The 68,845-nt window shown below is 34.8% G+C and overlaps 1 long non-coding RNA gene and 1 pseudogene across 1 annotated transcript; both read right to left on the reverse strand.

Moving 5' to 3' along the window:
• Positions 1-2,069: 2,069 nt before the first annotated feature.
• On the reverse strand, positions 2,070-28,372 carry LOC123664673. The gene is made up of 3 exons (XR_006744865.1): positions 28,275-28,372; positions 11,821-11,830; positions 2,070-2,080 (listed from the first exon to the last, which is right to left on the reverse strand). It is a non-coding gene; the product is annotated as an uncharacterized LOC123664673 (long non-coding RNA).
• Positions 28,373-59,249: 30,877 nt separating this feature from the next.
• The window catches only part of LOC123664711, a 17,573-nt pseudogene continuing 7,977 nt past the window's right edge, over positions 59,250-68,845 (reverse strand).

Genomic DNA, 68,845 nt, shown 5'->3' on the forward strand with positions numbered 1-68,845 from the left:
TGCGAATTGGTGGCCATATTCCCTACTATGAGTAACAATCGCTATTAGTAATCTATGATAACAACCGTGAATCACAACTTAACGTGCTCTCCGAGACAAGGTGGGGAGACCCGCAAGACATCTAGACCGGAAATATATAATCATACAAATATACACTCCGAGCAGGAATGGAAAACGCAACCGCCGGTATGTAGGTGCCTACACGGTACGCGCACCACTACACCAAAGTGGCCATAATAATTTAGAAATAATAAATATCTACCTTATATATATTTAGCTTTAGACAAAATGTAAATAATGATTTTTCCATTAAACTAGAAATTGCAATCCGAATTAAAAGTACGCTGTACATCAAAGTGACATCGATAAAAGCAACAAAGCTGACGTCAGAACCGTGCGCCATGTTGACAAGGAAGTGACGTCAGACCATCTGTCATGACCGATTGATATGAAATGAAATAGTGGTTAAACGTTCCAGGAACTACCCTATTTCTGTGTACCAGTGTTTGAGTTTTATAATATTTATTTCGAGATATTTTACTATTCATTTGAGTTTTATTTTAGTGAGTTAAATTTAGATCGACGAGTAATAAAATGGTAACATTATCAACATAGTGGAACCCAAATACCCATTATTAAGAAATAGCTTTTTTAAAAAGTATTTTTTGTTACTTGCAATACCTCCAAGAATATGTGTACAAAGTTTCATGATGATCGGTTAAGTAGTTTTCGAGTGAAAGCATAACAAACAAACTTACATCTACATTTATAATATTATTAGGGATTAGGGATAGCTTAAAAACTTCTCGTCTAATCTTGCTCAAATAATACGTGACCATATAACAAGCACCAGCTTTCGAATATTAAAAGAAAATCATATTCGGAGCATCCATTAAATAGTTACTAGGTTATTAGGTAACACACATAAAAAATTTAAGTAAAATGAAGATAGAATGAATTACAGTCAAATCGAGAACCTCCTTCTTTTTTGAAGTTGGCTTATGACAAATAGTATATATAAACAGTTATTCTGATCTAGACGTTTATGTTGTGTGTTTACGAACCCCCAACGTAGGATCATCCGTCTAAGATATACTGCTGAAGTCGTTCAATTTGTCAGAAATTCATATGTGTATTTAATTACGGGTTTAAGTTATTTTTTACGAGTATTATAGTTTCAACGTAAGAACAAATCAACTTTTTATTTATTTATTTATTTATTTATTTATTTATTTATTTATTTTTAGGACAACTTACAAAACATACACTAATACAGATTTTAAAAATAAATGTTTACAATAATTTGCTGAGTGTTGTTTTATTTACAAGTTGCCACGGTGTGGTTTTAAACGTACATACGTTGTTTTCAACGTATTTTTTTGTTGAAGAATACTGAAATATCCAAGAGTGACACATATACCATGAAATAATTATTTTAAAATTACAAATAATTTTAATTAAAAAAAAAAGCTTTCAAATGTGAATGGTTATCATTTTTAACATTATTATCTCTTTCGACATTGGATAACGTAAAAGTCAATGTGTTGTCTGAATATACGTTTTAATCTTAAATATAAACCAACCCAAAGTAAACATAACAAAGTTGGTTATCGTTTAAAATTAATTTTTGCTTTGAGAAGCAAAAATCAACAAGCGCACTAAAATACACTGTAAGGTGCTTAAGATTAAAAAAAGAGCCATTTTTTCAAGATTTTATCGTAAAAGCTATAACTACAACATATTATTATAATCTTTTTAGCCAATCGCAGTCCACTGCTGGGAATAGACCCCCAAGTTAGCACCGAAACCAGCCCTGCGATCTTCAACCTGCTTGTCTAGCCAGTCTAGTGACTCATCACTTCAGCCTATCGCAGTCCACTGCCGGACGTAGGCCGCCAGAAATGGCGCGAACTCATGTATACTGCCCATAGTCACCACGCGGGGTAGGCAGGTTGGTAACCGCAGGCTTTGTCACACCAAAGTCACTGCTGCCCGTCTTCAGCCTGTGTATTTCAAAGCCAGCATTTAGACGGTTATCCCGCCATTGGTCGGCTTTTTAAGTTTCAAGGTGGTAGTGAAACTGTGTTATCCCTTAGTCGCCTCTTACTACACCCACGGGAAGAGAGGGGGTGGCTATATTCTTTACTGCCGTAACCACACAGCAAAGTAGCATGAAGACATAATCCCGTGATTTCGATGGAGACGCTTCGGCCCTCAGTTTCCAGAAGTCCCACTATTCCCGTCTACGGCAGCGATCGCGGTAACGGTAGAGTGGAGTGTGTTTAATATTTCCTAGTTATACAACATGTAACTTAATATATTATACTTCGTTGTTTCATCCTTTAGATACTTACTTTACTTACTAGGTAGTCCTTCTGTCCAACAAGGTAAAGTCGCTTATTATAGAGTTAATTTTTTCATACTAAAAGGCATTTTTTTAAATTTCTACCTTCATTCACTCTCCATTCGGTAGTACGCTCTGTTCAGGCTTCACTTCTATGTAGGAAAAATCTAGCCAAGCCCCAGAATTTTCCGGGAGGGCAGATACTTACTTTATCTTAGAATGGAAAAACTCATATAATAAAAATCGAACTTCACTTGAGAAGTTCGTTTGATCGCATCTTACATTGTAAGTCAGTACTTAATACGCGAAATCAGATTTCTCAATGAAACAAATGAGAAGATTAAATTCAAACTAATAAATCCATATCGAATCGAACTCAAATCCGAATAGGCATTGGAAAGGCACATCATACATCACGTTGACAACGATAAAAGCTAAGGCCTAAAGCAGCGAACACACTAACGATTAAAGAGAACCTAACGCGTTAGAATGCGACGTTTATTTGAAAAACGTGTGTTCCAAATAAAATTTGCTCATAGTTTTTCACATGCGTACGTTTATAACCGAAATGAAGACAAACTATTTTAAATATTCAAGAAAACTATTTTAATATATTTGGTAACAAGAATAAACATAAATTGAGCCGGATTTGTTTATAAATGAGTATATTTGTTTGTGACCACTATATTCGAAACACTTAGACAGTCATTTGCGGAAATATGTCACTTATAGGTCAAGAGCCCAGGAAGGCCAGACTTTATCTATTTCATAAAAGCTGAATGGAAGATTCCAACATCGACAGAAGCTATGGCCAACTGTGTTTTTTTTATTAGCTTACAGATTCCCTACATCTTTTTGTCGTCGGCACCTTAGTGGTGACGCCATGGGATCCCTTTTGCACCCTACCACGACTCCCCCGAGCTTACAAATTCCCCATTGTAACTGCCCTTTACCACATACAACTAATTTGAACGAAATTTAGTATTAAAATTTTAATGGTATCCGTCCAATTCTGAACAAGGTGATATTTCGGTTAAGATCCATGTTATAATACCATGAAAATGTATAATTCTAGTATTCTTATTTTGATATACAATTTAGAATTTGGCTTTTTATAAAACTTACTTATAAAATATTTGATATTATAAGGGTTCTGTGAATCAGAAGATCGAGAAAGTGTATTCCAACCTTAATAAAGCTCATATGTCGGTTCCACGCGACACATTTACAAGGAAACGCTAATAGAAAATTTGAAGTCTCCTTTTAAAGGAAAAGTATTATAAGTAGATTAACGCATATACTTTCTAATAATGATTGTAATAGTTTTATGACCCTTATTTCGCAATAATATATTTAGTAATTTGATATAGAAAGAAATAAATTAATGTATCAAAGTAGTGATATTTATTACTCGCAATTAAAATTTCTAAAATTCTTAAAAAACTAAAATTTTTGTCAACTATTTTATATTGGCCCTAAAGATAAAAAGTGTGTCTTATGATAACCATAAAAAAGGAAGAAGTTCAGTATATTAAAGTATAATTCAGTTTAGTGTGTAGTAAACTTTATTTTTCTGAATTTGCTGTAATTTTTATCATTTGAAAGGCGATATTTAAAAATTGTTAAAACAATAAAAGATATACACAGTTCTGTTACACATAATAAAAAAAAAACAGATGCAAATGGTAAAAAAATCAAATAAATTAATGATGTGCTTTTAATACTAATATAAATTTAGAAGTTCAAAAAAAAATCATTGAGTGTATATTTTTGTATAAATATTGATATCATTATATCATTGCAATATTTATACAAAAGGTATAGACAAATATTTTTATTAAACGTGACTATTCTGGATACAAATTAATTGGTTACAGTTCAACCATTTTCTCAACACAATAAATTAAAATGAAACACAAGTATTCTCGTTTATTCCAATTTAAAGTCGTTAAAATTATCAAAAAGATAAAAAACTTTAATGGTTTTCACAAATAAATAATTCTTAAATGCACATTTAAAAATTCAGTTACATTCCTTAATTGGGTATTTTACGTTAAATTAACCGAAGAAATAATAATAAGAACTTCAATTAACGTTTATTTTAAAACGAAAATAAACACTGTAACTTCTTTAGCACCAATTAGTATAGTCAAAAGCGGGAGCTGATGTTTTCAATATTTCATTAAAGCTTTGAAAATACACGATTCTGCTAAACAAAAACGTACTCTCTTACGATTAAATAAAGTCTCTTTTAATATTACTTGTGTAATGAAAAAGTTGGGAAACAATACGCACGGCAACTAGCTAGAACCGGTTTTAATATTTTGCCACGAAATTCAGTGACATTTCCTTTAGAATTTTTAAAAGTGAGCTCTTTAAAAGTGAACAGGATTGAATTTTATGCCGCTACGAGAAAATGTACTGATCATTTTAGTATGATAAAGTACACAAATGCTTTGATCCAATAAGGAGTTGACACACGCTCTCGACGGCAATCGATGAAGTTTGCTTGTGAGGATATTGCATAGCTAAGGAACTTGATAATTTACTCGCTATATAAGTAGCTTATGAAACAAGAAGACTAAGAAAAAGATACAATATTTTATTTCTAGGTTATAACATAAAAATAATAAACAATAATCCTAGAGTGACATTGAGGTTTTATTATATTTTACAAAACTTTGTTAAGTAATCCTAACTAACTTAATCTTACTGGCTTAATATTCTATCATATTTCATTTCTTTTTATGTAGAAAAGCAAACACCGAGGAAAAATGTATAAATTAAATAATAATAATAATAATAATGTTTAGGCCAAATCGCGCCTTAGAGCGATTGCCTTAGGGTTTAGTTTAACCGTGGCTCTGTCATTTATTACTTACGATTTTGTAATACCATTTCGCTGCGTTAGCGACGCTTTTTTCTGTATGGGCTTCATCGGTGATATCGCCAGGTGGCACGGCCCCCCGCTGTCGCCGTCGCCCGCGCCGCTTAGCGGCGAACAGTCTCGATTCCGCTCTCACGGTAGCGGACGTATCGCTGCTCGATACGGCGAATAAAGTCTCGCGTCCGCTCTGCAAGGTGTGGCCGTATCGCTGCTCGACGGCCGGCCAGTTCCCATTGTTGGACTTATTGTTTTGCGCGTGCCTCGTGGTTTATTAACTGCTTACTTACTTACTTTACTGCTACCGTTTTAATTGCTGTACTTATAACTTAACTGTAAAGTCTCGAGTTCGCTCTGCACGAACGCAATTTTCTGTGTCGCTTTATGAGAACCCCAATGTTGGGTTTGGACTCTTTGCTGGCGTGACCGCACGCGGTCCTGTGAATATATCTAACGGTTTATTTGGTAACTGTAAATATTTGTTGCTGTGCTTGTGACTGTAACTGCTTGTGTATTGACTGAGTTATTTATTTCGTTATAATCAATTCTGTGACGTGTCTGCTGGCGAGTGACTGGGAGTGTCTACTCACTGTCGAAGTCTGGGGGCCTGGGGCCTCCTTCTCGGGGACTGTCAGGACACCTATTTTACACTTAACGTCACACCACACCACACGACCTATACACGTTCCCTGGCGATCTTCGATCCCAATAGACCCTAGCTGCCCTTCGAAGGTAAGTGCAATTTCCTTCTTATTTTTCAACCCCTTTTTTGTATTTGCTTGCTCACGCCGCATATCCTGATCGCCATAGGTATTCCGTACCCGACCCTAGGCAGTCCGCCGGGAGGTCGCTGATGGGCCCCGACCTCTGAGGCTGTGCTGGGCTGGCTAGGGCCGTAACATTTTGGTAGCAGAGCGGGGTTGCCGTAACATTTTGGTAGCAGAGCGTGGTTGGAAAAAAAAAAAAATTTTGGTAGCAGAGCATGGTTATATCCATTGGTACTAGGTACCCTTCCCCCGATCAGCCCGCCGTTTGGGGGTCGCTGTTGGGCCCCGATCCCCGAGGCTTGCGAGGGCTGGCGGTTGCCGTAACATTTTGGTAGCAGAGCGTGGTTCCCACGCCTTGAGCTGCGTGAGCTTGTCACTGATAGGGTTAGGTATTTGTATTTTGAGTAGCTTCGGGTAGGTTTAGCCTGTGTGGCACATCCCTATATATATTTTTTTACTGTTTATATTTTTTTACTGTTTATATTTTCTTACTGTTATTACTGTAATTATTGCTGTGATTTGTATCTGTATTTTTTATTGTTGTATTGGTTGTTGGAATTTATATCACTGCATTTGTTTATCGTTATATATGATGCCGTCACACAAGCAACCCAAGGCACCTGCGCTGATAATTCAGGAGCAGCTGCGCTGGGCGGCGCATGCCCACACACTGATCGGGCGCGCCGACCGAGTGTATAATTTAGCGCAGCGAGCGGATCAGGTTCGGGATCGACTGGCCTTGGTCGAGAGCGCATACACTGAGCTTTTGTCTGCGGATGTGGAGAGCGGAGTCAAGGACTCCGCTCGTCGGGATTATGAGCAATTCGTCGACTTCACGGACGACTTGGTTGAGGCAAGGGGCAAGCTGGCGCATGAGGCGCGTGAGAGCCAGATGGAGGGTCTGGCGAAACTGGAGTCTCCGCGGCGGAATCCAGCTCAAGCTGAGCTATTAGGTAAGTTGCCCACATTGGACTTGCCCAAGTTCTCGGGTGCTATTGGTGAGTGGCTGGCCTTCATAGGCCTCTTTGATAGCTTGGTCCACGCCCGGGGGGACTTGTCCCTCGGTCAAAAAATGGCGTACCTGCTATCTTCTCTTGAAGGGGAGGCCCTTGCGGTCGTTGGTCACTTGAAGTTGGCCGACAACTCCTATTTGATCGCAAGAGACCTACTCGAGAGGAGGTACGCAAATACCCGGCTGCTGGCTGACGAATATGCCCGACAGCTTCTGAATCTCCCGCTACTGACTGACAGGACGAGGCTACGTCAGGATATTATTAATCCTGTCGTAGTCGCGTGCAATTCACTGAGGCGCCTGGAGCTTCCGGTCGACGAAGGGGCCGGAGGTTCTTTTTTGCTGCTCCACCTCGTACTGTCCCGCCTACCCCTCGATCTGCGGATCCATTTTGAGGAGAGTTATGGTGGGGACGGAGCGGATCATATCCCGTCTTTTAGAGACCTGCTGCTCTTTTTAGAGCAACAGTGTAGGCAGGTCGCAAACGCGGCGGGCGCCGCCGACACCTCCAGGGCACCTGAAAGGCGGAACCCGCCCGGGAGGTCACCGCCGACTCCGCAGAAGCCTACTGGAGCTTCTTCAGGAGGGCGCCGCCCTCTTCCTACGTATACCGGCCTAGTGGCCAGGGAGGCTCCTCCGTGCAACTACTGCCGCGGGTCTGAGCACCGATCCGCGGCTTGCCCGAAGCTGTGGGCTAAGCCTGCAAAGGCGAGGCGGACCATAGCTCGGGAACGCCGCTGGTGCTTCTCCTGTTTGGAGCGGCACCTTCAGAGGGACTGTCCGCACCAGCGGCCCTGTCCGCACTGCTCGGATCCTCATCATGAGGTCTTGTGCCTGGGCCCGTTCAGCGCTCCTCCTCGCGCCCCTTCCGACCGCGCCTCTGCCACGGGCGGGGGCGCTAGTCAGCCGCCTCTGGCGCGTGACGCTTCTCGCTCGCCCACCAACCACTGCTCCCCCGGCTTGAACAGGGGAAATTCCCCTGAGCAGTTGGGGGGTCACCCTGCCAGGGGCGGGGGGGTCTGCACCCCCCCTCCTCAGCGGGTCGAGAGAGAGTTCGCCGCCACTCAGCTGTCGTCAAGACCACTGTCTCCTCCCTTAGCTAAGTGGCCGCGATTGGAGCGCCACCCTCCCCCCCTTGGTCGGAGTCGGCGACCTTACCAGGTCCCTAGGACCTCTTATCTGTCCCGGCCCGCTAGGCCGGGGCCCTCTGAGTTCCGGGCCTCTCCGCTTAGCGCTACCTTGCCGCCGGTGGTCGAGTTGTCACCTGACTGCCGCTACGAGGACCCCCGGCGCGAGGACTGGTCCGATGGAGGCAGCTCCAACTAGGTAGCTGCCGCCCTATCTCCCACCACGGCCACCTCCACTGAGCCTTTAAGCTGTCAAACTGTCCTTTTGCAGACAGCCTCAGTGCAGGTGTACAACCCGAAGGGCGACTGTCTAACATCTCGCGCCTTGTTGGACTCGGGTTCACAACATTGTGTGGCCTCTATTTGGTTGGTGGGAAGACTAGGGCTCCCCTGGAGCTCTGAATCACGTCGAATGTTTGGCATCGGAGGCCTGGAGCCTCCCGCTCCTAGGGGAAGAGCTGAATTAATTTGCTGGCCCTGTCTTAGGGCCGACGCACCATCCGGAGCGTCATCTTTAAATGTATCCCGTGCTACAAACTGAAGGCCGCCATTTCTCACCCTATGATGGGCGACTTGCCAGCCGATCTCGTCACTGCCATCCGACCATTCGCTGGAGTCGGAACTGATTTTGCTGGCCCTGTCTTAGTCAAGTCGTCCTGCTTTCGTAACGCGTGCTCATATGGAGCCTACCTGTGCGTGTTCGTGTGTCTCTCCACTAAGGCCGTTCATCTGAAACTTGTAAGTGCCCTCAGCACTGAAGCCTTTGTGGCCGCACTTAGCTGTTTTGTTTTTGCCGTGGGGTCCCTGACCTGATCCGATCCGACCCTGTTTCGTTTACCGATTTGCTCGCGGACATAATGCCCTTCTGTCCGGGACGGGGGATTGTTTAGGCCAAATCGCGCCTTAGAGCGATTGCCTTAGGGTTTAGTTTAACCGTGGCTCTGTCATTTATTACTTACGATTTTGTAATACCATTTCGCTGCGTTAGCGACGCTTTTTTCTGTATGGGCTTCATCGGTGATATCGCCAGGTGGCACGGCCCCCCGCTGTCGCCGTCGCCCGCGCCGCTTAGCGGCGAACAGTCTCGATTCCGCTCTCACGGTAGCGGACGTATCGCTGCTCGATACGGCGAATAAAGTCTCGCGTCCGCTCTGCAAGGTGTGGCCGTATCGCTGCTCGACGGCCGGCCAGTTCCCATTGTTGGACTTATTGTTTTGCGCGTGCCTCGTGGTTTATTAACTGCTTACTTACTTACTTTACTGCTACCGTTTTAATTGCTGTACTTATAACTTAACTGTAAAGTCTCGAGTTCGCTCTGCACGAACGCAATTTTCTGTGTCGCTTTATGAGAACCCCAATGTTGGGTTTGGACTCTTTGCTGGCGTGACCGCACGCGGTCCTGTGAATATATCTAACGGTTTATTTGGTAACTGTAAATATTTGTTGCTGTGCTTGTGACTGTAACTGCTTGTGTATTGACTGAGTTATTTATTTCGTTATAATCAATTCTGTGACGTGTCTGCTGGCGAGTGACTGGGAGTGTCTACTCACTGTCGAAGTCTGGGGGCCTGGGGCCTCCTTCTCGGGGACTGTCAGGACACCTATTTTACACTTAACGTCACACCACACCACACGACCTATACACGTTCCCTGGCGATCTTCGATCCCAATAGACCCTAGCTGCCCTTCGAAGGTAAGTGCAATTTCCTTCTTATTTTTCAACCCCTTTTTTGTATTTGCTTGCTCACGCCGCATATCCTGATCGCCATAGGTATTCCGTACCCGACCCTAGGCAGTCCGCCGGGAGGTCGCTGATGGGCCCCGACCTCTGAGGCTCTGCTGGACTGGCTAGGGCCGTAACAAATAATAATAATAAGACAAACTACTATTAGTTTAGAAGTACAATTATTAATTATCGCTAAAATATCCAATGTAACTTTTTGAACAAATATTTAAATAATTTTGGTATATGCAGGTCAAAAATACTTTAGACGAATTAAAAAATGTTACCTAATTTTATGTCTATAGTCAATAGCGTTGCATTGAATTTCTGAAAATAAATGTAAGTATTAGATTAATTTCGTTTCCTTACTAAACAATAAAAAACTAAAAAAACGTTAACTTTCTCACTTTCGAAGCAGTTGCTTTGTCACAACATTGTTCGTTCAATATCAGATCAAGCTATATAAGTCTAAAAAACTGGTCCGGACTATCGACATATAGATTCGATAAGACGAAGTTTTAAGAGAGTCTTATATCTTCGGATAAAATACCCAATTGAAAGGGTTTTGACCTATATTTTTCTTACTGGATATCCTGGGTGCACATTCCTTAATTTACTTAAAGTACTCTTAATGTACATGTTTCATTTACAGATATATCTCCTTTTATTACACAATAAAATACCTCTGCATAAAAGAAAGATAAAAATAATTATTTTATTAAAAGCTTTTATTTAACTTGCAATGTGTGTATGTTACTATGTATGTTTGTATATATCTTCAACTACCAAGCCTCGGACGGAAGTTCGTCGCCTGTGGACGGAGGTCTCGTCGGCGGCCCCCTCTCTCACCCGCTCGCATTCTCCTTCTGGGACATTACTGTCTCGCAGAAGGAGACTATCGCCTAGGATTCGTCACCGGCGAGCATCGCGGTGATGACTCTCGGCAGTGATAAGTCCCTCCGAGAACTGTCGTCAGATCGCGACGCAGCGCCGCCCATCTCAGACACAACTCGGGGGTGTGCTAGGCTAAGTCCACCGCCGCGCCACAATCGTGACATCCAGTCGTCGGCTTCCTTTGGGACACAAGTCGTCACCAAAGCAGATTTACTTATTTTATTTATTTTACTTATTTTATTTTTGATATACCAAAGCAGACAAAGCGGACTCGTTCTTACACTTTATAGTAATATAGGTACACTCTACACACTTTATTAAAAAAAAATGTTTCCTACTAATAACACCCAAGTCTAAAAACTTACCCCATAGCTGAAAGCAATGCTTTTAATGCTTGAAAAGCAGAAACGTTCCAATAATACCTTAACTAATCCAATGAACTTACTGCACGATCTTCTTCAGAATTAATAGATCAAATTTCATCTCCTGTACTTAAACTAATAGTATCTGCAACTGTAAGTCGCAGTTCATCTTTATATCTTTCAAAGTTCACTTGTTTGTCACAGGATTTTATAGCTTTTGAAGTCTCCTCCAATATAGCCGAGTATTTTATGACTATTTGAGTGAATATAGATTTTATAAAAGCTTAAAAGCGTTTATTATTCTTTCGTCCGCTATGGATATCGTAAAATTGTTAAAATTTTGTGTCCTCGCTTGTGTTGTCGCTTGCTATGCTTCTGGTTTTGCAGGCGTCTACGAGTATAAGCTACGGTAATCGTTTACCATCAGGTGAGCCATACGCTTGTTTACCGACCTAGTCATATATAAAAAATGCTATTCAAAAAGAAGCTCAGCTGAATTATCATGCGATATTTATTACTATGCAGTTCATTTTGGGAAGATTAAGTGTTATTTCAAAAAAATCAATTAAATGATACATAAATATGTAGCTCAGAAATGGAGAAAACGAATGGTAATATAGCTTTTTTAAAATATCAAAAATGATTTCAAGACTAATAGTAAATGGTTATTTTCAGAAAATGCTGTACTCAGTATAAATTACTACAACAAAACATCTACTTAACTTAATTTAGCTGAACGTTATTATTTAGTAATTTTAATAAAGTATATATATCTCATATTATTTAGTCTATATAACATATATATATAAATAATATACATAAATAAATAATGAAAAATCTTTAACAATTTATATTTCTTACAAAGAAGATTTCCTCGTAAGAATGAAATAACAGATTCCTCACTCTAAGTGCTTGTTTTGTGATGATTTATCGTGACTTGACTCGAACTTCCGTTGTCTAGACACTGGGTCGTGTGTTACGACACAGTGTCACTTTGAAATGAGTGAGTATGTAGCGTTGTGTACTTTGTGCTTAGGTGGAATACGTTTAAGGAATAAATCTTGATACATTGTTGTAGTGGTAATTTGGAATTACATGGCTATTGAATGAATAAAATAATTTAAAACATTGAAATCGATGCGACTAAACTTAGATTACAATTAAATTTTTGAACTCTTTAATTATCCTCTAAGATTTAAGATAAAGTTGAGTAGGGTTCAGCAAAAAATTTTCAGCTCAAAGCTAGATCACAGCTAAGTAATAGTACCCTCAAGTAGTGTTGTATTCCTGTGATGAGTAAGGTGACCAGACCTCACGAAGAGGGTCAGGGGTAGGATCAGCAACGCGTTTGCGATGCTTCTGGCGTTGCAAGCGTCTATAGGCTTATCATCAGGTAAGCCGTGTGCTTGTACATAATAGAAAATGTCAGTAAGATAAAAGATAACTGTCTTTACTAGCAAAAGAAAGAAAAAACGATATCATTTACATCGAACAGTAATACAACGCAGGTAGACGAAAAAATAATCAAATAAATACGCATTTTTAGACATAACTCAAAAAATAGTAGTCAGATCTCAATCAAATTTAAAAGAGACTACGTGACAAGCACAATCATTGGCAGCAGATGGTCAACATCAAAAATAGTCAAGCAAATGCGCATTATTTGCAAGATTAGCAAATTTAAATGGGATCACAAGACAAGCACAACCTTTTGATAAAAAAAAGTCATCGATCAGATCCGTCTACCGAATAAAAAGCTCTGATTTACATACAAAAAAAATATATATATTATTGAGAAGAACGAAGAATTGAGAAAAACTAAAATCTTCGCTTCAGCCTGTAATATCCCACTACTGGGCATAGGCCTCTTTCCCCGTGTAGGAGAAGGATCAGAGCTTAATCCACCACGCTGCTCCAATGCGGGTTGGCGGATATATTCCCTACTACAAGTAACGATCACTATCAGGTGTACATGATAATAACCGGGACTGACGGCTTAAAGTGCTTTCCGAGGCACGGTGGGGAGACCCACAAGGCCTGCACAAACACCCAGACCACGGCAAACATCTGTATGGCCAATACAAATGTTTGTCATGAGCGGGGATCGAACCCGTAACCGCCAACGCAACAGGTACATCATCCATGGCTGTAACCGTTGCGCCAACGCGGCGTCTAAAAACTAAAATCTATTTGTCTATGTAAAATCTATTTATGTATGTATAGTTCATAGTTTTTGTTCTAAGTTCTTCTTTACATCATTAACGTAAACGAAACAAACTCGACTACATAATTGCAACAATTTCAAAGATATATTTCTCTCATATCGTTCACAATAGTCTCGTTGCGATATCAAAGTCCAAACGAACCGCCTCGTATAAATCGAATTGCCTCTGAAACGTAGGAGTGCGATTTTTTAGATTATTATATACTGATGTCGTTTTTATTTTATTTTATTTTATTATATTATATAGCAAGTACAACGCTACAATTTCTTTTATATACATATAAAATTAACATTTCAATAATTTTTCATCATATATTGCAATTATAGACCAACTCAACAAGTATTTTAATGTCACTAAAACTTACAAAAATTTTTTTTCGTTTTTTTCAGTAAGTTTTTTCTTTTTTTACGTTTGACTACCCCGTAAGAGTAATTGCAATGAACCTACAATCTGCTCAGGGAATTGTGGGTTCAATTCCCGCCTCGAGTCTGGGTGTGATATGTGTATTTTTTTTATATATAAGTATATTTTTATATTTAAATATTTTCGAGGTAGGGCACAGCAGGAATTTCCTGCTCAAAATATGGAGCAGCCTGACTGAGGTAGTACCTCGACCTTACAGAAGATCACAGCAAAATAATACTGTTTTCAAGCAATATTGTGTTCCTGTTGGTGAGTAAGGTGACCAGAGCTCCTGGGGGGATTGGGGATTGGGTCGGTGACGCGCTTGCGATGCTTCTGGTGTTGCAAGCGTCTATAAGCTACGGTAATCGCTTACCATCAGGTAAACCGTACGCTTATTTGCCGACCTAGTGACATAAAAAAAAAATATGTATAATATTAGTGAAAAAAAAATATGTAGCTATAACAGCCGGCTGTTACCCGTGCTCGTTTCGTAACTGGTTATGGATTCGGTCCTCGCTAATAACTGAAGAAAGTCATTCTGTTCATATATCAATTTCGGACTTCCAAGGATACTCATAAATATTCATTAATACGTTCCGATTATTCGTAACTGTATCCATATTTATGCTATGCGTGAAATCATAGATAACTGATCATACGCAATAGAGCAAGCATGTAGAGGTAGATACACACGACTGGTTTCAATAAAAATTGTTATTATTTATGGCTTTATATTTTCATTAAGGTGAAAATAAAAAAAAATATTATGTGCAAAAAAATCAAAGCGAGACTTATGATAACTATTCACATATCATTACTCAGAGTACGTGTCCCCTTTTTCAAATTATTAATACTCCTAGGTCCACCTGCGCATGTAGCTTGTGATAAGGGTAGGACAATAGATCACGACCAAACCTCTGACTTTCACATTGCTTAACGGCTATTATTTACCCTCGACACAAAAAGAGCAAAGTAAAAAGTTACGTTTGTAACTCGAAGAGAATAAACTTTTGTTTACGGCTTTTACAAACCACAAATGTACCTTCAATCATTAATAATGAGTTTAGGAGTCATAATACTATGGCAATAGTGAGTAAATCTACGTATTCTTAGTAATAAACAGTTTAAAACCGCTTATATCTTGAGTCTTTGTGACAAATTAAAAAAAAACTTCTTCCAGTAAACAGGCAGCTTGGATGATCAATTTATTTCTGTAAAACCTTGTTTCGACTTCTAGTATATTACCTGCAACCAAAAATGCGAAGAAACTAGTAAATATCTTAGATTAAACATCAGTAAACATTGATAAATCCATGATAGATATAGAATTTTCAAAAGATGAGCTGGATAAAATTTGAACGTCGAAGGCTATCCCTCACAAATACGAAAAGAATTCACGACTATTTTCATTTAGCCATTCACATCAGCCTATCCCACAGTCCGGTAAAAAGTGAAACCAAAAGAAACGGCCCATTAAGCAAGTTTATAACCCAACATATTTCATGCTTCGCCAGAACATTCGTTCATAAATCGCGTGACGATTGATACACAGACGGAAGAAGTGTTTATGCTGAGGCGAGGCTGCCCGTGAAATTGAATGTGTCTACTGGATTTGTACCAGCGTATAATACAACATGTGCCCGGGTTTAGGTAACGATTTAGGAAAAATAGATGGAACATCATTAAAAATTGCTTATTTTTCTGAATTTTACTGAACTGACTATTAGCCCTAAACGTCCCAGTAAGAATATCAGCATCTTCTCCATGAAAAAGATGCTGCTCCCCATCTTATTGGTGTATAACTTCTATGGCGTGAGTAACGATCGCACATGATAACAACCGGCATCGCAGGCTTTTCGTACTCTCTAAGACACTATTTATTTCCTATACTTTAATGTTTTTTATAAAGTGTAGGGTTGTTAATAGGCTTTGTGATGATAAGAAAGTTAGTATGGGAGGTCAGTGATTAAATGCATGTTTTAACAAACAGAATTCAACTTTATCATATTAACTAGTATTGACTAACTGTGTGTATCGCTCGTACTATTCCCTAGTACGAGTATGGTGAGTAACGTTAGCTATCAAGTATCCATGATGTTTACTTTAGTCTGTAGCTGTATGATTAAAGGTGCTCATTAATCACGAAAGTGATATTATCGCCATCTATTATAATAGCGCCGTACTTCATAGTGTACGACAAGACTCTTTATGCAAGACCGCAGGACAAGAGTCCACTATCTGGTGAGTTAATTTTGTCAACACAGCAGAGTCTCAATGTTGGTGCCAGTGACGACGAAGAAGACGATGCAGCGGAGACTGGGTAGTAACCCAACGGAAAGAGGAAATAAGTACCATTCGCTTTTTTTGACTCGAGACTAATCTAGTTCATAAGGTAACGCTCAGTTAAATGGCGTACCCTCGGCCTATCGGGCTGGAAAGAAGGCATAGGCCTGGAAGCCCGTACCTGTTTTTTTTTAATATCACTAGATCGACAAACAAGCGTACGGCTCACCTGATGGTAAGAGATTACCGCAGCTTGTAGACGCCTGCAACACCAGAAGCATCGCAAGCGCGTTGCCGACCCAATCCTCAATCCCCCTAGAAGTACCTAGGCAAGCCCAACGAAGCTTGTCAGGAAAACCCAACACACAAGATAAAATCCGTCATTTCAACCTTTTTCGCTATTTTTTGAGTATGAATATTTATTGTTATTTGTCCCTTCCAGTCGGCGTTCCGTAAGTGTATGTTTTTTAGGATAAAGCGATTTTGGGTTAAAGCATGTGCCGTTTCACATTCATCATCCGCAGTGTTTATTATTATGAAAGGACACAACAGAATAATTTAGGTAAACAAATTTCAGTCCAATGCAATTGTGATAAGACTTATTTTTCAGCCAAAAAATGTTAAATTACGCTCGCATTAGACAAAACCTAAATTAATTTTCACCTACATAGTGTAAGTAGCGAATATTAGTATTTGCAGGATAATGCTAGTGGAAATTGTCCATTACTTTTCGGGAAACAATTTTAGTGAGATTTTACAGTACATTACAATATGTTATAAATTACTAAAAGTAATATTTTGACAGAATAGAGGGGGGGGTGGGAGAGAGTAATAGTTTTTTTATAAGTTTTATTTTAAACTAAAAGATTGGTAATTTTTTAACCGAAAATCGATTGCTCTCACCAATCGTCTATAGTAGGATGAAACTCTGAGTTATGAGTCCAAAAGTAAACAAAACACGACCTCCTTTCTCCTCAATTAATAAACTACAAAGTTAAGATATAATATTTGCGGATAGAAATATCTTATAAATATAATAGAAGTCGACGGTAACAAATAATACTGAATCAAAAACCATTAACTGCCGGATCAAATAGTTTTACCCACAACTGGTGGAATAGGCCTAAGTAGGGATTACACTCTTGAAAACTAGCGTAGCAGCCAAGTGTTGAATTATATCAATTCTCGTTTTCGAATAATCCGGATGGTGATGCTTTTGAAGAACGATGTTTGAAAAAAAGTCACTTCTGAATATTTGTAGGTTTTTTTATATTGCTAGATTATCAAAATCTATTCAATACTTTAAAATTACACCTATTAATTTATTTATTTATTTATTTTATTTTTATTAAAAATTAATATTAATTAATTATACTTTATAGCTTCTCAAAATGTATCTTGTATTAAAATACCATCGAGGTATATAAATACCATTGTTCAAATAATGATTTATTGTAATACCGTTAACCATTTCCTTTAAATTTACCCCAAGAATCCGGTCTTTGTGGTTGGGTACATACCCTTTACAAGGTTGAAATATTCATTTATATTGTACATATAGTACAGAAATCTAGTCTAACCGATGATACTGGGTTTTATTCTACTAAGAGTGAAAAAAGATTTTACTTTTTGCTAGCGATTAAATTTTTTTAAGATTCTTTATTAAATGGTTTTGGATATGTGTCTTTTCAACTAAATACCTATTTTGGAAATAAAATTTGTAGTAGGTATAATTTGATTAGTTTACTAAAATGCTTAGTTGTTTTAGACATAAAAGCATTCCCTTCTTTATTTTCGAAAATAATATTAAATTATATTCTCAAGCAACAGAAATCATAATATTTTGTTTGATTCGTACAGCCTAACACAATAACCTGGAAATTTTGTTCGAAATTCCCACATAGTAACCAATAGTTCATTAGTCAGGCAATGTATTAAATATCTAAAAAAAGACTGATTTTATATCAAAATAATAAAAGGTTGCCTGGAAGAGATCGCTATAAGCGATAAGGCCCACCTTTGCATACATTATTTGTTTTTGTATCTAATCGTTCTAAAATGTATCTTCTTTTTTATGTGTGCAATAAATTTTAATTAATAAATAAAAATAAATACTTCAACCTTTACCTTTATAAACAGAGGGATACATCCATAAATTAATTATTCAAGGAATTATACTTGTCAGAATTCAGAATATTTACATTGTGTCTATTCTGCATACTCGCCTTTGATATCTAAATTAGCGTAAAGACTGCTAAAAGGGATGATGATATCCCAAAAGGTTCGAGATGAGCCGGTCAAAGAGTATTTTGACAGATCACGAGACCTAGAGCCGTTTGTATTTGTAATATGTCTTCTGTGATATAAGTTACTCATATTGTAATTAAATTCGAATTATTTTTTTACAGATAACGTTGTTTGTCCTCTGTACTTTTGTAAATAATCAGATTTGAGAGGAACTGTCACTTAATTACTGTTATTAAATTTGATAATTATAATTTTTTGCCTACTCTTTTCTTGTACTATAAAGGTGACAAAACGCGTACGGTCCGCCGGATGGTAAGTTGATATCGTAGCTTATAGACGCCTGTGACGTTACCACAGGAAGATATTTTCTGCTATGTTTACATCTATAACACTACTAGTCTATAGATTAGAGGAGGCAATTTTCATAATCACCGGAATTTACATTACAGCCCATCTGTATTTTTCCTTACTATGAAAATCCACTGGAGCTTACTTGACTTGTACATATTAAATAAGATTAACGTATAAATTGTTCTAAGCCATCTTTATTACACGTATAACAAACTAATTATACTACTAACAGTAGATTGAGTTTAGAAACCAAATTACGGGTTTTGACAAATATATTTAGCAAATGCTGATGTTGTTCGTCGTCGAGTCGTCAAGTAGGAAAATGAAATTGCCCTTGAAATCTATAGTACTATGACTGACGACGACAACTAAACCATTAATAAATCTAATATTATATAGCATGCTATAAAGCACTATGAATAAAAATTCTGGTCTTTCCAAATGATTTTTTAATGTACATAAATTCAATTGCTTGTAAATGCACTAATTTCTTCATGAATTTCTTATGAATTATTTGAATATACTTATATTATAAAGTAGTCTGTTTATAGATTTGAACGCTCTAATCTCTAAACTTATGGTTCGAAACAAAAAATTGTTTTGTGTTGCATAGTCCGTTTGCTGAGGAAGGCTTTAGGCTATATTATATTTTAAATGATTTTTCCTAAATTTAACGCGAGTGAAACCGCATGGCACAACTATTTATTTATTTTATTTATTTACAGAAGAAAAAAGATACAATTTATGTGATAAACAGTGCAGCAAAAACAATGAACAGTTTAACAGTGCACTGTTTCTAAAGTAATAATACTAAAGTACATACGATATTATATACTAACATAAAAATATGATATAAAGCTATACAAATATAGATTATACATGTGAATATAATTGGAAAGAAAAAAAAATAACATCAAGCGGTTAAAAAATAGTAATAATCATAATAAAAATAATAAATACGGTCATGTCAATCTCTCTCTTTAAGTTGGTCTAAAAAGAATTTTTTAAATATGTTTTTATAGTTATTTTTTTGTTTTTTTTTTTTAATTTGAACTAATTTCTTGTAACCGTACATCTTGTGATAAAGCTGATTTAACGTAAAAACATTCAGGATACTTCTTAGTTTCATTTATAAGAGTATTTTTGACATGTCTAATTTGTCACTCGCTCGCCTGAAACACTCTTGAAGTGAGTTGTGAATACGAGTATGTCATAGAAACGGCGATAGAATAAAAACGTGACGAACTCGGTAAACCGTCGTGATTAATAGTCATGCGATTACGATACGATTCAGCCTGTAACATCCCAGTGATAGTCATAGGCCTCTTTCTACATGGATCAGATCGGGACAGGATCGGAGCGTAATCCACCACGTTACTCCAATACGGGTTGGGGGATATATTCTCTACTAACGTAGTAACGATCGCTGTCAGGTATATATGATAACAATCAAAAACGACAGCTTAACGTGCTCTCCGAGACCGCCGATGTTTAGGCGCCGCCGAGACGGCACACAGACTATTACACTAGAGCGGTCGTAATACAGTCATAAGGATTTTAAAATAATTCGAGTACAAATGTTTTATAAAATTATATCTTTATAAATATTGTGAGACATTACGACACGTTTTGTGCATAGATATATGTATGTAGTATAAAATGATAATATTATATTCAAAAAACAACAAACACAAAACCGAGCAACAATATTAGGTTGATAAAAAATATATTAAATATGAAAAGGAACTTTTATCTGTAGGTAATAAATCATCGGGCGATTTAAAGCATTTTATTTGTATCTGTATTTAGTTATAAATAAAATTCGGACGCTATAAATATACAGCAGCTAAAAATCTTACACACCTTTTTCGTCAAAAAGCGAGCCAATTCAAACGTGTCTCAAACATAGCTGTATGAATTTAAAGTCACTGCTTCGTTAGCGTTTATCAACAAACACCTCTCTTGATAGATTTAGAAAAAAAGAAGGAGGATTAAAAGAGCACTTCCATAGACATACTCTGTAATTGTTTGAATATCAATCGCATTTGTATAAAGCGGATGCATGTTGATTGAGAATCGCAAAATATACTAAAATTTTTTGTTGTTTTTTTTTTTGTGAAGTCGGCAATCAGCTCTATATGAAGTTCTAAGTGCGCTGTAATTACGTTAGATATTAGCAACGCTTGACAAAAAAACAAAGTCTATATATAATTACATGATATATAAGACTGCCTACAACACTTCGTCAAACATGGCCAACTGACTGACATGGACCAACTTATAAGTCTCAGACTAGACATGTTCAACTGTCAAACTAATTTGTAACTAAAAGGAATAAACAATAATATCAGAATCTTCCATATTTTCTAAATAAACAAATTGAAACACTTTTCCGTTCATGTTTATATTTCGTAATCCAATTCACAAAGCCCACAAGTACCCGGTATCATATGTTTGAGGACAATTATGCGAAATTTATTATTTCCAGCGAAAAAATATCAATTCAGACGTATACTTAGGTAAATTGCTATCTTCTTAAGAATAAGACGGCTTTATATTCAATAAAAAATATACGATTTCTGAGAATATTTTTTCGTATAGTTAAAACATACATAATATTAATTTTAGTCTAACGATCTGGGAACGTGATTTTACGAACAATTTACGTTCTATTTCACTTTGAAATTGGATATTTCTATAAGAAATAAGATTACGAAATATTGTATTTACTTTATTAGTACTAAATCAGTTTTAATGGTAATTTCTCGGTCTGCTTTTTCTAGAATTTTTCAGTTGAATATACGTTATCTACTTTACTTCTTTTTATTAAGAAGAATATTTAATAATTAATTTTCACGGCAACAATGAATAAATGAAAATATATAAAACCATACATTTTATTGTTTTTCAATAAATTATGATAAATTGTCTGGTCTGATCCGTTTTCCTGTTTTCAAGTAAGCTCTGTTTATTTTTTCACTTCATGTGGTTGTTATAGCTGTAACTAGCCGGGCCTAAAGGTATAGTTAAAAATTACAGTATTTTTTTTTTAGTTATATACCAATTCCAAAAGTTTTTAATTTTTAATTTAATGATCATTATTAATTTTTCAATATATTTTTTTAATATAAATTTAAATAAATAAATATCTACATAATACATACACGGTCGTCTGTTCCTAAAGTAAGCAACTTAATGCTTGTGTTATAGGTAACAGCCGACTGGTATACCTACATTTTTTTTCGATAAACATACTTATAAATAATACATATATAAATATATGAATAAATATATATAGTACACCCAAACTCGGGGTGGGAATCGAACCCAAAACCCTCGGAGCAGACAGCAAGGTCACTACAAACTGCGCCAACGGGCTAGTCGTAACAAAATAGTCGTACACGACAGAGACAAAAACATAACCACGCCTATGTAACTATACCACAGCTTTAACTTGAAGCAAACGCAGTAATATTAAAGGTCAACCTTAAAAGATAAACACAGTCGCAAAAACTGTAACAAATGTAATTCTCCACACTCTCCATACTGAAGAAACTCTAAGCAAATGACCACAATGTTTTACTATGCATACGTATGTAAAGTCCCTTCTGTCTTGCTAAGTACCTAATTTTTTACTTACAAAGTTACTTATTAAAGTTATTATATATGAAAACGGCCGCTATAGTGTAATATTGCGTGTGCCGTGTCGGCGGTGCCTAAATCTGGGCGGTCACGGATTCGATTCCCGCTCGGAGTGGATATTTGTGTTTATACAAATATTTATTTCTGGTCTGGTTGTTAGTACTTGTAGGTCTCCCCACCGTGCCTCGGAGAGCACTTTAAGCTATCGGTCCAGATTGTTGTCATGTACACTTAATAGCAATCGTTACTCCGGAATACAATATATCCGCCAACCCGTAGTAGAACAGTGTGGTGAATCAAGCTCTGATCCTTCTCCTACATGGAGAAAGAGACCTATGTTTACCAGTTGGATATTACAGGCTGAAGCGTAGCGTATTAAAGCTATCTCTAATAATACATATCAACTTGACTATTTTTTCGTCTACTTAGCGGTCGTTGTAATTGAAATCGGTTTTATTTCGTTTGTGAGCAAACACAATTATTAGGGTAGATGATGAGAGCTTAAATTGTTAAGATACTCAACTGCATGCAGGTATATAAACTCCTTACATAGTAATTATAATCGTGTTTGTTACCAAACAAAAAAAAACGACTAATTTACACCGACAAGTAATAAACTCAGGTCATCATCAACGTTTTCAAAGTCACTAATATTGAACACGACTGAAAACACTCAATCCAACACTTATTTCTCGCTTCAAATCTGTGTCTATTCATCCACAATACACACTTAATTACATTGAATAAGTTATCTCACTAATAACTTATATGCCACTTATCGAGTAGCAACGTTAGCCGCACAATAATTAAACAATAACTGCCTCTTCACTAACAAATTATCATATTTATAAGATAACAATCCCGCCAATAAAATACAAAGATGGCGACTGACCAATCAGAAAATTACTATTAATTATTCGGAAGATGGTGTCGCCATCTTTGTAATATTCCGATATTAAACAAATAAACAATAAGAGTAATATCGACACAAAATCTAATATTTTAATAATTGTCAGAATTACAAATTTAAATGCTAAAACGAAATAGCATTATCAGGGACTAGCTGCCCGGATAAACTTCGTTCTGTCAAAATTAATAGTAATATTTTTTTAGGTTAAAATCTTCAGTATGCCTTAAGGAACATAAAAAAAATTTGCTGAATTGGTCTAGCCATTCTCTAGTTATGCGCTTAGCAACATTTATTTTTATTTATTTAGATAACTCAAAAACTACTTGTCAGATCTCTCTCAAATATAAATGGAACCATGTGATATGTACCAGCTTCCGATTAAAAAAGAATCACCAGAGACGGTGCACCCAGTAAAATGTTATGAAGCGCACTAAAAAGTTAATGGAACCATATGATATGTACCAGCTTCCGATTAAAAAAGAATCACCAGAGACGGTGCACCCAGTAAAATGTTATGAAGCGCACTAAAAAGTTTTCAGCGTATATTTAACAATCATTTCAACTACTTATATATATTGACGATAATGTATATAATAATTATAGGTACCTAATAAAGCGCTTCATCTCCTTCTATTTTTCGTACCCTAGGGGGTCCATAATTATTTTTTGTATTTTTATAAGCACAATGTATGTTATGGTTATGAAATAAAATAAATAAATAATTCAACTCGAATTGAGAACCTTCTTTTTTGAAGTCGTTTAAGAACAAACTTGTCAGTCGCGTAATTTCAGACGCATAAATTCTGCCTAGCAGAAATTCTGACTCATTTTGCGTCGCCGTGTGACACGAACTGGACTTTTGTATGAAATCGAATGCATCAGAAATTACGCGACTCAAATTACGCGACTGACAATTCACAAAATTACGCTCGTTTAGCCTCACCCTAATAGGTCAACAATCCTCGGCAAGATTTTAATCTATCAATAACTTAATCATCGATTAACATAAACAATTATCTATCTAAAGGATAACCCTTTTATATGTAAAATAATAAATATTAGCGGTACTCGGTACTACACCTTTAATATGCAAATGATTCAAAGGTATCACGATTGCAGGGCATCACATGTCTGCGAAAATGTACAAACATTTGCTTTTAAAAATCACGTGGTTTTTTTTTCTATCCTACTTTACACAGGAGTAATTACGTATGTAACCGCTAATGCTATCCGATGGCCGGAGTTTTATATATATTTTATTAATGTTTTAATAACATCTGACAGATGTGGTCGTAACGCATTATTTAATTATAACAACGATGGAAACGTTTTTAACCGACCTCCAAAAAAGGAGGAGGTTCTCAATTCGACTGTATTTTTTTTATGTATGTTACATCAGAACTTTTGACCGTGTGGACCGATTTCGACAGTTTTTTTTAATCGAAAGGTGTGCGTCAATTGGTGCCATTTAAATTTATTTGAGATTTAACAACTATTTACTTTTCGAGTTATATCTAATAATGCGTTTTTACTTGACGCTTTTTTCGTCGACCTACGTTGTATTATACCGCATAACTTTCTACTGGATGTACCGATTTTGATAATTATTTTTTTGTTGGAAAGGGGATATCCCTAGTTTGGTACCATGATAAGGAAACCAGGATCTGATGATGGGATCCTAGAGAAATCGAGGGAAACTCTCGAAAATCCGCAATAACTTTTTACTGGGTGTACCGATTTTGATAATTTTTAATTTAATCGCAAGCTGATGTTTATTATGTAGTCACATATAAATTTTATCGAGGTCTGATAACTACTTTTTGAGTAATCTTTTATAACGCGTAGTTGCTTGACTATTTTTTCGTCGATCTACGTTGTATTACTTGTCGATGTAATTGAAGTCGGTTTTTTTTTCGTTTGCGAGCAAACACAATTATTAGGTAAATTTAACGACAGAGAACGTATAGAATTCAAGAAAACTTAATTATGTATCTTGTTATTTATACAGTACACTCGAATGGGAGATTATAATTCTATATTAATATTAAAAAGCTGAAATGTTTGTTTGTTTGTTTAAACGCGCTATTTTCAGGAATTACTGGTTTGAAACGAAAAATTATTTTTGTGTTGGATAGCCCATTTACCGAGGAAGACTACAGGGAACCGCGGTGCACAGATAGTTGTTTACAGGGATGGACGGATATACAAGCGAGGGCCATATGGCTCGTATAATTATAAAATTATAACCGCTGGGCCTGATGTAGTTGAAATGCCAATTTAACTATAATTAGTTAGTTAAAATAAAGTTAGTAAAAATAATTAATTAGTTATATTGTTAGTTAAAATAATTATTATTAACTAAAAATTTAACTAATTAATTATTTTTAATAATTTTTGAAAAGTATTTAATAAGGATTTTGACTTATCCTAACGATAACTACTTTATTTTATATTTCCTCCCTTTTTTTCTTCTTTATTTAAATTTTTTCTAACACCCGATTTTGCACACCTACAAACATCTGCTCTTGTACGTCCTAAGGTTGACTGGTAGAGAATGCTTTTAGCATTAAACCTGCCTTTTGTACGATTCTTCAATGTATTGTGCAATAAAGAATAAATAAATAAATAAATAACTTGAATCGACATTAAATTTTACAGATTTCGAAAAAAAATAATTTAGCAATAAACAAATTCAATTACGTTTTGACTCTAATCATCATGTGCGCCATTTTAATTGTTTCAAGTGACACTCTCATAATTAAACGACCCTAATTTTACTTTTTCTTGTATATGATTATGTAAACCAATGTTAGTATTAATAGAGTTAATTTTTCTACTATCCAGCAACGCCTAGTTTTAATTTTTTTGCTTCATAATATTATCCAATATTAGTGAATTTTAAAATGTACCGATGAATATTGATAAAATTATCAAATAGATGTCGTTCAAAACTACATGCTTTTAAAAACAGTATATATTATTTATTTATTTTTTTATATCACTAGGTCGGCAAACAAGCGTACGGCTTACCTGATGGTAAGCGATTACCGTAACCTATAGGCGCCTGCAACACCAGAAGCATCGCAAGCGCGTTGCTGACACAATCCCCAATCCCCCCCCCCTCCCAGGAGCTCACCTTACTCACCAACAGGAACACAATACTGTTTGAAAACAGTATTATTTAGCTGTGATCTTCTGTACGGTCGAGGTACCCCAGTCGGGCTGCTCCATATTTTGAGCAGGGAATTCCTGCTGTGCCCTACCTCAGTTGAAGTAGTATATATACAAAAATACTTAAATTAGTCTAACATAACATTTTAGACCCAATTTTCTCCTCAAATTTCTTTTATTTTACATAAAACTCTGTATAAACATTAAGCAAGTTCTTCAAGCGCGTTCTTAACCACACTCACTTTGACTCGATCGCTTGTTCCAGCCCCGTCTTTTCATTAGGCGTAATAACCTTACCGTTAGACAGTTTAACAATATAACCTAGTTTGACAATGACATTTCATGAATTGTTTCCCAATTTTTCTGGTATATATTTACACTAATAACATAAGTAATCACTTATGACTTATTGAGATAAACACAAAAAATAACTCTTAGTACCTTAAAGTATACCCTTACTACAAATAAAATTAACCTGACAGACGTTCTGTCTTGCAAATTTTAAAATGTGTAAAGTTTGAATAAGTGTTACGTTTTCTAAATTTTTTCAATTTTCTTCGCAATATTTTTAATTTGTCATTTCGTAAGAACTTTTGTTCAAAGTATAAACGAACTAATAAATAAATACGGCTGGAAATTGTTCATGTAATTCTCAAATTTTGGGCTTAGCAACATATTTATTAATAGCATAAATATTCACCAAGTAATCAATTTAGGTAAAAGTGAAAACACGACAATACAAACAATCTCAAGGTTAGCTGTAGCAAACAAGTTAGGGGGCCATTGACCCCGGTCAAGGTGAATACCTATTTATTCATACAATGTCGAAATATCTTTCCTTCCTCTCGAATTTTCGCCTTTGTTCCAAAAGATTCGACGAATATTTGATCGTATTATTCATGGGCGGCAGAAAAAATTCTAATAATAAAATGAAGCCTTTGAAAATGATAATTGTTCAGCTTCATTATCATATTTTTTTTAAAGATCTTTATAGGAATACTAGCCGACCCGGGCCCACTTCGTTGGGCGTTAATTATTATTTTTGTGATGCAAATATATAGTAAAGTTTTCATCTCGCTCGTATTTATCCGACTTGATTTACATATACTATTATTTTTCACTGAATTTTTTGTTCAATAACAATAAAATATAGCCTATAGCGCTCCTGAATAGTGTAGCTTTCTGTTACTGAATTGTCATGATCGAATCAGTACTTGCGAAGATTACCTCCTACAAAAAAACAAAGTTAGAAACTATAGCTCTTTATAATATTAGTATAGAAAAAGCGGCCAAAAGCCGTAATAGTTACGTCCAAACTACAATAAACTTAAAAGATTCAATATGGAATACTTTGTGCAAACTTGTAACAAAAGTATGTTATTTTGCAGCGAAGGTACCCGATATACTTAAATATCATGTCCGATTTTATGTTTGTGTTACCCACACATTAGGAATTCTAAACATTTTTGAATATCATATCAAAAATTGACCGCTCCAGCGGGGATCGAACCCGCGTCTCCGACTGACCGTATCGGCGCTCTAGCCAAATAAGCTATGGAACGATGTACCCGCTAGATCGAAACTTTTGAAATGATGATTTTTTATATTCGGTTTAAGCGAACCGTGGCGTCGTCTATAGTGAGCTCTTTACAGAAACCCGTAACTATTCAAAGTTTCATATTACAATGAAAATCTTTGACAAGAAACGACACCGTACTATTTTTAATATGTACATAAATATCAATATTTTAATTTTTATTCGGATGTATCATCACGTTGCGTCAGTTGCTCATAAAAGCCGACTTGAATAATATATGTTTTGATTTTATTTCAATGAATTAATTATTTAAAACATCTCAATAATAATATGTTACTTTTTTATTTATTTATTTTTTATACAGGAGGGGGCAACGGACAGTTCGCTCACCAGACATTTCGGTACATCAAAGGATTAGCGGGCGCGTTGCTGTCCTTTCAAATAGGAATATGCTCTTTTTTTGAAGGTCCCTAATTCGTATCGGTTCGTAAATACCGTAGGTGGCAGCTGGTTCCATATACCGGTCGTGAAAATTTTACAAAATGATTTTTTTTATATACAAAGACGGATTTTTATATACAACGTACAAAATTCAAAACACTACAGTTTTGGGGTTCTGTATCGGTAATGAAATTTCCCAAAAAAAAAATTGTGTATACGTATCTACAATGTATATATTACATGTATATATATACATAATTAACTAAAGGTTTTCAATATTTTAAAAATTACAGCAACCACGACGATCTTACACAAGGAATGGTTATTTCCACACAAACGATACCAGTTTCACAATCTCTTTCAAAAGAGATTAATTTATTATTCCATAGAGCTGGTTCCATGACAGACGATAGAGGATTTAAAAAACAAGTCATGTGAAAACGCTATTCCGAAACAATCTTTTATTTGCTACAGTACCGTATTGTACGAGGCGAACACAAGTTGACATTTGAACGAAAACGTGAGGTAAAATCCTCAGTATGTATGAAAAATAACTTAAACTCGCAAAGAGTTTTGGTGTATTTGTGTTTTTAGTCGTAGTAAATTTGTGACATCTTTATCAATTTACGTCAAGTTTTGTGTATGTGATTAAGTTATAAAGACTAGAGAAATGAAATAAGAATGATATTTTAAACATATATAGCAAGAGAAAATAATAAAAAAAAGAATAAAAAAAATCTAGGTGAAATTATGGGACGCTACGTAACTTAAGCATTTTTAATCTCAGTTTAGTTGAAATAATTTTCATAACAGTTCACAGACAGGCAGGAAGTCTTATTAAAACAATGCAAAGCACAACAGTGCGCCGGCTCTCATTGTTAACTGCATGTTTGCTTGTTCAATCGATGTTTGCTTTAGTTACTCGCGCGAGTTCTCAAGTTTATCTTACGCTATGTTCTGTAGATTTATCGCTAGACACTGTAACTAATTTCTAATTTTACTATTGTCACGTTTCAGTTATTGTTTCTTCTATCTATCTAATTACGTAACTGAACTGAATATGGCTATAAAAGCTAAAGCTTTTGTTTCGAAGAGTAAAAGTGTAGGTGGCAACTTAATCAACAATGCCGTGACACTTACAAAAACAGAAAACTTAATCAGAACGTTAACTGAACCCAAAAACAATAGTGGAAATTTCATTACCATAAAACTAGAACCATCATCATTATGTTACATTTGTAACATCATAATGAACACGGGATCTGGGTGTTTATGCAGTTCTTGAGGGTCTCCCCACCGTGCCTCGGAGAGCATGTTAAGCCGTCGGTCCCGGTTGTTAATATATCCGCCAAACAGCAATGGAGCTGCGTGATGGATTAAGCTCTGATCCTTCTCCTACATGAGAAAAGAGGACTATGTCCAGGAGTGGTTACAGGCTGAAGCATAGTAAAAAAGTCATTAAAATATTCACCAGTTGACAAACATCTTAGTAATTAATGTAATTTGTTCACTAACGACTTGCTTAGCTAACTAACTTAATAACTGAGTAGAAATTGTGACTTTTATATGTTTCCTCCCTGTGTGGCTATGTCACTAAAGAATTTAGCCACCCCCTCTCTTCCCGTGGGTGTCGTAAGAGGCGACTAAGGGATAACAAGGTTCCACAACCACCTTGGAAGTTAAGAAGCCGACCGATGGCGGGATAACCATCCAACTGCTGGCTTTGAAATACACAGGCCGAAGATGGGCAGCAGCGTCTTCGGTGCGACAAAGCCAGTACTGCAGTCACCAACCCGCCTGCCCAGCGTGGTGACTATGGGCAAAACACATGAGTTCGCGCTATTTTTGGCGTGAACTTGTGGAGGCCTGTGTCCAGCTGTGAACTGTGATAGGCTGAAAAGATGATGATGATATGTTTTTAGGATATTTAGAGTTTAGCAACCAAATTATTGATAGAAAGGTGTTAATTTTCTATTGAATGAAATAAATACAGTTAATTTCTTCCCAGTTTTTTTAAAGTAAGTTGAAACAATAAATTTAAAAACTTAAGAAACACATAAGAATACTGTAGTAACATATAAAACATGTGTTCAAAGGAACGCGTGATGGTTTGCAATTTGGCTGATACTGGAAAATACATCAGTCGTAAAATTACGTAGTCAGCCTGAACCGCAATCGATATCGAATGAAAACAATGAGCGAGGCGCTTCCCTTACCGACCCCGGATATTGCGGTTAGGGTGGTATAACACTTGAAATTACACTTAGATATTCATTTTTTTATCATATTCTACAGTCATTTGAAGATCAATCAATTTTTTCTCAGGTGAAGTAGAAAAATTGCCAAATTAATGGCGTAAAAAGATTTATGAATCGTGAATGTTTGTTTTATCATGCCTTTCATCTTATTTTAAATGATGTAGCCTATAGTATGTTTTTATAGAAACAAAGTAATGGTTAACCTATATATCTTGGCTCCTTACATATTTTATCAGGAGTTTTACGATACACATAGCGAACGCAAAAGGCTTCTAGCCCTTTTATAATTATCTTGATTTTAATTACTGGAATGTATCATCTGTATTCTACTGGTTATTTCTATATTTTACTGTTTGTTTATGTATTCTACTGTTTATTTCAGAATTTTACTAGTTTTTTTTTCTGCTGTTCATTTTGTTTTATTTTCAAATACTACATTAACGTTTTAAAAATTAAGGACACAAGCTTAGATTATATATTGTCACTGGTGGTTTTAATTTAAGTGTACCGTATACTGCGCTATTTTAAAAATATGCTCATTTTCCAATTATTATTTAATTAAAAACAAAACCATATCCAATGAAGTCCTGAAACAAAATAACAAGATTTATTTTTAATTATTTATTAAAACTTTCATCATTACAGCCTAAACAGTCCACTGCTGGACATAGGCCTCCATAAGTTTACGCCAAAAATAACGTGAACTCATGTGTTTTGCCCATAGTCACCAAGCTGGGCAGGCGGGTTGGTGACCGCAGGGTTGGCTTTGTCGCACCGAAGACGCTGCTGCCCGTCTTCGGCATGTGTATTTCAAAACCAGCAGTTGGATGGTTATCCCGCCATCAGTCGGCTTCTTAAGTTCCAAGGTGGTTGTGGAACCTTGTTATCCCTTAGTCGCCTCTTACGACACCCACGGGAAGAGAGGGGTGGCTAAATTCTTTAGTGCCGTAGCCACACAGCACATTAAAACTTTATTGCATGCAAAAAATACACAATTTAGAACCATTAGATACAAAAGAAATAAGTATATAAAGGCAGCAAACATTCTAAACAAAATTCAAGAATTACCTAAGCCTTTACAGACTTTTCGAAAAGTTTAAAAAATACCAACGTATCTTGTTACCAGTCCACATCCACCCTAAGAGTATAGGGGCCATATTCCGGACTAAGCTTTATACAAAATGGATGTTACTATTTCTGACAATGAGTTTTTAAAAATTTCACCGCTGCACGCGACCCGCAAAAAGAACATTAGTCCAGCGAAATAAAAGCACACTTCACATTTTTTTCAGTTTTCCAAAAAGACACTGGTGGTTTTCAGTGAAACGGGCTATGAGTTTTTTAATTTACAAATGGATAATTGATAAGAGAAAATTTGTGGGATTATGTTAAATATAATAGTAAAATGTATGATTGCTCAGCTTTTTAGTAATGATACCAAATTAGTTCAAAATAATGCAACATTTTACGAACGTAGGAATGTTTCTTAAAGGCATTAAAGTAAAAACCAAAGGTAAAGTAAAAACTTAAGTAAGTACATAAAAAACGTAACACAGTAATAAACTTTCAAAGGTTATAATGCGTTTTAAATATCTATTCAGATATGTATGCAAACATGGTTCATAAAATAAAAATTCAACTTATTATCAAAATCAACAAAATACATTTCAAACGTTATCAACTGAAGTATTTTCAGCATCATGTCTAGAATTTTCCACATCTCTCATACGGGTCTAGTCTTATAGGATCTTGATGGAAATAAAATTTGCAACTTCAGTAGCAGAGTTGGCAATGCTAAAAGATATTTACGCTCGCTGGCTGGCAATACCTTGTCGCTCGGATGTTGTGTTGCGAAATCAGTAAACTCTACAGGTAAAAGACTTACGGAGTTCCTGATTCGCGAATGGAATTTTACCAAACTTATTTAATCCAAGGAAAAGAAACGAGATGATGCAGTGGAAGGAACATGTAAATTTTATCCGGAAGACTTTTAAGTATTCGTGTATCCTTTTCTTATTATCATATTTTTTCCATTTTATTTTTGTAAGAAAATTTACCGTATAAAAGTAATTTTTAAGACTCGTGATTCAAATAATCCATTAACTCTGTAACTTAGTTCCTTTTACAGGATAGTAAGACTGTAGAAATTATGAAGTAGGACATTTATTAGTATACTGTACTATGTAACATGTACCACAGAACTAATGCTACTTTATAGGTCAGAAAAAAATAAAAAATTATAATTGCAATATTATGTACAATATTAAAAAAAAATAATAAAAATTACTAAAGATATAACGATATGCATATGAGAAAATGAGTGTAGTAACTAAAAGTTGATACAGCACTTTGGCTTAGCGCTTATAGCTTAGTTTTAGAACCAGGCAACTTAGTAAGTACATATAGGACCCATATTATTATTATGAACTAGAACTACGATTTATGAGTAAAAGAGGATATTTAACATCTTTATTCATTCTAACTACAAAATTAATTGTTTAATTTGATATAATTGTGTTTACTCACAGAAAAAAAACCGACTTCAGTTTATATTGACCAGTAATACAACATACTCGAAAAAATATCCAATTAAATACGCATTATTAGATATGACTCAAAAAGTACTCATCAGATCTCGATAAAATTTAAATGGTACCACACAACAAGATTTCGAAGAAAAGAACCATCAAATTCAGTACACCCAGTAAAGTTGTGAAATAACACAGAAATAAAAAAATACAGTCAAATTACGAACCTCCTACTTTTCAAAACCGAATTTTTACCATTTTTGTTAATTTTAGGGTTTCGTAACTCAAAAGAAAAAAAAACGAACCCCTTATAGGATCACTTTGTTGCCCGTCTGTCTGTCAAGACCATTTTTCTCAGAAACGCGTGGAGGTATCTAGCTGAAATTCATATCAAATACTCAAGTCTAATGTCCCTTGGTGTTGTAAAAAAGTCAAACTTCTAAGAAATGAAATCGATATAACTGATATACTTCGTCACTAATATGTACGTTAAAACATCGCCCATTTATATAGACCGTGTGTAGGTGCAAAATCCTTGAAGACGACGCTTCAATATTTCTTAAAGAACAAAATGTTGTGAGGCACTTACTGTGTGATATATCACGTTGGAACCGCTACTCTAGCATCACATCGTTCATCTCAGTTCCTGTGATACTCACTAAGTTCTTAGATGATCTTGAGTTTATACGACCCTAACAATCTGCTACATTTATTTTTCGTTTTACTTAAAATTAAAAAACTACAAGAAAAGAGGCATGATATAAATCAAGAATATTTTAATGCGACTGGCGGTCTAGTCAAAAAATAAGCAGATATCAATGCTTGATGGATTAATTCAGCGTGTAGGATCCCACTGCTGGGAATAGGTCTATTTTTCCATGTAGGAGAACTATCGGAGCTTAATCCACCATTACGGGTTGGCGGTTATAGTTCCCTACTATAAGTAACGATTGCCAGCAGGTATGTATGATAACAACCAGAACCGAAAGCTTTACTTATACAAGCACGGTGAGGAGACCCACATTAGACTTGAGAGACAGGAATGGGTAATATTTGTCGAAATACAAATATCCATCCCGAGCGAAGATCGAACCCGTAATCGCCGGCGTGTAGGCAAACGGCGCACGCACCACTACACCAGAGTGGCGTCTGATATTACAGACATAATATCTTAATATTCATTTGTATATTCAAGTACATTTCAAGATAAATTGAATCTCGTTCCGTGCAAACAGTAAAACTATCAAGTGTCAATGTGTGCGTGTTACACACACATTAAAAAGGATACACACATCACACATAGACAGCTTAGGTCCTGTGTTACCGGTAGCCGTTAAATCTATTTGACGGAAAACAGCATCCAATATATAAGAGTTTGTTATTTTATTCTTTTTCACTATATTTATTAGATATTTCTGTTCACAATTGTGAATCTAAAGATCGTAGCTTTTCAACTGAACCATAAGAGGACCTAACGGATTAATTAACCTCCAACTGTTAAAGTTCATTCGTAACTTATATGCGGTATAAACTATATCCACAACCGTGTAACAGGCCCTTAATTTCGTGATTACATCACCACTACAAACGTGCAATTTCAGGTGGATTGATTCCAAAGTAAACATTTGCTAAACAACTTGAGACGACAAACTCCTTAGGACGTTAAAGGGTATATTGGGCTTGTTGACTCGAACGCTAATTAAATACAAACCATTGGGAATTCGTATAGAGCTTTTGTTGTTTTGTAAGTAATAGTATTTTATTTACATTTATATCAGATCAGAATATATCTAATAAACTAGGTGAGTCCCGAGGTTTCATCCGCGTCGATTTAAAAGTCGATTTAAAAAAAACGTACGAATATATATATATATATATATATATAGCCTATAGATTTCCTCGGTTTATGGAGTATCCAACATTAAAAGAAGTTTTCAAGCCAAAAACCAGTAGTTCCTGAAATTAGCGCGCTTAAACAAACAAACAAACCCTTCGCTTTACAATATTAGTATAGATAATTACAAAGAACAATACAAAGAAGAAATAAGTACAAAGAGTTCTAAAGTAGACTTTGTATTGCCGTGACTGTAACCCCCCCGCCCGCCCCTCTCGTATTGTGTGCAGTTAAGACTTAAGAACATAATATAGGTATTGTAAGATACACCTTTTTTACTGATAACGATAAATAAGAGATATTAAAAGTAAAAGTTAAAATGTAAACATATTTTGTAGTGTTTAATCGTTTAATTAAAGAGTGGGTTCACGAACGCTCTGTATGACGATGATACGTGCTCCTGGGGGGATTGGGGATTGGGTCAGCAACGCACTTGCGATGCTTCTGGTGTTGCAGGTGTCTATAAGCTACGGTAATCGCTTACCATCAGGTGAGCCGTACGCTTGTTTGCCGACCTAGTGACATAAAAAAACCGATTTTATGAAGTACCTGTATTAACTGTGTGTCTATCTGTTTATTTACTATTTAAGTCTCCCCACTGTCTTCTGGACATTGAACAACTGTTCTTGTTGTAGTCTTCAACAAAATTCGTGTATATAAATGACAACGGAACTTCGAACAAAATGTGCAATGTCTTTACATTTTTGTTCACCACTACTTGATCCTAACACAAAATATATAACTGAATATTCAAAGAGATTATTTCTGGATGAGTGGCTCGAATATAAATATAACGTTACCCTCATTTCTTTGAGGAACATTTTAAGCCGTCAGTTCCGGTAATATTTAAATTTTGTCTTCGCGTTTTCGTTATTGACGGCTTCGAAACGGTTTTACGGTAATAAAAGCATCTTTAAAATATAGCTTAAAATAGATTAGAAGTGTCTTGTGAATGTAAGATTTTAAATTTTTACTCATACGTAGACATTGGCCTAAATAAATTTTTAGTAGTATATAGACCCTTGACGAAATATGTAGTGGCCCTGTTTTCTGTTCCGTGGATTGTGGGTTCAACTACCTCCTAAGTCTTTGTGTAATATTTGTATTTATGTATTAATTCAATTTATATTTGTCAAAGAAAATTAGCTATCGGCTGTTACCAATAACACAAGCATTAAGTTGCTCACCTTAGGAACAGACGACCGTGTGTGAATGTGTTGCAAAAGTTCCATTAAAAATCTCAGTTCAGATTCTCTTCGGTAAAATATTTGTTTTTATAAAAAATGCGACTCTGGTCTGGATGTTTGTCCGTGAAGATCTTCTTATGTTTGGTCTGTTACCCTAAACACCTTAAAGGTCGTTAATCTTGGTAAGAAAATTATATACTATGGCGCATTAAGCTCCAACAAGAGGAGGTCTTTGCCCAGTAGAGGGTTGTCAGCAGGCTGCTTAATTAAACAAGTATTAGCAAAAAAAAAATTACTAATAAACGAATATGACACTTATATTATTCTAAAGTATATTCAAAAAAGTTTTATATGAATTTGCATACGTTATTTTATAATAATATAACAAAAATATCCATTCTTGCGTGACTAAAAGTCATGACCGTAAAAGCAGTAGCTCCAGTCTGGTTACAGACACGAGAAGTATTCTTTTTTAGTTACTATTCACGATATTTCTGAAAATTTTGGATAAAAATATTATCAAAAAACATATATAGAGTCTATACAAATATTTGTCAAGACTAACATAACTTCGTAATTTTATAAAGTCAGTTATAAGAAAGACCCGTATTATTAGGAATAAAAACTGTCCATCAGATCTCATATAATTTATATGTGAGTATCAGACAAGCTCCAACTTTCGATTAAAAAAAGAATCATCAAAATCAGTACACCCAGTAAAATGTTAGATAGATAACAAATTAAAAAAAAAGCTATGGAACTAGCTTAGAACCGAATATAAAATCATCATATCAAAAATTGCAATATAACGGGTACATCGTTCCATAGCTTAATTGGCTAAAGCACCGACACGGTCAGTCGGAGATACAGCTTCGATCCCGGCTAGAACGGTTGATTTTTGATATGATATTAAAAATCGTTTCAAAACTATGGAATTGAGAACCTCCTCGTTTTTTGAATTCGTTCTAAAATAAGCTTTCAGCTCTTAAAATAAGAAAACGAATGAGAAAATGTAAGCAAATCAAAGTAATATTATCTATCAAAGAATGAAAATACGATAAAAAAGAGTTTGTTTGAAGTAAGAACATTAATCTTGACGAATAGAAAGGAAACAATCAGCGAGGATAACTTTTATAAAACTCGCTGGCTTAGTAGAAATTAACTTCAGACACCGAACAAACAAAGGAATTTTTCTATCTTTAAACACTACGAACGTTCTTTCTATCTTTTTTTATATCTTTTTGTAATATCTAAGATTGAGAATCAAATAAAGTTTATATCTATTATTATTATATAACAACCACTCTGGTTTAGTGATGCGTGTAGTCGCCTACAACACCGACGGCTTGCGTGTCGCGCTCCTTGCTCGGGATGTAATAATAATAATAATAATATTCTTTATTGCACACTATTAAAAGATACATACAAAAGTAGTATAATTAGAGGAAGATGTACAAAGGCGGTCTTATCGCTAAAAGAGCGATTTCTTCCAGACAACCTTTGGGTATAGGACAGCGCATAGAAAAGCGGATGTATAATTTATTTGTGGAAATATTTCTTCCAGGTTTGGATTTCTGTACTTGTGGATCTCCCCACCGTAGCTCGGAGAGCACGTTAAGCTGTCAGTCACTCTTGTTATCATAAATACCTGATAGCGATCTTTATTCATAGTAGTGAAATTATCCGCCAACCCGCAGTGGAGCAGAATGGTGGATAAAGCTCTAATCCTTCTCCTACATGGAGAAAGAGGCCTACGCCCAGCAGTAGGATATTACAGACTGAATATCGGTCGTGAATTATGATCTGTCTATTTTTAAATTTCTTTTTGTAACATCTAAAATTGATTTTAAGTTAATTATACTTTACGATCTCTCACTTTCTTTTCGGATGATTCTGGGATGGGATAATATTGGAATGGGATGACACTGGGATGGAATGATTCTTTCACCAATCGGTAGATCAGCTCGGTGAATTAACCTCTAATTCGCCACACTAAGAGAACTGTTATTAACTTTTACCACTTCTTTTCTCTTTCTCTTCTCTTCTTATCTTTTTTTACTTAGTGACGGAGTATTTTCTCATTTATGCTTAACATACAGATACTATCATCTTTTTTAATGATACTTAATAACTATGTTTCAGATAAGTGCCGAATTATATCAATGTTTATAATCTATACTCTGGAACGCAAAGGAGGGTAACTAACAACTGCACCTAAGAGTCAATCAAACCTAATTTAAGAGTCATTACAGTATACTTCGGTTTAAAGAATTTCTTCAATTTAAGAAATACTTCAGTTGTATTTATCAGAACGAGAAATAAAAGATTTATCAAACATGCCTGACAAATTAATTGAATTAGTTTGTAAGGCATGACTCACAGTGCTTACCGAAAACCCAAAATACATCATCACCATAATTTACCCGTGTGCATTAAGGGCCTGTTGCACCAGTGGACAACGCTATTTAACGAATGACGGTATCCAATAGATAAAAGTTTTTGAAATAATTTACACTGTTACCATCAAATTCCTATATATTTATGTGATAATCGCGTATATGAATCTGTAAGTTATATTTTATTAATTGAGAAGAAAGAGGTCCTAATGGCATATTCTTCCTCCTGCTGTTAGCTATTTGTAAGTTATTTACAGGTCTGCTGTGTGGTTATTGCAGTAAAGGATATGGCTACCCCCTCTCTTCCCGTAGGTGTCGTAAGAGGCGACTAAGAGATAACACAGTTCCACTACCACCTTTAAACTTAAAAAGCCGACTGGGCGGGATAGCCATCCAACTGCTGGTTTTAAAATACACAGGCCGAAGACGGGCAGCAGCATCTTCGGTGCGACAAAGCCAGCTCTGTGGTCACGAACCCGCCTGCCCAGCGTGGTGATTAACAACAGACATGAGTTCACGCCATTTTTGGCACGAACTCGTGGAGGCCTATGTCCAGCAGTAGACTGCAATAGGCTGAAGTGATGATGATGATGATGATGATGATGATGATGATGATGATTACAAGGTAAATTTTATTCACAACCTGTGAAACCGGCCCTAAAACAATCTAATTTACTTTTATAGTGGAAAACGAGGTGTTTTTGTTATTAATAATGTAAAACAGTCTCATTGTTGCTAAACATGCGATGTCGTGACTTTTAACGTCCTGATAAGACAAGGATAAAAATTACTAACTGCCATTTTAATTTGAATATTCGATTTAATATACATTTTTCTTATTAATATTTTTCAAGTATGCATTTTTTACAATTATTTGTACATTTATTACGTAAATTACATTTAAATATTACGTTGTGCAGTATTGACTAGGTTATCTGATGGCATTTTTGTAAAAATATTTACATGTTTTTTTACTGTGCCTACATCAGACTAAATAGGATGTAGTGACTACTAATAGCTTAAAGTAGGTTACTTGATATGTAGATTGTTTGACTCATAATCAGTACTAAGAATGAAACGCAAACAAAATATTATTTTTCTACATTTATTAACGTTTGGGAGAGTATTCGCGAGTTGGCGGGAGATAACACATGCTATGCCAACTCCTTTTTGTGTTGTCTTAGCTAACTTTAATGAAGTTAATCTTTATAAAAATATAACTGGCCAAAGAGTAGAATTGAATAACCACTTCAATTAACGGCGGCTCAACCCACTGTTGTACTTTCAAAATCGAATCCTGTCTGCAAAGTTTTATAATTCACTTTTAGCACTTCTCATTGGCAAAATCATCGGCAAGAATCTGATGAAGTCATAGTTTATATAAAGAAGAAGATGATGATGAACGCTTAATAAATTCGATGGTGTGACTAATTCTAAATTTAAAAAATTAAACATAAAATAAGGGTATTTAGGTCAGAAAACTGATTTAAATTAGATATTTTCAAGTTTATAGTTAGAAATTTTAAAAAATTTGGTTTCGAAAATGTAACAGACCCGTTAAGGATATCAATAAAATGGTATACAGTAAAACAGTACAGTGGAAACGAAAACCATATACCACGTTTTACTTGTCAAAGCTAAGCTCGCGAAACGTGCATTCATCTTTTCCTTTCACTTCAATTGTATTCCGTTTGTTTGTTGTTTACTTTGAATTTAATACTAGTTGATGTTCGTGTTTCTGCTTATATGTACTTCTACAATATAGTTAATCCATTGCACATATCTCCGCTCTGAGAATTGCTCTGGTGTAGTAGGTCGCCGGTCGCGAGTTCGATTTCCGCTTGGATTTGTATTTGTTTCTGATTGGGTGTCTGTCCTTGTGGATTTCCCCATCGTGCCTCGGAGACCATGTTAAGCTGTCGGGCCCGGTTATTACCATATACAAATATGTGGTGAATTAAGCTACGATCCTTCTTCTTCATAGAGAAAGAAGGCTTTGTCCAGCGATGGAATGGAGGCTGAATCGATCGATTACTTTTAGGGAAGAGGAGACCGGTCCGCGACGCTTGCGATGCTTCTAATATTACAGACATCCGAAGGCTACGGTATCCGCATACCAACAAGCAAAACGTACGCTTCTATACCAACCACCTTTGTGTTCTTAAAAAAAATGTAGAATTTATTACAAAGACATATGTACATCTGTTGATTATTACTTAAAACGCAGCCATTTAACCTAATCTTAGGAACAGACGGCCGTATATGTAGATGTGTTAAGCATATTTATTTCAAATCAGATTAGAATTTTTAAAAAGTAGTAAAATGAGTTTAAAAAAAACAGCGAAAATTACATTAATTTATCTCAGCTGCTACTCTAAGAACCAGGGCGTGAATCGCTCCAAGCCAAAGTATCACGAGGCTAGCTAAACAACCCTCAGAAACTCACGCTACACTGACGTACATTCACATATTTTCTTCAAAAAATACCAACACTTATACGAGATTTACAAAAATCATTTCAAATTTTGTATATTCTCGCAAACAGCCAGGTGTTGAATTTGGAAATGTATTAAAATAAAATGAAAAAATAGTAATAATATTATACTGAAATGGTCGATACCATCTTGTTAGTGTCATAACGCTGAATAAGACCTCTTCTTTTCTACTTATACAAAAAGCGTAGATGCTTAATCCAGCACGCTGCTCTACTGTAGATTGGCAGATCCTTTATCTTGAGTTCGATGGTTATCAGATGTCTATGATAAAAGCAAGGACTGAAGTCTTTCCTGTGTACTCTCCGAGGCAAGATCAGAAGAACCATAATGAGATACAGACAGGTTAGAAACAAATATTTTTACAAATACAAATGTCTTCCTCAAGCGGGAGTCGAATTCGCGACTGATAGCTTTAAGGCTATTTCTCGGACTAATGCATCAGAAAGATTTACAGTCTTACATTTTTATTAGATACTATTATTACACTACCACAACTAAAAACCTGTATTAAGCTACCAACCCTCGGTGATTCATGACAACAATTTTATCAAAGACGCAATTTTTCTAATAAAAATCTCCAAAAAAATCAGCTATCATCCAAAAACGCTAATATCTTAAGCGAGACAGTGTTAAATGGTTTAACGTGATATAAATATAATTTATGACGTAATAACTGTGTTCCCGCCGCCTAATAAATAACTTTTACGCTCGGTCCCACGGTCTTCGATGGTATCAACAGTTTCCATTATATCATAAAGAAAAGAATAGAAAAAATACAACTACTAAATAAACAATATAAAAAAACCCTCATACATAAAACACGCAGAACAAAGCAAATGTGTGTGTCATATATTTCGAAAGCATGTAAAATCGCGATCGCACTTCTATTCCAGTTTAAAATCGATGAGTTTTTGTTTCATGTTAAATTCGTGGGTGGCGATAAAATCATTATAATAATTCAAAATTCAAAATTTTATGCGTGTATTATCCAACCACGCGATATATTTAATTGGGGTAGGGAACAGCAGGTAATATCTTGCTCGAAATCTGGAGCAGCCCGACTGGGGAAATACCTCGACCTTACAGAATATCACAGCTAAATAACACTGCTTTCAAGCAGTGTTGTGTTCCTGTGGAGAGTTAGGTCAAAAATCCTGGACAAGGTCGACAACGCGCTTGCGATGCTTCTGGTGTTGGTGGTCCACAGGCTACTGAAACCCTTTATCATCAGGCGAATTACATGTCTGATAGCAATAGAAATGATATAAAAAATCAGCATAAGCAACAAGATTTTCAAATTACCTTGGTACCCTTCTCCTACACGGAGAAAGAGGCCTATGTCCAACTGTGACACAGGCTGAATGCGAATTGCAACATTGAAAATCATCACTTTCTTATGGGCTTAATTACATAAAAACAATTCCCAATAAATATTTAAAAACAATTGACGCAAGGTAAATTAGTTAATAATTTTAAAAATAATAAGTAAATTAATACTCTCCAAATAAAATAATGTAATATAATTTAATTGACTTCAAAATTTAAGTCAAGAATGCTCATTAAATGAGTCAAGCCTGTCTTCATTGCACTAAACTAAAATATCTATTACCGCTCATTTTCATAGAGGTACTTATAAAGAAGACAGGAGACCTGGCCTCGTTACAAGAAAACCACTTCTAAAAAAACGTATATATCCTCTTGTAAATGAAAGGAATGAAAGGCTTCGCGGAAGGTGAATAAACCTTTTACTTATGTATTGTTTGCGAGTTTGTAGCTTTATATTTAAGAGAAACTAGGAAATTTTCTGTTACAATCATTTAAAATTACAATCATTCATAAAAATAAGTTCTTATTTAATGGTTCTATAATTAAAAATAGGCACTATTTTTTTTTTTATAAGAGAAAAAAATATTGTAAATTTTACGTTACGTGTTTTTCTTTTAGTATTAAAATTAATAAAAATAAAATTAACCTGAAATGCTATTTGTCAGTTTTCAAATATATCGTACTAAGTAGTTGTTAATTCTCCCTGATAACGTCGCATGTTTAAAAAAATATTTTTATTTATTTTTTTATCTTTTAACTCTAATGTTTTAATTTCTCTTCATAATGAAAAGCAATCTTTATATTGTTATTCTGTCCAAATATATTCAGTTTACACCTACATACTATTACTACCTACATCTGTAGATATAGACAAAAACCTTTATTTTTTGTGTCCGGTGTTGTCAGTTCAAAGTTTGTATTAAAAAAATATGTATATTATATATTTGCAAAAAATATACAATGATACCAATTCAGTTAATTTTTATTAAATATAATATAGCAATAATCATCATTAGTAACACTTTAGAATGTAGATAAAAAAACTATTTTAGTTGAAATAAAATTAAACTGCTAGCACTGATGTCGTAACACGATCTCGCTTTTATCGTACGAATTAATACGATAGCTGCAACGCTATCTGTAAATTACTTCATTCAGCTAATTCTGGGCCACCTTCGTTATTTTTATATGGTTTCAAACAAAATATTTTGAGTCAGTAGTGTTTTGATGTAGTCATATTTTATATATATACTACTCATAAAATTGTAAAAAAAATCGTGAAAATGGTAAATAGTGAAATATAATTTTGAAACTTACTTAAACTTGGTAAATTTTTATATTTGAACCTATAACAATTTTGTTAAATGTGTTGTCGATTGAAGCAACTAAAAAAACAAATAATTGTAAAAAAAAAACAGTTTTAACATAATAATTGTATTATCAAAATTACGCCTATCTCATTCTAATAATTGTAAATCATAATAAGGGTGAAAGAGTAATTAAATGCTTTAAGCGTTTATTCTATACTTTCGTTAGGAACTTCAATCATCGAACACAGTGCGATACGATTAAGGGCCCATAATGTCAATTCTGTTCACAATATTATGTATAAAAACGCGGGATCGGTGTCATCGCAGTGTATCGCTCTGAAAACGGTATACATAGGCCCTAAGTTCCAATAATGACTCAATATAATTTTGGTCTAGGAGCAATTAAAAACCTTTTATTAATAAAAACATATGCATTTAGAAGAACGTGTCTAATGTTTGCTGTGTAAACTACGTCTATCTTACATCTACAAGTTATATAGGAATTAAGAGTACAAATAAATAATATTGTTTTATTGAAATAAATATTTGTTTTCCTATATTTTAAGAATTCCATTTTAGTTTTTCTACCTACAAGCAGGTGCCTGAGGAACAAACGACCGTGTCTGTATGTTAAATATATTTATTTATTTTATTTTTTAGATGTAAACTACCCCTATCACTCAAATTACCTTAATTCAATCGAGCTCCTGTCTCGAAACGCCATAGGAACTTTCTGGAATTTAAATTTACCCCATTTATACGTACGAAACATTATTGGAGGAGAAAAAATTTACATTTTCTTTTTATTTTCGTATACAAAATTAGATTCAAATTGCAGACGGCTTCGTGTAGCATTAATGGAAATTTTATTAAGGTCGAATATTTGGTAAATAGGAACGTATTTACTCTCAAGCTTACATTTCTCTCAAGAAACGTGGGTATGTGATAATAATTGAGATTAGCCCGTTGACGCAATTTGTAATCACACTGTTTTCCGCTCACGGTTCGATTCCCGTCCCAAGTCTGGGTGTTATATATATATATATATATATATATATATATATATATATATATATATATATATATATATATATATATATATATTTATTTACATTGTCACGAGTTGTCTTGCACAGTAATTAAAATATTTCGTTTTAATGGTTTATTTTGAACTTATACCATTGGACTCATTTTAATCTTAAATTACTATTCCGCTATAACAGATATCATCTTATACTACAGCATGCCTTAAATCTACTTATGGCTAACTTAAAATCATTATATGGGGCGCCAGGTGAGTTTTTATGTCCAACTAGCGTATGACAAGCCTGGTTATGTGAAACTCTGTCAAAACCTTTCTCAGGCTTTATGCTATGCTCAGGGACTTGTAGCATAAGAGAGGATGGTTGTGAACTCAGGCCAATATGTCCTCTTTATTTAAAAAAGGGCATTTCTGAAAACTACGACAAAATAAATAATTCAGGTTATCGGTACTTCCTTATTTCTATATAAAGTACATAACTTAATAACTAACCCCTTCGCGTGCAATGAAGCACACGATTATCACATTTAGATTTTTAAGTTACGGTTGTTAAGTTATAGCATAATAGCATTTTTCAAAACAGTCACTATCCCCTACCGTCTTACTTCACGTCTGCCAGTTCTTTATTTCTCCCCGCTACCAATTTGCCTATTCTCATACTACCTACACAGACGTAAAAACCCGTTAATTTATTAAAATGAAAACTTCTGTAAAAATCACTGCTACGGTGGTTTAGTACGATAGTTTATTCAAAAATGTATTCTCAATAAAATATTTATAAAAAGCAGAATACTCTATAAGAACTGATCACTCTGTCACAGGCACGGTCACGTACATTCTGACTCTATATTCGAGGCCGCGAGTGTCAACATTTTACTGGTAGATCAATATGGAATATTTTTGGAGAAGGCGATTGTTATATGTATTAATACAATAGACGACTCAGTGTCATCTGCGTTTGAAGGATTCAGTCCTTTATATCCAACTGCTGGACTTATGCCTCTTTCTCCGTGTAGGAGAAGAATCGGGTCTTAATCCACCACGCGGCTCCACTGTGGTTTGGCGCATACATTCCCTACTATGAGCAACGGTCGCTATAAGATGTAGGTATATGATTACAACTAGGGCCGACAGCGTAACGTGGTCACAGAGGCACGATGGGTACGACCCACAAATACCCAGACCAGAAGACATATTTGATGTGTCGTGGCTACAAATAGTTTGTCCTCCATATTCTTCCTCATCGAATAAACTTATATAAACGTGGGTCTCCTAGATATGCTGCTCAAAATTCGGGGAAGCCCGTCTGGGGATGTATGCAGATTCAAACGAAAAAAAATCTTCACCTTTGTAACTGTATGCATAGACTTTATGTGTTAATACACTAAACGATAATATAATTAGTATTTAGAAACTATCGCAACATATCTGTTATCAGTGCACACTTGGCTGCACTCGAAATATAAAGGTTATTCAGACGTAAATTCCATAATTTATTAAATTAGGAAATATGGTTATAAATTTTTTTGTTATATTTTACAATGTATTGCATTAATATAACAAAGTTTGTTTTTTACACCTGCAAGCAAAAGATTAGATTTTTTTTATGTGATCACCAAAATACTTCTGGTTTAAAAATAAAATGATATATAATGAGCCTCAAGCTCAGCAGGAAATAAAAATAGCAAACCTACAAGTCTAGGAAAAATACTTGGGCACATCTCGTAACTAACCAACAGACAGTAGAGCAGCATGGTTGATTGGTATAATTATTATTGTATATGTTGTATTATATCTAATTATTTTTCGAAATAAAAGAAAACATATAGTTTCGATGTATATTTTCGACTCATGACAAATAGTCGCCCTATAGATTTTAACGTGAGCGTTTGTTTTTAACTGACTACAAAAAAGGGGGAGATTCTACATCCAACTGTATTTTTTAAATCTATAATATGTTTCCTAGAACTTTTGACTGGATGGACCAATTTTGATCACTTTTTTTTGGTCCCATTTTAATTGACAAGTGATTTTTGAGTTATCTCTAATAATGCACATTAACTTGACAATTTTTTTCGTCTACCTACGTTGTATTACTGGTCCATGTAATTTAAGTCGTTTTCATTTTTCGTTTGCAAACAAACACAATTTTATAGTGTGTGTTTCTGGATCTCCGATATACGAGTACCGATTCTAACCGTTAAGTGCGGCTCGTTTATTTAATTATGATAAAATTATACGATCTAGCACTAGCATAAATATTATACGCATATAATGATTTCGTATAATACGCATTTTTGTATTCTAGACTACATTTAAATTTCCAAGTTTTCAATATTGTCTTAAGATAAACGATTTAAAGAACCTGTCAATTCAGGTCGTAAAATTGTAGATCAGCCTTATCGAAGAAACAAACAAAGCAATAAAACCCTTTATTGTTTGAGCCGTATCGCCGTTAAACTGTTTTGTTACGGAGGCTTGATGTTATTTCCTAGATTTAATAGAACAACAACTGAGGTAGGGCACAGCAGGAATTTCCTGCTCAAAATATGGAGCAGCCCGACTGGGGTAGTACCTCGACCTTACAGAAGATCACAGCAAAATAATACTGTTTTCAAGCAGTATTGTGTTCCTGTTGGTGAGTAAGGTGACCAGAGCTCCTGGGGGGATTGGGGATTGGGTCGGCGACGCGCTTGTGATGCTTCTGGTGTTGCAGGCATCTATAAGCTACGGTAATCGCTTATCATGAGGTGAGCCGTACGCTTGTTTGCCGACCTGGTGACATAGAAAAAAACCTGTCTAAAAGATCGTAGACAATCGGACAGAGAGACCGAGTATTATGTAGGGACCTGTAGAGTAATTTGTAATGTGCTTGTACATGATAATAAGATATGTGAAAACGTATTTGTGGCTGTGGTTTAACGTGTCAATGATTACATACAAGTTATTTTTTTTTTATTTCTATAGTGGCATATAACTGTCGAAAAAAAGACATCAATTACATCGTCAAGTAATACAACGTAAGTAGACGAAAAAATAGTCATGTAAATACGCGTTATCAAAAAGCATCAGCTTTCGAATAAAAAAGAATCATCGAAATCAGTCTTCTCAGTAAAAACTTATGCGGTATAATACAACGTAATAGTAGATCTTGAATAATATTAAATCGGCCAATCGAGGACATGGAAGGCAGACTCGCAGCTCGGCAGAGCGCAGGGTCGCAAGCGCACGATGGCCTCTCCTTGCATTTGAAGCGACGCAAGTATACATAACAAATAGTAAATATAAATAATAAGAATCGCAGTGTAAACACGAAAAGGAATAAAATTGTAACTCCAAGTTTTCGACTGCGCAAAGTACACGTCTCCTTTCTGAGTTATGATATTCGCATGTATAATAAATCCCACAAACAATTTTGCTATTGTCTCAACATAAATTTAAAGTTTTAATAAAAATAAATTAATAGTTAAAGCATATTATTCGGTGCAGAATAACATATTACTAATTTTGTACTAAAACACAGTTTATATATTGTTTTCAAAAGATTAACTTCGGAATTTCTTGCCAATTATTCTTTGCAGGATATACATTGCGAATCGGCTTTACTTTAAAAAAAAAATCAATTTAAAATTTTAATTTGTAAAATGACGATTTGAAAGTATTTTTTAAGCCTATTTGAATAAAGTTGTTTTTAATTTAATTTGAGTACTCGGCGTACCCACAGTACCAATACCGGGGGTTGGTACTCAACACCTGGATGACAAATCTATCCACCTCTAATTCGCCTGTAATTCTGTATGTCGCAATCGCATTCGGGAAAAACATGTAGATATTTAAATGAGGACTAAATACTTTTAACGAGCCCTCAATATCTTTTCCGATACTTAGACACTATAACATAAAACTTTATTTGAAGGTAACGTTGGTACAACAATTTTACCTGAGCTTATCACTTCATTTCCAGACTTCTTGTTGTACTAGTTTAGCCTTCACTCGATAATTATGACTGTCAATCAGACACACAGCAAACAATGTTAAGCTAGAATTTAATTACTGTAAACTAATAATTTAGTTTTCAAACACAACACATTTACAACTTACAAGTAAAACATAGTTAATTATTTTGATTTATTTGACATTTTGGTAATTCAACCATGTAATCTAAATCTTTTTTTTTAAATTTTTACTATTTATGCTCGTGCTGCGTTACTGACTGAAATAAAACTTTATGCTATGCTTATGTGAAAACCATCGATCCGTTCCATTTCTTAGCAGAGAACTCTTTTACATATAAGATAAATGTTGAATTTCAACCTACTACGCAGGTCCACTTTGGATTGGCAGGATTTCCCAAATAAAAGTAAAAATTGTTTTTAAGTATTCGAAGTAACAACCATATCCGATGCTTTTGAATATTGTCCAAGGTATATTATAGCACGTAAATCATATTTAGCGGACTTTTTTGTGGTTTTGAGGGATACTTTTTTTTTAAATTCTACGGCCACATATTGATATAATTTTGTTTGCAGGTAAACGAAAATAAACCGACTTCAATTATATTGACAAGTAATACAACGTAGGTAGACGAAAAAATAGGCGAGTAAATACGCATTATCAAAGATTACTCCAAAAGTAATTAATTATTTATTACAATAAGATCTCAATGAAATTTAAATGTGACCACATGATAAAATAAATAAATAAATAAATAAACATCGGCTTTCGATTAAATTAAAAATCATCAAAATCGGTACACTCAGTAAAAAGTTATGCGGATTTCGAGAGTTTCCCTCGATTTTTCTGGGATCCCATCAACAGATGGTTTCCTTATCATGGTACCACACCAGGGATATCTCATTTCAAACAAAAGAAGAATTATGAAAATCGGTTCGTAAACGACGAAGTTATCTCCGAACATATATATATATACACAGTCGAATTGAGTAACCTCCTCCTTTTTTGAAGTCGGTTAAAAACACACTCTTTAAAAGTTAAATCTTTTAAAGGTTAAGTGTATATTGTAAGTAAAACATAAGTGTACATATATGATGACTAGCAAATAAGTGTAAATATAGACATAGATAATAAAAACAATAATATGTTCAGAAACCACGAATGAATGATGTGTATACTTTTCCATCAAAAAATTATTGTAACGAAAAAAAACCGTCAGCATCGGACCAGGTCCTAGTCTTACTAGCCAGTCACAGGACTGTCGATTCTGATGTTCTAATGAATAATCGCCTGTGGTATTGTAATAATGCATGTGTGAGATGCAATATACCTAATTAATTAAAAATGAAGAATAAGTGTAAAATAATTTAAATATATATATTAATAATTATAATAAATATTAAGACATATTATAGAAATATTTTTATATAGTTTTCGATTGTTCTTTTTGTAAAAAAGTGTTGTTAATATAAAGTGTCACATCCGGTAGTCAGAGGTGGGGCAGAGTGGGGTTGTTTAATATTCAGTTTAAAGGACGAAAATACCAATGCGGAGACACTTACCTGCGAGACTTGAAGAGAGGACGTCACTCTGCCCCCTGTCGGTTCTACCTGACTCTGAGTACCCACTTTTTACTTCAGATAAGTATTTTGTTATTATGATGTTAAAAATTTATATTTAATTGAAAATAAATAAAAGATTAAATATTAAAACATATAAATGATAAAAATTATTTTGTCGTAATATGTGAAATAAGTTAATGAATAATAATTATTGTAAATTTAAATAACATGATTAATGTAATAAATATATCTTGTTTGTAATTAATTATGCTTTAATTATTTTTATATATATCTATACACCACTTCTAACATCAGAAGTGGGATCGCCCACTTGCTTTACTTAATTTTCTAACCTACCCACTTTTTATTTTAGTGTGAACCATGGACGCGGAGGTTATGAAAAATTTATTGGAGACTATCAAGATGGCAATTGCGTCGAATCATCGTCAGGATGATGTGATGCTGCCTGTATTTCATCCTGAAAAGATGCATAATGGAGCTGAGAGTTGGTGTAAGAACATTGAAGATCTTGGTGCAGAATTCAACTGGAGCAGTTTACAAATGGTGGCCAAGGCTGGTAAGGCCCTTAGGGGATCTGCTTTTACTTGGTTTGAGACATGGGAACCTGAATCTCGTGATTGGGAGACATTTAGACAAAATTTAATAGATTTATTTCCGATTAAGAAAAACTTGACAGAAAATTTAACAAAAGCCGTTATGTATAATTCAGAATCTGCAGAAACTTACGCCGAATATGCCAGGGAAAAAATTTTGCTTCTCAAGAAAACTAGAGTACCTTTTACTGAGGAACAGCTCATTGAGCTTGTGTGTGGGGGGGTTCGCGATGTCAATATTCGTATGGCCTCTTTTAATAATTCAGTGTCTTCAACTAATGAGTTAATTACCCTCTTTTCTAGTTATGTTAAAAACCCACGAAAACGCTTTTTTGATAAAAATGAAACTATTGATGATCAAAATTCTTCCCGTTCTGCAAGTGTTGCCAAAAGATCTCGTTTTACCCACACTTCAGATTATTTTACTCAGAAAAATTGTTATTTTTGTGGACAAAGGGGTCACATTCAATCTCAATGCCCAAAGAAACTATCAACTGCTAGAAACTCCTCTGGTAATGAGGCTACACCCAGACCAAAAGAACTTTCACTTGTCAATAATAAAAACAGGTGTACATTCTGTAAGAAAGAAGGTCACAGCATTGAAAAATGTTGGTCGAAACAGAGAAATGATCGTGAAAAACAAATTACTAAGCCTATTAATTGTATGACTCAATCTGACCTTCATTTAACCAAAGTTCTGATAAGTAATATCCCTGTTAATGCTTTGATTGATACTGGTGCTAACTGTTCAATAATTAAGGAATCCATTGCATTTCGGTTAGGCTGTCACGTTTCACCTTGCTCTGTAAGATTGGATGGTATCGGTTCAGGTCACTTGAATACTTTCGGAAAAATTACGGTACCGGTTCGCTTTGATGATGTTTGCATTGAATTAGACTTACATGTAATAGACGATGATAAATTTGCTTATGATTGTATTATAGGTCAAGACGTTGTCAAATACGCTGACATTACCATTATTACTGATATATCTGGCACTAAATTAATACGTAAAAATTTAAATTGCTTCACTGAATGTAAAATAGACAAAAATCAGAAAGATATATTATTAGAACAAATTAAAAGTTTAGATAATGACTTACAAGCAAAAATTATGGATGTTTTTGATAGATACAATAACGTGTTACCTACTGAAAGCTTTATTGGCAATGTCAATACTGGTAAATTAGAAATAAAACTTAAATCAGATAAAAATATAAATTATCGCCCATATCGTTTAGCTGTAGTAGAACGTGAAAAGGTGAAAAATATAGTTAATGACCTTTTGCGAACCGGCATCATTCGAGAAAGCGATTCTTCCTACGCTAGTCCTGTATTATTAGTAAAGAAGCGTGACGGTGGTGACCGAATGTGCGTGGATTACAGAGCTTTAAATTCTATTACTGAAAAAGAGAGGTACCCGTTGCCTTTAATTCAAGATGAGATTGACCGGCTAGGCAAGGCAAAATTTTTTATATCCATAGATATGAAAAACGGTTTTCATCAGATCCCAGTTTCCCCTAATAGCATTAAGTATACAGCTTTTGTAACCCCTGATGGCCACTATGAATATATTAAAATGCCTTTCGGTATATGTAACGGACCTTCTGTATTCCAACGCGCAATATCAAAAGCAGTAAAAGATCTGAAGTTCATTAGAGTTTACATTGATGATTTGCTTATACCCTGTGAAACTATTGAACAGGGAATTCAATACCTAGATTTATGTTTAGCAGCACTTGTAAAAGCCGGTTTCACTATCAATTTACAGAAATGTCGATTTTTCGTAACATCCATAGAATATTTAGGCTGGAATATTTCGGCTGACGGTGTGCGACCCAGTGAAACAAAAGTTAAAGCTTTGATCAATTCTCCTATTCCTAAAAACGTGAAGCAGGTCAGACAATTTATGGGTCTTGCTAGTTATTTCAGAAAATTTATACCAGAATTTGCTTCCAAAACTGCCTGTATAACTAAACTCACTAAAAACGGACAAAGTTGGGAATGGGGGAGTGACCAAAATGCGGCACGTAACTATATCATAGACAAGTTAATATCAGAACCCATATTATCCATTTTTGATCCCTTACTACCCACAGAGTTGCACACCGATGCCAGTTCGATTGGTTATGGTGGAATGCTCATTCAGAAACATGGTACAAATAATAAGGTTGTCGCATATTTCAGTCGCCGTACTACTGAGCCGGAGTCCAAATATACATCTTATGAATTAGAGACACTCGCGGTATATAACTCATTAAAAAATTTTCGTGTTTATCTCTTGGGTCTACGCTTTAAATTAATTACCGATTGTAATGCAATTAAATCGACAATGTATAAAAAGGACTTATCACCTAGAGTCGCAAGGTGGTGGACATTTATGCAAGATTTTGATTTTGAGGTTATCTACAAAAAGGGCATTTATGTTGGACATGTCGACTACTTGAGTAGAAATCCAATTGAATTCAATGTTTCAACACCAAGTCACTTAGGGACTTCACATAATATAATAAATATAATAACTGACCAGTCATCTTGGTTAGAAATTGCACAACAAAAAGACTCTGAAACGTTATCATTAATACAGAGAGTACAGAGTGGTGACATTGGTAACGATCAATATGTATTTAAAAATAATTTATTATATTACAAGTGTCCTTTAGATAAGAAACTTAAAGCGTATGTCCCAAAAGGCAGCCGGCTCAGTATCCTGCGTTTGTACCATGATGAAAATTGTCATGTTGGGCTAGAAAAAACGTTACAAAAGGTAAGGGAATCTTTTTGGTTTCCCGGTATTAACAGATTTATCAAAAAATATATATCGCATTGTTTAGTCTGCATCAAAGGAAAGTTTCACAGTGGTCCATATCAAGGTCTCTTACATCCAATAGATAAGGTTCCAATTCCTTTTCATACAATCCATTTAGACTGTACAGGTCCTTTCACCCAATCCAATGAAGGTTATAAGCACATTTTAGTTATAATTGATGCTTTTACAAAATATTGTATCCTTAAACCTCTTAAAACAATGTCTGGCGAAGAGGTACTTATGGTAATACGCGATGCTTTAACAATGTTTGGGATTCCATCTAAAGTTATCACAGATCGGGCCACTAATTTCTCGAATACGAATTTAACAGAGCTATTTCGCGAATGGAATATAGACCACCATATGATATCAACGGGTACCCCACGTGGTAATGGCCAAGTCGAGCGGTACATTGCTACAATTATAAATATGTTGACAACTATTTGTAACACTGAGGCAGAATGGCCGAACTCCTTGTATAAGGTTCAACAGACACTTAATAGCACGGTACAAAAGACTACAGGTTTCTCACCTTTAAGGCTATTGATAGGTCGTGATGTTAATATCCCCAGCATACAGGCTCGACTAACTGATATAGAAGAACCGGGTACTTCTAGTATGGAGCAGATAGCCGACATTAGGGCTGATAGAATTTTGGCATATAATAAAATGAAGTCTGCAGCACACAAATACAAGTTACGTTTCGATAATACAAGACGGAATAACATGAATTATACATTAGGTGACATTGTTTATGTTTGTCAAGATCATCGCCGCCATAGTAAGCTCAGCCCCAAATTTAAAGGGCCCTATGAAATTATAAAAATACTTGATAAAGACAGATATACATTACGTGGACAGGGAAGATTGCACAACATTACAGTTGCTAAGGAAAAATTGCGAAAATGGGATGGTGAATGGACAGATGAGAATCGAATTGTGGAACAAGGTATATATATATACCAGTTTATTTTATTTTATATACACTTAACCATATACTAACCATATTATATATTAACCATATAATGTATGTATAGCTAGGCAATGATGAAATTGTTATAACTATGACCGTGTGAGATGTGGTGATAATGTAAGATGTTGTGCGATATCATGGGTGCTGCAAAGGTGGCCTGGTGTGAAGTCTAGACACCACGAGGCAGCACGTGGTGGGACGGATCACGACAGCCCAACCTGAGAGGTAATGATGGGTGCTGCAAAGGTGGCCTGGTGTGAAGTCTAGACACCACGAGGCAGCACGTGGTGGGACGGATCACGACAGTCCAACCTAAGATTTATTGAAATGTGTTAAAGTTGCTGGAGTAATTGACCTGGTGATAAGTTTAGACTCCAAGACCAGCACATGGAGGAATTGATCACGACAGGCTCAATTGAGTTTTCTTTTATTTTCAGCTATAGGTGAAGATTCATCAGACGACGAATAGATTACTTCGAGAGCGAAGTAATTTTCAGAATGGCCGTGTGAGATGCAATATACCTAATTAATTAAAAATGAAGAATAAGTGTAAAATAATTTAAATATATATATTAATAATTATAATAAATATTAAGACATATTATAGAAATATTTTTATATAGTTTTCGATTGTTCTTTTTGTAAAAAAGTGTTGTTAATATAAAGTGTCACATCCGGTAGTCAGAGGTGGGGCAGAGTGGGGTTGTTTAATATTCAGTTTAAAGGACGAAAATACCAATGCGGAGACACTTACCTGCGAGACTTGAAGAGAGGACGTCACTCTGCCCCCTGTCGGTTCTACCTGACTCTGAGTACCCACTTTTTACTTCAGATAAGTATTTTGTTATTATGATGTTAAAAATTTATATTTAATTGAAAATAAATAAAAGATTAAATATTAAAACATATAAATGATAAAAATTATTTTGTCGTAATATGTGAAATAAGTTAATGAATAATAATTATTGTAAATTTAAATAACATGATTAATGCAATAAATATATCTTGTTTGTAATTAATTATGCTTTAATTATTTTTATATATATCTATACACCACTTCTAACACATGCATGTTTAACTTAAGACATGGGCATTTTGAGCTCGTGCCCAATCATTATTTATAGTAGCAATTTCGTCTAGACCCCTCATAGTTGACGTTCAAGAATCGAAATTGAGTGAAAAGCAAGTCAATCTAAACAAAAGCGTCTAAAGACCGAACCTCTCAACTGAAGCAAGCCTCTGTCGAATCTTTAACGAACGACACTGACAGACAAACGAATCTCGATTAATTTACATAAATGAGATATTCATTTTAGATGTGAAACTGGTAATTATTGGAGGAGATCTTTAATTATATATATTGATATTTTTATCGTTAAATGTACTTTTGTCTTTAATCATTAATGATTGTCCACGTCCAGGTTTAAATCTTAAATCTTAAGCCAACTTCAACGAGCAATAAATTGCATCAGAAAAAAGTGGAACCTTGGGAACTGTACGAACTTCCGTCTACCGTTTGTACTGAATGCATTTCATATATTCTGAAAATGATTCAATTTCCAGCAGCACTAAAGGTGACACTACTACTTCCTCAAATTACTTGGTACTTGGTTACGTTAGGTACTTGATCAATCCTATTTTTAACATATACTAGGTAACCTTCAGTCCGTGAGCCTCTTTTATACACTTTAGGTACCCATTAAACGCATAGTATGATCACTTCAGTTTCTAGGCATTTAGTTCGAATATTTTATTGAGCTATGTAAGTATCCCCTTATTTCTAATTTAACTATAACAAGTAATTCGCATTTTATAAAACACGAGGTTACTCGTTGCCACTTTGCTCAAATTAATTTTAGTTTGGACACCCTAAGACTGTTTTTATAGTAAATGAAACGTATAGTACTTCTAAGCATATTCTTCCTCAAGCTCGCACCAAACATCTAGGTTTTCTAAGAAAAAATAAATTAGGTTGGTATATTATTAAAAATTCCACGACAGGACTACAAAATGTATATTTTTCCGGAGATTTACCAGAATTGACTTTACGAAGGTATGACTATGACTAGCAAATAATACAGCTTCATACACTAAATTCTCCGTCTGTAATACTCTGAAATGTGTATATATCCAATTAATAGGTCTTATCCAAAACCACATACCTCCATGTTCAAAACCAAACCGCGTTGGCTAGGTAATTAATATCATTGGAATGGATTGTTTTTGATTAAGCTTGTCTATCTCTATCACTCCTATCCATTCTTCTATCCTCTATCCTTCTCTAACTGTGAAAGAGCAATTTGATTGACACCGTCGTCGCATCGAATACTATTTACTTTTTTAATTGAATTTGTCTTTTGATTGGAACCCTTTGTTTGAAGATAATTTTCTCTAATTACAACATTTTGCATTTCAAATGTTAATTCTATATAAAAAAGCTATTATTTGAGATATCCTAATTATATGTACATATGTAAGTCAAAAGAAAAAAAAATACCCTACTTCTTGAAATTACAGATGACACTTAACTCATCTAATAAAACGACAGCTATAATTGTCACATCATCATTCTGAGATGCAAAACATTGGAAAAAAAACAAACAAAGAATAATTAAATGTATTAATTCAATTATGCCAAATGTGGACTTTTACACAAATATAATGAATGGTAATATTTAAATCATAAACAATTCACGTTTTGTATATACAAACTGAAACAATCTGAATATAACCTTGCTGAAGATATACATTTACAACAGACTTCATATCATCCCAAAAATATAAGAAATATTATAGAGAATAGATATGGTTACTATATTTAGCTCATATCTTGGAATTGAATGAACCTAAACATACAAAAATAAGGAATATCCCAAAAATGATTGATGACTTGGAAAGCGAATCCTTTCCTCAATTGAGGGCTTGTATGGAAAAATGTATTACGATAAAATCGTATGATGTAATAAACTACGGCTTTGCTAAAAATTCCAAAACACGCTTGAGTAAGCTTATAATCATTTTATTTTGTAAGAAATTTATGTATATTTAGAAAAAAAAATCATTCTTTCTTTTCTTTGGCAGATAAATTATGTGATTAGTATCTAAATTAATATATTCTCAAATAAATGAATGTATCGCTTCAGCCTGTAATATTCCACTACTGGGTCTCAGGTCATGGGTCTCAGGTCATGGGTCTCTTTCCTCGTGTAGGAGAAAGATCACAGCTTAAACTACCACACTGCTACAATGCGGGTTGGCGGATAAACAATAAATGTTTAAATATGGTTAACATACCCGCATAGTCGATAATCACTAAGATGAACAACTTAATGCCTGAGTTTCAGGTAATAATATGAATGTCGTCAGTATACCTTAACATTAGTACGTATAGTAGTACCACTTAGGTACCTCATCATCATCATCATCATCATTACAGCTTATCACAATCCACTGCTGGACATAGGCCTCCACAAGTTTACGCCAAAAATAGCGTGAACTCATGTGTTTTTCCCATAGTCACCACGCTGGGCAGGCGGGTTGGTGACCGCAGGGCTGGCTTTGTCGCACCGAAGACGCTGCTGCCCGTCTTCGGCCTGTGTATTTCAAAGCCAGCAGTAGGATGGTTATCCCGCCACCGATCGGCTTTTTAAGTTCCAATGTGGTAGCGGAACTGTGTTATCCCTTAGTCGCCTCTTACGACACCCACGGAAGAGAGGGGGTGGCTAAATTCTTTAGTACCGTAGCCACACAGTACGGTACCTCGCACACCTACACCTACAGTACTCTCTTAGGTACCTCACTTTATAAAAATTATCTGTGAATACCTGTAAAGATCTAGTCTAGAGTCGTATCCTTCAACTTTGGCTATCAAAAGAACAACTTACAACAGACCTAATCAAGATCATGGCACAAGTAAGAAAATTGCTCCCTAAAAGGCTATTAATTTAAACAAGAATATTGACTGAAGTTTGGTGATAAAAGTGGACGTTTGCTATCAACGTCTAATGGAACAGGCTCCTATCGATACCAACCTGTTTGTTTCACTTTAATGAGATTTAGATAATATCGCGGTATTCAAAAAGTTATATTAAATAAGTTATTTTTCTCCAATATCTAAAGTGATCTCGTTAAAAACTTTCAGAGACAAAAAGTTCGATCGCATCGGTTGGGCTGTATCCGCAGGTGCTGTCGGAATATATAATTATGTTTAGAAATGTCTACGTTAAGCACGTTGTTTAATTTTAAACTTTCATCACTGATGACTAGCCCGTTGGCGCAGTTTGTAGTGCCTGCTTTCTACTCCGGGGGTTGTGGATTCGATTCCTACCCCGTCTGGGTGTAATATATAATTTATTTATATATGTATTATTTATATGTATTTTTATCAAAAAAAAAATTTGCAGCTATACCAGTCGTCTGTTATCTATAACACAAGCAATTAGTTGCTTATTTTAAGAACAGATGACCGTGTGCGTATATTGTAAATATTTATCTATTTATTTATCATCATTATTATTATTACTGATATATGAAACGATGTATTTATGCTATGGATAACGGATGCAACAGTTCCAAAAACCTAAAAAAATATTATTTATTTTTCTGTATTAAACATTTATAATCCATCATCATTATCATTTTCTTCAGCAGTTTGTATAGCGAAGCGTAAAGAGGGTTGAGCCTTCAATTCTTGGGGTTCCTCAATAGAAGGGATACGGTACGCCATCAACGCGGCTCCGTAGTTACCAACACCCGTGTCCCAGAAAACAATCTACAAATAAAACAGTGTAACAACAAAATTATCTATAAATTTTAAAATCTATGTAAGATAAAAAATACGATAAGTGAGCGATACTAAGTCTATATAGAAGAAAGTAGATCCTAATATAAAAACAAAAAAATCACAGTTTCTCAAACATAAAACTAAAATTAATTCATTAAATTTAATTGAAAAAACTGTACCTATTAAAACCAAGTGTCTTTACCGCACGATTAGAAAAATGAATTTTAACTCAATTTGATGACTCAGTAGAAAAAGTATTTCATTAAAAATTAAAAATTTGAACAACAAATATAAACCTAGTATAAAGTGCTTACAAAATCTCCTATCTGGGCAAAATCTTTACATCCTGAATTAACTGTCGATCCAGCATAGCATGCTGTGGTAACAGAACTTTCTAGAAAAAGTACTAAACTGTGCTAAATTCAAAATTTTAACCAACGTCAAAAAAGGAGAAAGAATATATTTTCTTTATTTTATGTGTGTTACCTCATATGTTTTTACTGGGTGTACCGATTTTATATACGAAAGCTGGTGCTTGTCATATGGTCCGATTTAAATTCTCGATATCAAACGTGTAATTTTTTATAGCCATGGCTTCAGCCTATAGTATCCCACTGCTGGGCATAGGCCTCTTTCCCCGTGTAGGAGAAGGATTAGAGCTTAACCCACTACGCTGCTCTAATGCGGTTTGGCGAATTTTTTAGCTATCTCTAATAATTATTCAACTGATAACACTATCCACGATAATATAAATTTAACATTTTCAAAGCGTTTATAGCCGAAAATAGTTTAAGAAAATTATGTAGTACATTGGTTTACATAGACTATAGAGAATATAGGTTGACCCTTCACTCCTGGTTAAAACAAGTTGATGTTAAAATACACTGGTGCCACTGTTATCGTATAAGTTTCGTGGCACATGGAACTCCCAAATGAAACACTTCTGAGCGATCAAAAAAGGCGAAGTTTTGAACAAAGTTTCAATTTTCCAGGGAGATAAAATTTTCAAGATCCTTTCCTAGTTGTTTTTAATCTTATTTAATATTATCTTTGTGTATATTTTTCACGTCACAAACTGCCTTCTAATTTATTTATTTGCTACGAGACCGTCAACGAATACGTTTATTGTTTATTTTCTTTCGCCCTAAAATATTCGGAAGTCTTTTACAATCATATCATAATATTGCACAATTAAGAGGCTTTATATATTTAAATATATTTTTAACTAGCTTTTTTTAAAAATATCCTATATTACTTCTAATACCTCCAAGAATATGTATGTGTACAAAGTTTCATGATGACATAAGCGTAACAATTAACTTACATTCACATTTTTAATATAAGTAGGGATTGAAGCAATAAGTACTGATATTAAAACAAAATATTATTTGCGGCGCCACGGTTCGCTTAAACCGAAATTAAAAATTATCATATCGAAAATTTCGCTCGAGCGGGTGCATCGTTCCATAGCTTAATTGGCTAGAGCGCCGACACGGTAAGTCGGAGACGCGGGTTCGAACCCCGCTGGAGCGGTCAATTTTTGATATGATATTCAAAAATGTTTAAAATATTATTATTTTTGATTTAATACATTTAGACACTAAATGTAAATATACATTTAAGTGATACTAAGTCACGGATACGTTAAATAAATCGATGTCAAAACTTATGTAGTAATTTAAAACGCAATATTTATTTAAAACAAATCTGATTTAGATTAAATCTGAGATTAGAAGTGAACTGACAAAGAGACTTTATTGCTGCTTAGTCGCTAAGATGTGGCGATTACTTTACAAAAGGATATCATGATACAAATATTCATAACACTCTTTTTCACTGGGTAGGTTTCTTTTCTTGTTAGCATTAATCTTAAATATTTAAATAAGAGATTTTTTGGTAATTAAATAAGTATAAACTCCGAGTAAACACTACTTATTTTATGTAGCCCGTATAACATATGGTTAAAGAAAAGGAAGGAAGAGCAGAGCATTGAGCAAATACAAACACAATACTAGAGGATGAGACAAAATGAAAAAAAGTATTACACAAAATTTATTTACATAAGTTTGTAAACTTTCGCAGTTACTATCGACACATTTGATTCTACGGTGACTTACCAGATTGAATTATATTTTTCTTACCAAATTTTAAACAAGTTTTAGTGACTCACCTGTTCGTCAATAAGGTATCTCACATAATAGATCTCGTGATGCTTCTCAAAACCTAGTTCTTCTGCGATCTGTTGACTTCGACTCGTTGTGAAAAATGCCCGCAATCGCCGGCACATTGGCACTTGCGCTGAGTGCTATCGCAGCTTTCAACATTTCCTTGGCTATACCTAAAATTCACTATTATTATATTAGACATAGACTACATTTATCTCATTATTCTAGTTCTCTAGTAATAGATAACTCGCACTTCTCTCTCTTGCTCAATTCGCCTCGCCGTACCACACTTTTCGTAACGGTCACGCATTCACCAGCTTACTCCCCAAATCAACGCGTACAAAACGCGTAAAAAAGTTTTACTTCAAAAAGTTTTAATGAACGTGTGGTGAACTTCGATGTAGGCATCGTTTCGTCACGCGGGAAGATCGAGAGAAGACGATGACGGCCGACAGCATTTCGCATAGTAATGTCCCACAAAACTATCAAAATATGACTAATAAATTTGGCAGCCTCACCTCTGTGCCGGTACCTCGATTTCAAAGCAAGCACGTAAATCTTAAAATACCGCCTGACGCCCAACTTCTCAAACAAATCGACTGGCTTCTCGATCTCCTTGTAGAACGTCATCACAGTCGTGTATTTTTCATTGTATGTAATCTTCACTCGGCTGAACGTTCGAGAGAATGCACCTGCAAATTTGTTATAATAACTGTTCTTTAACTGTTCGTTAGTAATTTTACAGGACAGTCAGAGTCATACAGATTCTTTTACAGAAGTTTATAATAAAGCTGTGATCATTAAATTTGGTGCTTAAGATTAGTTTTTTTCCTAATAACCTTTAAAATATTTATAACTTAATCAATTTTAATTAATTCATCAACAAGTAAAAATTCCGTCAAATTTGCACCAAGAAAGTTGAAGTAAACATACCAACAGATAGAAGAAATGCATACGCTTAGTAATAAGTTCTTTATATTAAACAATTAGTTAAATGTTCTGTGGTTAAACTTTGTTTTTATCTAATAAAATTGATACTTTAATTTTATCATTTGTATAGATTTACAATTTTCTTTCTAAATATATAAACGTAAATAGAATGATATATTTAGACAAATAAGCATTTCTTATTCACGTCATAAAGCGAATTGGTAAGTCACCCTCAACTGATGATACCCTATAAGCGCACTGTCTTCGGTCTTCGTATTCGGTGTATGTAAATACATTCACGCCCACCCAATTCCCGTAGCATCAACCGCAATATCATGGCGTACCAACCCACCTTTTACTCGTCCCTAGCCGATAACAACAACTTTCTTTAATACAGACCTACCCTTTAGACTACTTTGAATCCAATTTATGTACAAATTGTTTGATCCAATTTACAAGTGTAATGGTTTCTTGAATTTAGTTATGAGTAGCCTGTAATAGTTTAACGATTAATTTTCGACATTACGTGCTATTTTAGTAAAACTAGTTAACTGCAGTTGTATTAAAATTAAAGGCTATTTTAATATGGTAGAGTTTGGAATAGCCAATTGGCTATAGTTCATCTTTGACTGGATACCGGCAATAATACGCCCAAATAAAATTAGCCTAATTCAGAAGCTAGGATGGGCGTGAGATGGTCATGAAGCGACATCTTTAGCTTTTTCTAATCCTCGTAACCCTTTTACAGATACTGTAGTATTTGATATCGAATATAACACTCAAATACCTACTTGAGTATAGACGTGATCGCTCGTAACTTGCACCGTACGTAAAATCCTAAAGCTGAATCGGAATTTCTTTACATCCGCAGTAAAAAGTTAGGCTCGAAGCAGTCAAGGAGACCCCGTAACATTACGACACGCCGACTTCTGTACGAATCGATACAATTGATACGCAAATAGATTTCGAATAGTTGCGACATGGGAACACTTCATATAAAAATATTTTTTGACATTCTACGATATTTTTTGACCTTGCAATCAATTCGCCTTTTCTGAATAATTCCCATGACATTACTCACATATATCCAACAACAACAACAGTTGTCAAACAATGGCTATAAATGCATCAAATATTCTGACAGCTAAACCTTTGTCAAAATATCAAGGAATTAACTTATTATTGAAGTCTTGTTTATTCAATATTACGCATTATACACATATAATGTAGGGTACAATTTTAAAATACTGGAATAAGTTTAATATATATCCTTTTGTTACAAGAGTCACGCCTATAATAAAATTGCGCAACGGAATCGTAGCAACTCTTGTTGATGCAATATTTAACTTTTTACAACTTTTCATTTAGGATCGCCAATACTACAAAATTGTCGTAGTTACAGTAACTTTTATTTTACAATCAATATTTGATTTACATAAGAAACCTAAGAGCTTTTTACCGATCACAGTAATATCAGACCATACATTGATTAATTAGTTATTGAATAATACTTATTACCATTTTTATACAAAACATAACTTCAATCCAGGATATTCTTTATTTTATAAAACGAGGTCGGCAAATAAGCTTACGACTCACTTGATTGTAAACGATTACCGTAGCCTGTAGACGCCTGCAACACTACATGCATCGCAAGAGTGTTTCCCCCCTGGGCTTTACCCCCCCCCCACAACCCCAGGAGATCTAGTCACCTTACTCACCACAGGAATGCAACATTTCTTAAAATCAGTATTATTTAAATGTGATGTTCTATAAGGTCGCAGTACTAACCCAGTCGAGCTGCTCCAGATTTTGAGCAGGTTATTTTCTACTGTGTTCAACTTCAGTCAACTACTTATTCAATATAAACAAAAATGTCGTTTCATCCATAATTAAAATAGAAGGTACATTTCGGATACTCGCTAAATTGTCTATTATGGTATAGGAACGCAATATGAGAAAAATTTATTAAAATTACTTAACCTTTACTATTTCCTCTACTTTTACCACCTCTTTTTACTTGGTAAACCAATTTTATTATCTCGACCTTGAACCAACGCCCAGAACAGTTACTTCACTATCCACTTACTTTTCTCCTGTATTCTCATAATGAGCACTCCCACAAGTTTGTCAGTGCCCTCCTTGACAGCAGCTATCGACATTTTGTCCTTCATCCAGATCCTCACGTTGTGTATGAATTCATCTGTACCTTCTTTGTCATCTACTAATTTCATGGATCTGTATGTTAACTGGAAAAGGAGAACATCATTATCTATAATTCTATAGTAAAATATTATTATTTACATTTTTTATTTTTTTAAACCAACGAGGACCCACTGGACCAGGACCACCCACTTTTCACTGGCAAATTCTTCTCGAACATCATGAAAGACTCGTGTTTAGTAACAATGACTATAATTTACATGACACTTTACTTGAAGTTTGTGAAAAAGGCCCCGCGTGAATTTTCGCAAGATATAATCTCAACTTAAGTAAATGGGGACATTACGGTATAAACAACGAAACGTTCTTAAAACCCTAGTTGCTAAGTACTGAGCCTAGGATTTATGAACCGCTGAGAGGCTATAAATTGGATCATAACATACTGAAGTATTAAAGTTTTATTCCTCAAATTATGTTAAAAAGAGGCATTCTTGAAAAATTGTTGTACTTCTATGAGATCCTCGAGGTTATGTGATATAATTTTCGATTTATAACTTTTTGAAAATTAGCAAGTACGTTTTAATGAAAAGCCTTTAATAAAGATGTTTTAGGTTCTAAAAATCGATAACGCCATCTCCAGAAAATTCTACTTTAATAAATACTTTTAAGTAGGCCAAGAGAAGCTGTAACGTGCCTCTTAAGTAATAAAATGTATGGCGAATATTTTTACTAATGTCGTTGTTGACTTATTTGAATTCCAGTTTACGAAACTAGCGCATAGAATCAAGCCATATCTCGAAAGTTTCAATTTACTGTAGGTAATCTTTGGTAAATCGCACATCCCATAAATATAAGGAATAAAATTATATTACAAAATACTTAGTGATTGAAACAATTATTATTATTGTTAATAAAGTAAAAAATACAGAAATAAATTAATAACAGCTTTGAAAAATTCGTTAATTGAAAAGGCTTTAATTAGCAAACGTTGATTATGGATTTGTAGCGCTGGTCAGCTATGGCGATATTGCCCAAACACTGGGTGTGCAAGTGTTTGCTATTCACTAACCCGCATTGGAGCAGCGTGGAGGATTAAGCTCTGATCCTTCTCCTACATGAGGAAAGAGGCCTATGCCCAGCTGTGAGATATTACAGACTGAAGCGTGTGTTTGCTAGCAAACAAAAAACGACTTGAATTACATCGACAAGTAATACAAGAAAAGTACTTATTAGATCTCAATTTAAATTAAATAGGACCACATGACACGCAACACCTTTCGATACACTTATTTATTCGAGACATTTATTTCGGTCTCGGCATTTGTTCTTATGTGGTATGTGTTTCCAAACTCCTTACATAATAGGATTTCTTCCAGCTAAGATCCGTTGAATGTAGTGTTAAAAAAGTACTAACTTCAGCCTATCGCAGTCCATTGCTGGACATAGGTCTCCACAAGTTTGGACTAAAAATAGCGTGAACTCATGTGTGTTGCCCAAAGCCAGTAGTTGGATACAAACACTAATTTTCGGTAAATTGAACCCCTAAAAATTTTTGTTCTGCTCTAGTCTTTCCTAATCAGACAGGCGTATTTATCCACAAAACTGTAAAAGATATCTTTACTTAAGGTTGAAATTAAAGCGGAACGAACAAAGGAAGAAACAAAATTCTGAACTTGTAAGCCTAATTAATCATTTCCTAATAATAATTAAAGGTTAAAGTATTTCGTTTTGCTTTTGCAATTTATTTCGGTCAAAAACGTTCTTGGACGTTCCATTTTATATTTTTAAGTGCTTAAATTTCTTTTGTATTTTATTTCCAACATTTCTCTTCTACCCTTTGTTTTAATTATTTATATTATTACTGGATATATAGTAGAGAAGTCATGTGAAAGTTTAGCGTAACTTTTACTGATATAGTTATGTAACAAATATTTTATTTTATATATATTCAATTAATACAACTGGAGCTGATACCATTAAAAGTTTTCTGAGGTAGAAATCAAACATCCTGGTCATAAAATTGTACAAATTCACACTAAACGGTATTTGAATTGGTAACTAAAGATATTAATGGAACTTTCATAAACCACTACACCAGAACGGGGTTTCAGTACAAAGCTATTTAATTAAAAAGTCAAAAATTTTCACGTAACATTGATAGCAAAGGAATTTTGCTCCTCAAAAAAATATACCTTGTATATTGTGTTTGTTGTAAAATATTAAGCTATCACTTCAGCCTATCGCAGTCCACTGCTGGACATAGGCCTCCCCGAGTTCGCACCAAAAATCCCGGTTTTCCGCAATCCTCATCCAACCACCACCGGCAATATTACGTAGATCGTCGGTCCATCGATCGGGCCGGATGGCGTCCCAAAATGTGTTTGCCAACACGCGGTCTCCACTCCAGGAGACAGCTACTCCAGCGGCCATCGGTCCTGTGATACAGGTGACCAACCCACTGCCACTTCAACTATAAATTTGTTTTACTATTAAAAATACAAATAATTTACGCTGCTTTTATTACATTTTGAGGTGATAACTTCTTATGGGACGGTAAACCGCTTCATTATGTAACGCGTTACGGCGCCCGTCTGTCTGGCTTCCCTTTCTCTCACACATACGGCAGCAGTAGGCAGGCTCCTCCTCTCTCATTCTAATTCTCTCTGCTAGCCATATTTCTGATAGTTTAAGTTTTCACTTCTGTCGGGCGTCCCGAGACGCACGTGTTTTTATTTTTTTTTCATTATCTCATATATGTTAAGCAAAATTTTACTCGACCACATAAGATTGTTGTTCTTGAATTTCACTCGATTGTTTTATTGGTATAGTCATTTAATATTTTATTTCACATTTAGTATTACATTAAAGTAAAACCCAATATTTTAAAGGATTTAAAGCAGCGCGACATAGATGTTACATTTATCTCTATCATCAGTAATAGCATACATATAATACGTCACAATGTTAATAACGCTTTAATTCAACCACATCTAGCAAATCCTTCATTCAGACCAACAATAGAAAAAAAGACAATGGCCCAGCCTCGATTTAAAAAATTCAGTGAACGACCCAGAAATTAATTAATTGAACGAAAAGGACTCGATATCATACCCTATAGTGAATTTTAGAAGGTATGTTGAAAAATTGCAAAGATACCCTGAATTGTTTGAACAGAAATATTTTAGTTTGTCAAATACTAAATGTCTTTTACTTTTGTTTTTTTTTTTTGAGAGAAACTGCGGAGTTTCTACCTGATTCTTCTCTGCAAAAATCTACGTTCCGTTCGGTGGTAGCTTCACTTTCAATTATAATCACTTAATTATAAGAAATATCATTTTAAGGAAGCATTTTCTTGAATTTCAACTACAGTTCACATGTATGAATGTGTGTTTGTATGTACATATCTATTTGTATGTGTATATGTAAGTATGTTAAAAGATTTATATCTAACTTTTATATGTATATCACAATTTGTACACCTACACCGACACAACATCATCTTCTATGCTCTTGCATACCCGAGATCATTTTTCAGATATTAGGCCATTCTCTGTACCTGACTATACTTGGTTAAAAACAATTTTGCTGTGTTAACAAACGTCACAATTGAAACCAAAATACAAAATATATTCTTTAAAGCTAAGCTAATACTTTCATAGAACATTAACTTAAAAATGTGTTTTTGTAACAAAATTTCTTCTGAAAAATACTTTTTTCAGAAGAAATTTTGACGACGGTTTCAACTTGCTTTACTAAGAGAAGTGTTGAAACAAAGTAACCAGTTGTCTTCAAGTTGACTTTTTATAGGTAAAAAAGAAATAGTGGCAGTTTTTGTCATACCTATTTTATAGTTAATTAAAGGAGGTTTTTTTTGTATACAACATGTAAATACTATCGCTTATTTATAAAGTTATGGGTCTTAATGTTAAAACTGTTTCAACTCTTCTCATTGTCCCTTACTATTTTCCTACTATGAGTTGTAGCATAATATTTTAATACCAATAGGCTTAAACAATAAAAAATAAAGTCTTCTCGCAATATTTGAAAAAATGTTCTTCGGGGGCATAGTGATTTTTTTGTTATTTTTATTTTATCACAAATACTATCTGTCCACGCGACTACGTCCGCCTG

This window comes from Melitaea cinxia, chromosome 22 (genome assembly GCF_905220565.1).
Source record: "Melitaea cinxia chromosome 22, ilMelCinx1.1, whole genome shotgun sequence".
Taxonomy (NCBI): domain Eukaryota; kingdom Metazoa; phylum Arthropoda; class Insecta; order Lepidoptera; family Nymphalidae; genus Melitaea; species Melitaea cinxia.